The sequence below is a fragment of the Lactuca saligna genome, chromosome 9, assembly GCF_052625555.1.
Source record: "Lactuca saligna cultivar CGN05327 chromosome 9, ASM5262555v1, whole genome shotgun sequence".
Classification (NCBI taxonomy): domain Eukaryota; kingdom Viridiplantae; phylum Streptophyta; class Magnoliopsida; order Asterales; family Asteraceae; genus Lactuca; species Lactuca saligna.
In genome coordinates, this window is record NC_136425.1 from 2,520,444 (window position 1) to 2,592,532 (window position 72,089).

The 72,089-nt window shown below is 34.0% G+C and overlaps 7 protein-coding genes across 7 annotated transcripts; 4 read left to right on the plus strand and 3 right to left on the minus strand.

Moving 5' to 3' along the window:
- The first annotated feature begins 8,728 nt into the window (after window positions 1–8,728).
- LOC145014594 (putative pectinesterase/pectinesterase inhibitor 7) lies at window positions 8,729–11,237 on the plus strand. The gene is made up of 2 exons (XM_078973010.1): window positions 8,729–9,777; window positions 10,364–11,237. Exons 1-2 carry the CDS (start codon window positions 8,796–8,798, stop codon window positions 11,050–11,052), a joined length of 1,671 nt encoding a protein of 556 aa, XP_078829136.1. The 5' UTR covers window positions 8,729–8,795; the 3' UTR covers window positions 11,053–11,237.
- A 236-nt stretch (window positions 11,238–11,473) lies between these two features.
- Window positions 11,474–13,098, minus strand: LOC145014595 (epoxide hydrolase 1-like). The gene is made up of 3 exons (XM_078973011.1): window positions 12,443–13,098; window positions 12,044–12,285; window positions 11,474–11,956 (listed from the first exon to the last, which is right to left on the minus strand). Exons 1-3 carry the CDS (start codon window positions 12,908–12,910, stop codon window positions 11,710–11,712), a joined length of 957 nt encoding a protein of 318 aa, XP_078829137.1. The 5' UTR covers window positions 12,911–13,098; the 3' UTR covers window positions 11,474–11,709.
- Window positions 13,099–16,691: 3,593 nt separating this feature from the next.
- LOC145017492 (large ribosomal subunit protein eL18x-like) lies at window positions 16,692–17,985 on the minus strand. Its single transcript, XM_078975516.1, has 5 exons — window positions 17,868–17,985; window positions 17,678–17,767; window positions 17,460–17,588; window positions 17,146–17,328; window positions 16,692–17,051 (listed from the first exon to the last, which is right to left on the minus strand). The coding sequence occupies exons 1-5, from the start codon at window positions 17,868–17,870 to the stop codon at window positions 16,893–16,895; spliced, it is 564 nt and encodes a 187-aa protein (XP_078831642.1). The 5' UTR covers window positions 17,871–17,985; the 3' UTR covers window positions 16,692–16,892.
- Window positions 17,986–36,287: 18,302 nt separating this feature from the next.
- On the plus strand, window positions 36,288–36,734 carry LOC145014817 (uncharacterized protein At5g01610-like). The gene has a single exon (XM_078973254.1). It carries the CDS (start codon window positions 36,288–36,290, stop codon window positions 36,732–36,734), a length of 447 nt encoding a protein of 148 aa, XP_078829380.1.
- A 25,347-nt stretch (window positions 36,735–62,081) lies between these two features.
- Window positions 62,082–64,163, plus strand: LOC145018486 (Ribosomal protein L30/L7 family protein). Its single transcript, XM_078976364.1, has 6 exons — window positions 62,082–62,215; window positions 62,839–63,038; window positions 63,134–63,231; window positions 63,330–63,467; window positions 63,593–63,695; window positions 63,781–64,163. Exons 2-6 carry the CDS (start codon window positions 62,856–62,858, stop codon window positions 63,994–63,996), a joined length of 738 nt encoding a protein of 245 aa, XP_078832490.1. The 5' UTR covers window positions 62,082–62,215; window positions 62,839–62,855; the 3' UTR covers window positions 63,997–64,163.
- A 3,434-nt stretch (window positions 64,164–67,597) lies between these two features.
- On the minus strand, window positions 67,598–68,692 carry LOC145018431 (uncharacterized). The gene is made up of 2 exons (XM_078976326.1): window positions 68,486–68,692; window positions 67,598–68,344 (listed from the first exon to the last, which is right to left on the minus strand). Exons 1-2 carry the CDS (start codon window positions 68,557–68,559, stop codon window positions 67,792–67,794), a joined length of 627 nt encoding a protein of 208 aa, XP_078832452.1. The 5' UTR covers window positions 68,560–68,692; the 3' UTR covers window positions 67,598–67,791.
- Window positions 68,693–69,160: 468 nt separating this feature from the next.
- LOC145014013 (uncharacterized protein At5g01610-like) lies at window positions 69,161–70,071 on the plus strand. The gene has a single exon (XM_078972365.1). It carries the CDS (start codon window positions 69,361–69,363, stop codon window positions 69,895–69,897), a length of 537 nt encoding a protein of 178 aa, XP_078828491.1. The 5' UTR covers window positions 69,161–69,360; the 3' UTR covers window positions 69,898–70,071.
- Window positions 70,072–72,089: the final 2,018 nt, after the last annotated feature.

Sequence of the window (72,089 nt, forward strand, 5' to 3'; positions counted from 1 at the left end):
ATAGTCCCTTCGCTACATCATGCATGTCGGTAACTTTCAAAAACCTAACGAACCCAAACTGCTTTAGTAATTTCTTGTATTTTACACATTTTCTACCACGTCAAATTTTGCACATAACTTGCGAAGATCTTAAATCTCCATGGATGGTTGAAAATTCAAGATGTAGTTGGAGACCTTTATGTGATAAACATAATTTTGGTCACTTCGATATTGCGATTCATCCATAACATGTTTGCTTGTGTTTCGATATCTTTTGATGAATTCTTCCAAATCACCATTCTCAATTTGCTTCTCTCATAATTAGGAATATCAATCCTCGCCATAGGTAAGGATGAGAGTATCAACAATCAGAATGAAGCTTTTTTTCGGTGATTGGAATTATTTTCGACGACATTAGGGTTTTTCAATACGATCATGCTCTTCAATGTTCACAACAATATATATCAACATTAAAAAGCCACATTTCCATAACTTTTATTTCTTTCTTAATATTAGTATTATATAACAATATAATTCTTCTTCTTCATAATGATAATCATCCATTTGGAAAGTATGCATGAAGTTAGAACTGGTTTTCTTTTCTCAAATTGATATGTAAAAAACTAAAAAGTGATTGATTTTATATGAATAATGTTATGATTTAAACCTTTTTATACATTATTTATATATTGTGTTATGTGGGGAAATCTAATATAGTGTTGGATAAGAAAGAAAGAACAATGTTATATGAAAATTTGTATTAAAGTAGAGTTATATGGGAGAATTAACAAATTTTTATTATGTTTTTTCTATAAAAATATATAATAAAAATATTTTAAATTTTATTAGATGATTTAATAGGAATACTAGGGGCATGTGTGGAACGGGGTTTTTGAGATCTTCAAACTTTTCGGTTAGAAGATAATGCTCGGAAAACAAAAATTGTTTGGTAATATGGGCTTTTAACTTTTTGGTTAAATAAAAAACTCTAAAATCCGAAAACTATTTCAATTAGCATTTAAAAAAATAGATTATAAAAAATTGGCTTACATACCCTTTAAAATAAATAAATATTTTCCATATTTATATCTAAACCATTACCATGTCTTTGCTTTAAATTGTTTTTTTATATTTTATGATTAAATATAGATATAGTTTAAAATACATGATGTCCTTATTTGGAAATACTACATCGATATATTTTATAATATATTAATCTTCATTTTATAAAACAATAAATATTCATTATATGAAATTATAACCAAAATGAATATCATAAAATAATGTTATTTCATTTAAAACTTTGAAACACTTGTAATATGTATAAAATGTTTGGCCTAAGTTATTATAGATATTGTGTTTGGCGTGCCACAATTAGATGATATTTTAGTTTATTTTTTGAGTTTTTTTAAAATTGTTATGTTAATCCAAAAATAATTTTTAAGACGAATTTTTAAAAAACTACTTAGCTGATAAGTTAGCTTATTTTTCAAACTTTATTAAATTGTCATGTTTGGCAAGCTAAAAAATATCTTATAAACTACCTTTTGGTTTGCCAAACAGATCAAAAAAACTCGAAAATAAGCTAGTTGTGACACAGCGGACATAACCTTAAAATAGGTTTTCATGAGCTTTTTAAAAGTTTTCCAAATATACCTTTAATTGATTATAAAAAATATATTCTTCCAAATGCCCTTTTTTATTATTTTATATTTTCTAGTTAGTTTATCAACTAATGGTTACCAAATGTCATTTTATATCAACTAGTTTATAAACTTGTAACTACTTTTTTAACTAACAACTAACTTTTTAATTATCAACTATAGTTTTACTTAGGAGGTGGTGACTTTTTAACTGATACGTCAAACATAGCCTTAAACTGGCATTTTAAGAGGTTTTTTTAAATATATCAAATATACCGTTAATTAATTAAAGAAAACTCATTATACTAAACATTTTTTTATGCAATTTTATATCTTTTAGCTAGTTTATCAACTAGTATTTTATTAAATATCATTTTTTTTATCAGCTAGTTTTTCAATTATCGGTTAGGTTTTAAGTTAGCAAGCTAGATTTTCAGTTAATATAGCAAACATAGCCAAAATTGAAAAGTTATATTTATCTTATTTGTGAAAAAAAATCGTATTAGTATGCATAATTTCTTTTACCAATTGAGAAGCTTAACGGGTGCATTTGATATTAAAATATGGATGATTTTTAACTTTTGATAATTATAGTTCATAAAATTTAATTTATCATCATTATATTTCAATTTTAGTATATATTTATATATTATTTTATGTAAGTTTACATATTTAAAAACTTCCAGTTGTTTGTACTGAACATACTTAAACAAATAAAACCTACACCTTTCAGGTATTTTTGTGGAACACCATGAACACCCTCACGATTAAAATTTATTAAGCAAGTGAAATTTTATAAAAACTCGAGCACGGTAAGAGAGTTTATGATTTTTTTTTTTTTTTTGTTATTTTATAATAAAAATTAAATATTTCAAAAGCCCATTTCGCATGGGAAATTTTACAGGCCCATTTCGCTGGTGGTGTGTTTCATATGAACCATTGAACCCCCTGCAAATCGACTAAATGAGGGATACCTCTTCAAATGCTCAAAAACATAACGTTTTTGAGCTTTTCATAGTAAGTTCTCCACTTCGTAGGCCTTGTGAAGTTGTTGCTAGAACTTAGATGAGGAAATTTCTTATATTTTGAATATGGTTTCGAAAAAAAAAATTAAGAGAATATGGCTAATAAAATATTGTTCTTTTATTTTTATCGGTTAAATTCATTCTCAAAATAGAATAACATTTTAGCTTGAGGAATTAGATGAAAAGAACTCAAAGTTTTAGTCGTAAAATATGAGTAAAAGTTAAAATATCTAAACAGAACAAAAATGAAATTTGTTTATTATTTAATTACAGTGATCTTATAATAGTATATAACTATTTAAAGGTTGTTATTTTATAGAAAGTTGGAGGCGTTGGCTACTTGGCTCCACCGTCGTGCTTGAAACTGACTTTTGACATCATTTCATAGATGAAGCTTCAATCGTTTCTGCATCACATGTCTTCCTCTCCTGGCGATTTGACCCTTTCAACACAAAATTTTAATTAGAATTTAGAAATGACAAAACCAGTCGCCATGACTAATGCTAGAACCCGTGTCAACAGAATTTAATAGGTTGGTGGGATTAATTTAGCCACCGACATCATACATAAAATAAAATATTATATTAATATATTTTTCATAAATAATTTAAAAGATTGTAAAATTTTGAATACAATTTAGGTTGCGACCCGTTTAACCATTTCCACCAATGTCATATGTTTCGTTTTCAACGAAGTTATCAATGAAATTACATATACGCCCATTGTTAGCTTTTTTTCAAGTTTCCAACTTTTGGTACATTTACACATACCAGTACTCGGCTCTGTGCCTTGGTGCAGATTTTTATGTGTTTTCATTTCGTATTAAAATTTAAAAGTAAGAATTAATTAAATCAGTGATATTTTACAAAGTTCAAAGTTGTACGATTCAAAGTAATATTTCAAAAAAATAAAGGGTGTAGAAAATGCATTTTACAAATTAGAGAAGTAACAATTATATATATATATATATATATATATATATATATATATATATATATATATATATATATATATATATATATATATATATATATATATATATTAGAAAAGGAAAAGGTAAAAGTGATTCAAGCTTGAAGATGGAAGAGATGAAAGTGATATTTTAAAAAGTAAATGAACGAAATTTTTTACAAAACAAACGAGTTGCAAGTGACAAATTATACAAAGTTGAGGAATTAAAGTTGCAGTTTACATATTGACATTTAAAAAAATAAAAGGGTGGAAAATTCATTTTACAAAGTAAATGAGAGAAAATTATATTATATATATATATATATATATATATATATATATATATATATATATATATATATATATATATATATATACACTAGCCGTTACCCGCGCACAGCGGCGGGGACAAATAGCCTCTTTCAACGATAGTTTTTAAAGAAAAATGTTATGTTCCAAAAGAAAGTTCATGTCGTGGGTGAGAGGAAGGGCGGTAGTCGTGATAGTGGTTGGTTGAAGGCGGAAGGAGGCCGAGCGGCTGTAGTGGTGGTGGTTATACTATCTTGGTTACTGGTTATGGTTCTTCGAGAGAATGTGCGTATATTTCTTACTTTGAAGGGATTACGAAGATAGATATTATGAGATGGCTTGTTACCAATGTGAGAGAAGAGATCCTCTATAAATTGTTGATATTGACCGCTTCAAATGGCTGAAGTGTTGAGATTGACGGGTTCAATTTGCAAATGAATTCTTCTATTAATTTGATACAAGATTTTTAGAGGATAAAAGATAGGGTTAAAGTTTTATATTGTTATATTATAAATGGGTTGTACTTCAAGCTTAATAGTTTGGACGTCTTAAAAAAATATTATTATTATATTCAATCTATTTATAGAAATAGTTAGATTTCTTTTATAAGTAGTAAAGATATATATATATATATATATATATATATATATATATATATATATATATATATATATATATATTAGGTTCTATGGAAAACAATAAACCCTAAAAAACCCTAAAAATCATAAAGTGCATAAAATATACTTAGATATCACAAATCTTTTTTTTACTTATATTCTTAAAAATCACAACTTTTTATATTTTGCTGAAATTTTTTCTGAAAAAAAAAAACAAAAATAATAAATACTAAATAATAAATAGAAATATCGATTATTTAATTTCTTTCTTCAACGAATTTATTAAAAAAAATGCGATTTTTCAAGAATGTAAAGTCAAAAAAAAAAATTGTTATCTCTAGGTATTTTTTATGCATTTTATGATTTTAGGGTTTTTTTTGTTTTCCATATAACTCATATATATATATATATATATATATATATATATATATATATATATATATATATATATATATATATGAGTTCGATTGAGAAAATAAAAAATATTGAGAATGGTGGAATCATTCTCAACCACGCATTTATTTTTACCGCAAAAGATTTCATCATATTAACGGAAATGGAAAATGAATAGACATGTGTTTTCCAACAAAACATGTTTCCTTAAACTATATCAATCATTACCTTAATATAAAAAAAATAGTTTTTTTTGTTTTTTATTTTTATTTTTAAGAAACTATTTTTATCGAAAAATGATTTTAAATATACCAAAATTCATGATTTTTTATTCTCTACAAATAGACATCCATATTGATATAATTTTAAGATAAAATAAAATTTTTATTTTTTTATATTTTCAGTTATCGTTATTCATAAGTGATTAAAAATGCATCAGGTTTTATTATAGTACTTTCATTATTCACTCTTGATTAAAAAGTATGATTAATTTTTTTTTACAATTTAAGTATCATTCATATATAAATATAGTATATAATAAACATAAATATTCATATTTAAATATTAGACAATGCATTCGCTTGTGAATATTAACATGGTATATTCACTTCTGAATATTAGATTGTATATTCAATTATGAATATTAAATGATATTTTCATATGTGAATATTACATAGTATTACATGGTATATCACATGTGAATATTATAGTATATTCAAATATGAATATTAAAAGGTATATTCACTTGTGAATTTATTCACATATGAATATTACAAGGTATTTTCACAAATATATATAATTTGTATATGTTATTCACATATGAATAACTTACAGACTTGCATATTTGTTTTATGTTTTTTAATAATCATACATTGATTCAGGTCAGAAAACATATTCATATGTGAATATAACGTGGTAATTTAGTTTACGCATTTCATCAAACAGTTGGAGTGCATACAAGTAAAAAAATGTTAAAAACATGATACTTTGGCTGGTGGGGGAGTGTTCCTCAAGAGATGTTGGTCATGTTGATTGTAGGAAGCTACAATGTGGTGGTTTCTCATCGTCGGCGCCGTCATCTGCTCCTACTCCAACTTCACATTATGTTCCCATTACACTAGTGATTGCCATGGAAATCAAGCCCTGTAACGCTACTTATTTTCTTTTAGTGGTCGTCGGAGAAGGATAAAGATGAAGTTCGAGGTCGTCGTTGTCTGAGATGGTGACGATAACTCTAATCGGAGTTGGATCTGCAATGATGGTGCTAAATCGAGTGCTAAATTGTATCCTGTAACGGCGGTGCCAGATTGTGATCATCAAGTGGATTCCATGACCTAGATTCACGCTTGCTTATGTGGTAGGATGAGAGATGTAGTGCTAATGTGTAGATTAGAGACGAATATATTGATGGAGTCCAAGACAAATTTGCTACCGCTCATTAATACATTTGGATTATTTAAAAGTTTGTCACCGTGCATTTTTTAAGCTCATTAAATGATTGGTTGAGAATGGTTCCCTTATTCCCAACTTTATTTTTCAATTAAACCCTCCTATATATATATATATATATATATATATATATATATATATATATATATATATATATATATATATATATATATAGAGAGAGAGAGAGAGAGAGAGTCAAGATCAAATAAGAAGGAAATTTTTGGTAGGAAGGTAAGAAGTTTTTTTTTCTACATATTTTTTTCGCAAACAAATAAAATGAATCATTAGATCATTCATTTGTAATATGATTCACAAGAAAAAATTCTCAAAAAAACATCTAGATGATTCATTTATATAATGATTTTTTTGTTATTCACTAAAATTGTTATAAAAGTGAATTTTTTCTTAATTTACTTAAAAATGAATCATAAAGATGTTTTTTGAGAATTTTTTCTTGTGAATCATCTTACAAATGAATCATTTACTGATTCATTTTTTTTGTTCGTCAAAAAACTATGTAGAAAAAAACTTCTTACCTTCCTACCAAAAAAAATTTCTTACCGGATCTATATCCTATATATATATATATATATATATATATATATATATATATATATATATATATATATATATATATATATATATATATATATAAAATTTCTTAAATCTCAATTATGTATAAATTGTTTTATGTTACATATAAATTGGAATTATTAAACTAAAAGGACTTTATTGAAAATATGTTTAATGACTTTGGTGATCGGGTGGGGCCATAACCCCAAATAGCCCTTTTTTTTTTTTTTCTCAAATTTAACATCATGTTTTCCAATTTGTTATAATTCTGACCACTTAATCGGTCAACTATGTTAACGTGTCAGTTTTGATGACATGACATTCAGACATGATATGCTAACGTGTTAAAATTGAATTTTTTTTCCACATAAAACACTAAGTTTTTATTTTTTTCGATTTTAACACTATATTTTTTTGTTCCAAATCGAACATCATTTATCAAATTTTGTTTAATTTTGACACTTTTCCATTTGAAACCGTATAAATATATTTTTTATTACATTTTAAACTGTATAAATATATTTTTTTCGTTTAAAAACCACATTTTTATTTAAATACAATGTATTTTTTTCATTCAAAGCATAATATATAAATATATATTATTTGTATCATGAGAATCAAACTAACCATAAAATTTTCACGGGTTGCAAACTTGACATCCGGGTTTTGATTGGTTACACGTCTTCAAACCTCCAAATTTATTTTAAAGTTGCGTATTTAATATAAAATACAGTTTTTATGTAACTAATACATATTTATACATAAAATTATGGTTTGAATGTAAATAAATAAATAAAATAAAATAAAATTTAAAAATAAAAAATAAAAAAAATAAAAAAAATAAAAAAAAACTTGTGTTTTTACAAAACAATGGTTTTAATTAAAAAAAAACATTTATACGGTTTAAATGTATTAAAAAAATATTTATATGGTTTCAAATAGAAAATTGTCAACATTGAACAAAATGTGAAAAAATGATGTTCAATTTGGAACAAAAAAACATAGTATTAAATTTGAAAAAAAAAAATTAAACTTAGTGTTTTTTGTGGAAAAAAAATATTCAATTTTAACATGTCAGCATATTATGTCAGCATATCACGTTACCATGTCACGTCAGGATATAACTTAATTGACCGATCAAGTAATCAGAATTATAACAAATTGGAAAACACTGTATCAAATTTGAAAGAAAAAAAAAAAACACTATCAAATTAGAATTTTAACGTAAACTGAATGTTTTTTTTTATTTTTTCCTATTTTCCTTTTTTGAAAAGAATAAAAATCAACGGATTTTTGCAAAAACCTCTATTTCTAATGAGACACGAATGAAGAAGGATACGTTATTTGATACCATAGTTGCAATCCTTATTCTTGGAAAGTGGGTAGAAGTGAGAAATTTCCAGGTAGCTCGTTGGATTGTATCAAAAGTCCAAACTTGATTATGTGAACTTTACATACTTTTTGCTAGTTTTTTCATACTGGGTTTTAGGCTGGTTATTCGCAAAAAAAAAAAAAAATCAATGCCTAAAAACGTTGAATTTGGATACCGTGACTTTGTTGTAGAAAATCTTAATTTAGACATAAAACTATGAAAAATATCCACAAAAATGTATAAAAATTAAGTCCAACAATTCAAATCAAAAATTAAAAATTAGAAGAAGAATATTAGAATACACCAACATGGAGGCAAGTTTGTCTCTTCTCTGAATGACCAGTATTAGAACACGCTTTAAAAATTTATATTCCTCCCCTCCATTCTCCATGCACAAGTTGACTTCCAGACCCTTTTCTGTATATATCAACCCCTACCCTTCCCATCGTCTCCTCCATCATCTCATCTTAAGCTCACATCATTAATGGCTTCCACCAGTACCATTTGTAACCTCCTCTTAATTTCCCTTTTCATTGCACTATACACATCCTCTGTCGGCGCTGCAACCGCCACAGTCTGCCAATACACCCCTTATCCTTCAGTCTGTCAAGCATCCCTCCCCGTCAGCAACTCCTCCGCCACTGTCTATGACTACGGCCGCTTCTCTATTCGGAAATCCATATCCGCCGCGACTAAATTCTCCAATTTGATCGATAAATATCTTAGCAGCTCCGCCTCATTAACAACCGGTGCAATTCGTGCACTTGAAGATTGCAAGTACTTGGCCAGAGTAAACGTGGAGTTCCTTTCAAGCACTTTCCAAACAGTCAACACCACGCAAAGTGTCCTTTCGGATATCAAATCGGAAGACACTCAGACGATGCTCAGCGCCATTTTGACCAATACAGAAACATGCATAGATGGCCTCCAAGCAAACGCCGGTTCATGGAGCTCTAAAAATGGCATTGTGGCTCCCATTAAAAACGATAACAAATTGTACAGTGTTTCACTAGCCCTTTTTAACAAAGGATGGGGTAGTAGTAAAAACAAGAAATTTGGTTTCTCGAGTAAGAAAAATAGCGGTTTTAAAAACGGTGGATTGCCACCTTTTAAAATGTCGGAAAAATCAAAGGCGGTGTTGGAGACGGTGGGGCGGAGAAAGCTTCTTCAGAGTACTGGTGGCGCCGGAAATCAGTTGGTGATCAGCAATATTGTAGTGGTTAGTCAAGATGGGACTGGGAACTTCACCAACATTACTGACGCCATTAACTTTGCTCCCAACAATTCTGTTTCCACTGCCGGATATTTCCTGATTTATGTGACAGCCGGAGTTTATGAGGAGTACGTCAACATTCCCAAAAACAAGAAGTATCTGATGATGATCGGAGCTGGTATTAATCAGACGGTGATAACCGGGAATCACAACGTCGTAGATGGCTGGACCACCTTCAATTCCGCAACATTTAGTAAGCATCCTACATCCTGCATCCCTACCTTTTAAATTTACCATTTGCCGATTTTTTATATTTTTACAATATATGTATACACGATAAAACATAATTTAAAAATAGATATTATTCTAATGATAATTCAGATTTCTGAATTAATTGATACTATAAGAAATACAATATGAACACGATCAATTTGACTTGTTTAATTACTTCTAAGAACAATTCTTTTGTTTTACTTAATTAAACCCATACAGCTTATAAACATGCTTACCTAACACCACTCATTTGATAACTAGCCATTACGAAACACCTCTTAAATTTTGTTATTATTCTACAAAAAAGGTGATGAAATGTAATATGTTAATGGTAGATAATCTAGAAGAAATTCTCAAGCTATTTTAATACATTATCAAATACGCCTAGCCTCTTTGTATTTACCAAAAAAGGAGCTTAAATTTAATTATATTTATTTAAAGTTTTAAAGGTACCAATTATTGTATTAATATAAATTTCAGAGGATTAGGCCATATGCACATAATTTATTCCCATTGTTGATTTGCATCAACTAATTCATAAAATTTTACATTTCAAATCTGTACAGTCGTGGTGGCCCCTAATTTTGTGGCGGTGAACATAACAATCCGCAACACCGCCGGAGCAGTAAAGCACCAAGCCGTCGCATTACGAAACGGAGCAGATTTATCGACGTTCTACAGCTGCAGTTTCGAAGGGTACCAAGACACATTATACACTCACTCCCTCCGTCAATTCTACAGAGAATGCGACATTTACGGAACTGTAGATTTCATATTTGGAAACGCAGCGGCGGTTTTCCAAAACTGTAATTTGTACCCACGATTACCGATGTCTGGTCAATTCAATGCAATCACAGCACAGGGAAGAACAGATCCCGGGCAAAACACCGGTAACTCGATCCAGAAGTGTATCATTCGAGCAGCTGACGATTTGGCATCGAGCAATAGTAGTACCCTGACTTATTTGGGACGACCCTGGAAGGAGTATTCACGAACAGTGTATATGCAATCTTTCATGGATTCATTGATCACTCCGGCGGGGTGGTCGGTTTGGTCAGGTGATTTTGCGTTGAATACTTCTTACTATGCGGAATTTAATAACTCCGGCCCAGGGTCGGATACTAGTAAGAGAGTTACTTGGCCAGGATTCCATATTATCAACGCCACAGATGCGGTGAACTTCACGGTGTCTGCTTTTATCTCCGGAGATGGGTTTTTGCCTCAGACCGGTGTGCCATATGACGTTGGGCTATAAGCGCCGGCTGCCGGAGCAATCATGTATAGAATTGATGGATATCATCAAATGCTATACTACTTTTTTTTTTTTTTTCTTACAAATTCTATCCGATTCTTTGCCTTGTAATTTAATTCTATCAAGTTCCAATTAAATGTTTAAAATCAATTTATTTGGAAAACGTGCTTTTTAGCTTTTTTTAAAAACTAATAAGTAAACAGATAATAAGTTAAAAAAAGTGGTATTTGATAAGCATTAACTTTTCAGTGAAAAAACCGACTTCTTTAGAAGCCAGGAATTCCTGGTTTTTCCAAAAAGTCTACAAAGAGTAAGAAGCAATCTCAAACACTCCCTAAGTAATACCTCAACGTTTTTTTTATCATTTATCTATTTTTGTTTTTTCGAACATACAATTAAAACATTAACATAATAGCTATTCAAATTCAGTATCAACTGTCAAGTAATACGCGACTGACTAACGTTCTCAATATTACACAATTCATAAAACATTTAGAAATCATGAAATGATATAGACAGGTAACTTATAAAAATAGGTGAATTGATAAAATTGGATCTCATCCGACACACATTGGAAGGATCAAGTCGTTTCTCTGCTTATTCTGCATGAAAATCCTTAGCATGACAGCTACAGGCACAGGATTACATTAAAAGAGTAACTCAAAACTTCTTGATGAAGTCATAGATATGTTCGCTAACTTCATGGGGCTTTTCTTGATTAATAAAATGAGCAACTCCCTCCATTATCACAACTTCTTGCAAGAAAGGAACATGCTTAACGAATCCCCCTTTGTGTATAAAGTCCTTCACACCAGGGGTATTATAAGTCAGGTCCAGGTCTCCCACAATAAACTTAACTGGCACCTTTATCTGCACACCCGTCCATGGCGCCATTAATTCCCAGTTTCTGCAACAAATTAAGTACATTCCACAGTTCAGGCTAAATATATATACAAGAGCATAAAAAGAGTTGGGGAAGGGATGGGAAACTTACAGGTCTATAGCTCGATAGTAGTTCAATCCACCAGTAAAGCCTGTGCGATTAAACTTGGTTGCATAATAATTGACGTCGTCTTCTGACAACCAGGAGGGAAGAGTGATCTTAGAATTGGGTTTACCCCCGAATCCAACTTCTTTAGGCACACAAAGCAGGCCTGGATTACGAGAAGTCAGAAACTTTTTTATAACTTGTGCTGTATCTACACGAGCAAGCTCTTCTTCGGCTTCTCCAGGTTGCTACATAAACAAAACAGTTCACAGATCGATAAATTGGATATATCCTCTGAGTTCAGTGATACATGACGAAAACAGACAGATTTTGGCAACTCAACCAGATACAATAAATGATTAGAAATATATCCAATTTAGGTAAAGCGCGATGTTTTTGGATTACCTGAAATCGGCATATGTAATAGTCGTTTCCAAACATGGCGCGCATCGATTCAATTGGCTTTCTGACCGGATTTCTAGGACTAAATACAACACTCGTATTCACCAACGCCTTAATCCGATCGGGCCTTAACAAACACAAGTTCCACGCCACGTTGGCCCCCCAATCATGACCCACAAGAAATACCTGTTTCAGACCTAGGGCATCGAGTAAACCCACCAAGTCGCCGACAACGTGGAAGGCGGTGTATTCGGCGGCGGAAGGAGGGGCATCGGTGTCTCCGAAGCCGCGGAGATCAGGGGCGATTGTTCGGTAACCGAGGGCAGAGAGATAGAACATCTGGTGGCGCCAGGAGTACCAGAGTTCGGGAAAACCGTGGAGGAAAAGAACTGGTGGACCATCGCCGGGAATCTCTGCTACGTGCATATTTATTCCGTTGACCGGTATCTTACTGTGTTTTATAGTTTCCATATTTTAGAGTCCTCTCTCCCACTGAGAAGTGTGAAGTGTGTGTCTGTGATAAACGAGATCTGCTCTGAGCCTCTGACTATTATAAGAACCGGCCGGCCGTGAACCCAAAAAACGTAGAAAACGGTCCATATCCATGAATGATGGATGGATGATACATCTTGTAGAAAATGGTCCATACCCACGAAATGAACTGAAGTAACCATATTATTATCACATTTCAATTAACAAATATTTTTTGATTTTTAAAAAACTAAATACCAAGTCTGGAATATAACATTTAGGATCCGACTTTGACCTGGTCACCTGCATGATGAATTTGACTTCTTAGACTGTGGTGTCCCTCCTATAGATAGTATTTCAGAGAATGTACTTGGCATTTCGGACTTAAGGACTCTATCTCGGACTTACGCATTTTGGACTTAAGAACTCTCTATCTCAGACTTAAGGACTATTTGGGGCATTTTAGACTTACATTTGTAAAATCCAAAATCATAGAAATTTAAAATTTTCAAAAACCAATTTCAACCCTAAAGTATTTACAAAACTATTGTTTCAAAGGTATAAACATTATCAGAGTTTTTTCCAAAATCCAATATCAACAAAAGTAGAAAAATGTACACGATCACGCATTCGTTTTTCCGCGATCATCAGAAGCACTTGAAACAGTAAACTAAAAATGTAAGTCAAAGCTTAGTAAATTCCCCCAAGATACCAACACACACAACATATAACAGAATATATATTGGAGCCACAGCTAACAGACTGGATTACCCATGAGCCAACACTATGAGTTTGGCTTGCCTTTTAGGCTCACATCTCATATCTGGCTTGCCCTTCACGCCCACAGCTTATGGTTGGATTGCTCCCATGTTTGTTGGTTACCGCGCGAAATAGTACCACAGTAACTCAACCAAACTATGTCGACATATACATAACATAAAACATATATCCAGCAAACAAATAACATATAACCAATCATCAGACAAACAAGCGGATCTACAAATTACTACCGCATAGCAACATCTTGGATCAGAATTCAAGATCTATTGGGTCGGCATTTGTATTTAAGGAATTAGGGAGACGTGTACTTTCAGAATATGTTATTATTTTTACAAAATGACATACCTTTTTGCGCACTTATTTTTATAGTTTTCGAATGATTTTGCTGATTTTTCTTATATATTATAATACAAAATCTTGTATTTTCATCATTGACAAAAATTATATATATCTAGTCTGTCATATATGATGTTCATCGGGTTTGGAATCAATGATTTGGTGAAAAGTTTGCGATTGTTACAATACTTCGATGTAGTCATAACAACAAAGTTTTTGATGCTTTCAAACTGCACATTAGCATCATCTTTAGAGTTGCAAAGCCTAGAAAAGTATATATTGTATTATTTTTTTTATAGGATTGTTGATAAGTCTTTCTTTGGGATTACAATAGGAAGTTATAAGATTAAATTCAACTAGGTTGGTTTGTTATACAACCATCTCTGTTTTCTAATGTTTTTCTAGTGTAATGTTTTTCTAGCATTTTTTTTTTTTGGAAAGGGAACTTCCCTAACGAGGGTTTCCGGGCCAGTTTTCGCGCACCGACTAATCCCCCGCTGCAAACATAAAGCTTTGTCTCATGCCCTGGAGTCACTGCAGGCGAACCTCCATGGCCACAAGGGCTGAGTGGTGTCAGGATTTAAACATGGGTCAATAGGTTATCCACCATATCTTCCACATGCCTTACCAAGTCACCACAACCCAAGTGGTTCCCATAGGCATTTTACAAGTTGGCATAAAGGTAAACGTCTTCTCCAAGATTGTAAACTCAAAACTGAAGCTCAGGACTAAAAGCTACTTCGTTGCCTCTTATGGACCAAATCTTCTAGGAAAACCGTATCAGAGTTCGTGCTTCGAAACATCTTACTGGTTAGGGATGAAAGTGGGTCCAAACCCGAACCGGATGGATCCGGACCCGGAAAACCCGGAACCGGTTAACGAGATTTTATAGAACCGGAAACCGGATCAGTATATAGGAACCAGTTTTGAGTACAGTTCCGGGTAAAGTGGGTCTAAAACCGGAAAACCCGAAAACATCAAAATGGATAGGTTAGAACCGGATAAAGTGAATTTAAAACCAGAAAACCCGGAAAAACCAGAATTTGTTGGTAATTACTTGCTACTTAGTAGGTTAAACTGCGAAAATGTTCATATTGATATCCCGACTTTGTGGGATTGCAACTCATTGAATATGAAACCAAAATTAACAAAATTATAGTAAAAAATCATCTACAAACTCTAAAATACACTCTGGAAAAAAACTTCATGTAAATCTGACTTTAAATGAATGTGATATGCATGTGTTAACATTTTCACATAATATAAAGTACAAAAACAAATAATTGAAAAGCTGAAAATTTTCAGTTTTGATATTCTAACTTCGAAGGACTGTAAATCATTGAATTTTAAACCAAAAATGACAAAATTATAATATAGAATCATGTATAAACTGTAAATTATAAATTGGAAAAAACCACATGTCAATCTAACTTCAAATGAATTAAATATGCATGTTTTAAAACTTTCACCTAAAAAGAATAAAAAAATAAAAATAAAAATAAAAATAAAAATAAAAAAAAACTTTGAGCATTGATATATCAACTTTGGGAGACTGTAAATCAATGAATATAAAACTAAAAATGGCAAACTTATAGTCTAAAATCATGCACAAACTACATATTGGAAAAAACCATATGTCAATCAAAGTTGAAACATATGAGATATACATCTTTTAAACGTTTCACAAAAAACCAATTTCAACCCTAAAAGTGGTTCCGGTTCCCAAAATCATTTCCGGTTTTAGACCCAGTTACTCGGACCCGATGGACCCAAACACGGATTACCCGGTACCCAGATAAAACCAATTTTTGAACCCGAAACCGGAACCGGTTCTATATATTTCGGTTCTAGTGGTTCATGTTCCGATCCGGTTTTCCGATTCTAAATCTCATCCCTATCACTGGTATTGCGCTTTTATCTTTACTTCAAAACTTCACTTCTAATTGATATCTTTGTTGAGATCAAACTCATGTTATGTAGAAGTTAGGACTAAGCTTTAAGCAAAAGTCGATGTCACACTCTTCTGAAGACTTCATCGGTAACTTAACCATCATCATTTAGATTAGATTACACGTCTCAACATCGTCAACACGATAACATGTTGCTATTACTAATTGTTTCATGTTACACACATACATAAGCATCAAGTAAGAGGAGATATGGTATACTCAGACATTTTGTTGAAACCGCATCAGCAAAATATCCATCCTCACTCAACTACTTAATATGCATGGCTGGTGTTCTTGCATATGTATGTCCTGAAAAAGGAGGATGGGAATAGAAAGAGAGATTATATGAGATAGGTTTTTACGTTACCAGTGCAACGATTTCACCACATCACGTAAGGGGTGTTTTTGTTTGGCAATGCATGCCACATAGACACCTGCACTTTATGTGGCCTCTATATTTGCTTGGGTAGCTAGGCACACCCACCGCTTTTCTCTTCCTCTTTCTCTCATGTTCTCTCTCTTGGGAATGTCTAGGGTTTTGGGCACACCAAACAGCCCCTTACTCTCAAGTCATATATTTTAGGTTCTATTGCAACTTGTGATTTTATATCAATATTTTTGAGAGTATATCTATACATATCCTGTTAGTGCTCCAAAGTCAAATACTTTAGGTTCTACTATAACTTTCTGTGAAGTCATATAAAAACTGAACGCCGTTAAACATAAATGATTAAAATTGATCTCCATTAAACAATTGTTGAAGGTAAATTAGAAATCAAAAACTCCCTGCTGCTACATATAACATATTACCAAACACCAAAATTTTCATCATAGCTTTAATCCAAACAACACCAGCATAAAAAGAGATGATAGAACTTTTGCAACAATTCAAAGACACCCACCATTGATGACCGCACTTAGTTTCTGAAGCCTCTGCTGTTTCTTCTTCCTCTTGCCTTCTCAAACTTCCTCCCCGTGGATCGCACATACGGCTTGGTATGGCTGTGTGGCACACCAGGAGCTTTTCCAAAGTGCCTCACTGCTTCCCTGCAGTTCTTTGGACCTCTAAGAAGTACCTGCAAAAGCCATAAACACATGCATCCATAACTACATTTAGACATAAGATTGAGCATGAACAGAAACATAAGAAATTGATTATGATTAGCTTACCGTGTTCTGGCCAAGAGGAGCTCGAAGGGCCAACTGGTCAAAAGTCAGGCATTCACCACCAGCCTTCTCGATCCTGGCCCTTGCAGTCTCGGTGAACCTCAGAGCAGTGACCTTGATACATGGGATTTCATCAACCCTAACATCATCGGTGACTGTGCCAACAACCACAGCAATCTTATCGTCCTAATTAAATCAAAATCACAAAAATAAAGAGTTAGATCACTTCAATTGATTACACCACTATTCACAGATAATAAAATAGCATAATCTTTTCCAAGCCCGATGTACATAAACGAAATTGCAAACAGACAAACCTTGCCAGCCATGTAACGGATCAAGCGAGAGAGAGAAATCGGGGGCTTGTTGACTTTGCTCATAAAGAGCCTCTTCAGTATCACTGCATTGAAGTTACTTCCGGTCCTCCTCACCAAAAACCGATAAAGCTGAAACAATTTTCAAACAAACGTTAACAATTTCGGTAAACCTACAAAAAATGAAAGCAGACAGAGTGAAATCTGATGAGTAGGAAAACCTTGACGAGGAGCTTAAGGTAGATATCATCGGAACGTGGAGCATTCCTTTTGGTCCTCTTGCTCTTTCCACCAGCAACAAGATCTATACCCTGATATCATGAAACGGATTTGAATGCATTAGCGTACAAATTAAAATGTAAATAGAAGAAGATTGTTAGCTTGATTTGGGTTCAAGGGAATTGAGAATACCATGACGGCGACGGCTGCGTGTCCCTGCAGAAAGAAGAAGGAGACGAACGAAAGAAAAAGGAGTTAGGGTTTATGAACACAACGCTATAAGTGCTGGTCTATGTAGTCGTAGATAGACTGGATTGTGAACCGATGTTTGGATCCGTTTGTATGATACTAATCATTCTAAAAAAGAGCCCAAGTATTTTGGCCCAATATATAAAAACTTAATGTGTGATGTTATATTATATTCTTTATTTTTTTATTAAAATTATTTTATTTATGCTTCGATTTTGTCTAGTTTAATGTTATGTTCCGTGGCTATTTATAGTATTGTAATTTTGCTAAAACAATAATCATATGTACGTTAAAACAATACAGTGGCTTCAGAGGTGTTGATCTTAGATCTTTTTAAAATAATATAGCCACAAAACATTAACTTAGGCAAGATCAAAACATAAAATGATTTTTTTAGCATCGAGAGATATTAGATTGGGTTTTCTAGGTTTTCTATGTTTTCTAATATTACCTATCTACTAAAATAGAGAAATTGTAATTTATACCCATTTATCAATGTTTGATAATTTGATACCAAACTAATGTAGTGGAAAAAATAAAATTGTACGTTAGACTACTTTTTATTGCTTTTGTTTTATAAAGAAAGCATGAAACTATGAAACTCAACAAACAAAGAAAATTGATGTTGTATATTGAGACTTCTTTTTGGAAACGAAACTTCTTTAAGGAGGGTTTCATGCTAGATTTCGTGTATCGATTAATCATCCGATGCAAACATAAGGCATAGTCTCATGTCCTGCAATCACTACAGACGAACATCCATGACGCATGGGTTTAGTGGCGTCAGGATTTGAACATTGGTTAATATATGCATTACCTTTATTGGGTTTAATAAGATGATACAAACCATTTAACCTCTTACTCGGTCTCCAATCCCTAATCCTCAATGTAGTCGGCGCTGGAACCTGCGCCGGTCTGGCTGCGAGCTATGGACAGTTGGTTTTCACGTGAACAACCTGATGACAATGATAACATATCCTCGTATATGATGCAGGGGTGGACTAGTGATAGTCCCTAGCATAGTGCCCCTCCTTGCCACACTTTTGGCACCCATTACCCGCTCGACAAACTCCATGATGACTATTGCCGCACTTTCCACAAGTGCGGCTCTGCTGACCCCCGGTCCTAGAATCAGCGGTATTAGACCGCTTCAACACCGACTGAGACTGTGTCAGGGCCTGACACTGCTCTTTTAATTGCAACTCAATCTCCAACTCACACCGCCTAGCGGCCTCCTGTAAATCTAGAAGAGTATTACATCGCTGCATGGCAATAAACTGGCAGATGTATGTCTTGAGCATGCTCAGATAAAGAGTCATCTGAGCCTTCTCAGAAGCAAACTCTGGGCAGAACATCGCCCTCTCGGTGAACATGCAGGTGATCTCCGACACCGACTCATCATCTTGTCTCAAACTCAAAAACTCCTGTGACAATTGTTCCCGCTCAACCCGTGGAATGTATCGGGCACGGAACATGTCCCTGAACTGCTCCCAATTAACATCAGCTCTTTAATTATCAGTGTACGACCCAATCGTCAATCTCCACCATTCCTTGGCCCCGGACCTAAGCAGGTTTAGAGGACATCTGACCTTCTGGTCAGTAGGACACGAGTAAGTAAAGAAACACCCCTCCACATCATAAGTCTACCTCATAGCCTTGACAGGGTCCTAAGTCCCATCAAAAGTAAGGGGCTTTGTGTTATCGAAGTCCCTATCCTGGAAGCCCCAAGTGTCTCCTACTCCTCCCCCTGCCGTCGATACAACCGATGTGGTTGCAGCGGCAGCCGTCTCCGCAAGGGTTGTGTATCTCTCATCGAAGTACTCCATCATAGCGGTCTTGATATACCCAAACAACTCAATAATCTGACCCCGGATAACCTTGACCACCTCCTTGCGGATGATCTCCCTGACTTGATCCTCGGTCAACACAGGCCCTTCCTGAACAATGACCTCAGGCGCTACTGGGGCCTCCTGATCGCCCTGTCCTGATCCTGATCCGGATCCAGACACAAAACGTCTCGTAACCACCATACTGAAAATATAACAGGAAGATATCACAAAATCCGCATAAATAACTGGGAACCAACTTTCAACTAAACCCTAGGGGTTGTGACTTCCTTGTTACGTGTATGGGTCCCATGCTTTCAGTAGTGCGAGACCATACTACCTTCCACAGCTACCCATATTTGTCTCAAGTATCATCACAACACCCTGACACTATACATGCATATTGTGACAACCCGAAATTTCTTTTTGTACGAACCGTTTAAAAATCAATCGATTCAGATTGATTTCTGCTCTCGTTAGCACTATTTTGGGTCTAATTGAATATTTTAAGCTCAGTGCAATCAAGGTTTGGGTCCAAGAACGCGTTTTCCTAAGTCATATCATAGCATCTGGGTCGAACATCCCTTCGAGAGGAGTGTACGGCCGCAAACTCGAGTTTACGGCCGTACACCCCACCCACCCCCTTGGTCGAAAACTCATCCCTATATAAAGGATGAGTGGCCTTAATTTACCACTTTAATCACTTCAAAAGGATTTCTCTCTCTACTCTCTCTCTACGTCCATCGAATTTTCCTCAAGATCTTCAAGATTGTAAGTGTTTCTCCACCTTGAGTTTCATTCCTCTATCTAGTGGTAAATCCATGTTTCTATCTCATTAATCTAATCCTTGTTTAGATATTCATCTCTCACCAAGAACAACAAGAACAAACACTAGTTCTTAGTAGCTAACAACCCTATTTCAAGCTTCCTTATAGTAAGTAACTGCTTCATATGCTTGTTGTCTACTAGAAATTCTTGTTTTTCACTGTAAAATCGACCCAAAGGACATGATCATGGAAGGTTTATGGGTGTAAACCCATGTGTACGACCGTACACCCCTCATTGTCCGCAAACCCTAGTGGTTGGTTGATTATTGGCCTTAAACTCATCCTAAAGCTAAGTATGGGACTTAGAACACTTCCAAGGGGCTAGAAAGGACCTTAAAACACCTCAAATGCACACTTCATCATGAGTGTACGGCCACAAACTCCTTGGTCGTACACCCATTGGGTCGTACACCCATTGGGCCGTAAACCCATGGGCTGCAAACCCATTAGGCCATAAACTCATTGGGAAAAAAACCCATGACTGTATACCCTTTGTGCGGTCGCAAACTCCCCTCTTTCAATCACATGTGATTCTAACACTTAGATTCAAGTGTTTCCTAGCCTCTAAGGTGCTTTCCTTCCATAATTAGTGGTGTTATACCCTAATATAATACATATACGTGCTATTATATGTTAAATAGGATCTGCTTGTGTTAGAGACTTCATTTGACACTCAGCTTCCTAACGACTTACATTCGCATCCCACATCAAACTGTGAGTTCATACCCCTATGTTTTTATGGTTTTAAACGTTTTCAGGGGGAATACAAGCCAAACATAAAGGTTTTCGATGCATCAAAACTTATGCAATTTATACAAATCAATGGTTTTCATAACGCATTTAGATACTCTATCCCTTTTGTATTATGCAGAGCATACGGGACGTTTTCTAAATTTAATTGCATAGTTTTTAGAACAGTTTCACGAACATAACAGTCAAACTATAATGGGTATAGGTTAGGGAATTTCATTACCGGTTTTACAGATACAAGCTACTTACACGGTTGAACATATAAACTATAATAGATTTAGTTTATCCATTATTACATACAGATAACAAGAGTGTCATACTAAATAATTATTTTACGTATAATTATTTATACTCTACCAAGTACACAAATGATTTCTAATACGAGAACAACGATACATAATTTCATGTAAACTAGTTAATACAGGATTGTGAGACATCTCTTAATTGTACCCTTCGGGGTACAGGTAAATCCTCTACTTTTAGTATAGCTAGAGTCTCTTGGAGGGAGAGCATGAGATTTGTGAATAAATCTATTCGGGACCAACAATCCCACACCTGAATTGTTAGTTATAGTTAGACAGACATGCATGGGGTGACAAATTTCGTAACATATGACGCTTGAAGAAATGCCGCAGAGGTCATTAATCATATTTCCATGGTTATACAAACTCACAATAGTATAAACTAACCTTTGTTGACGGGATTATCACTCTTCAATAGTTTTATTTTAATTAATAAGACTACCTACATACTACAGTGGAAGGCATTCTAGGGATACAACATTTGGTTTTATTTTAAGTAATAAGACTACTTTACAAACTGGTGGTAGTCAGGGTTTTCAAACAAGAACATACATACTGGTGGTAGCCAGGGTTTTCAAACGAATCATACTATTCATACTGAAATCAACAAACATGATAGAAAATATTGGATTTTCTGGAAAAGAAAACAAACATTTATACAAATTCAGTGACAAGTTTTAAATTCAAAAACATGCTTATGAACTCACCAGCTTTATGCTGATATATTTTCAAAACCGCTTGTATTCTCAGAACATTAGTAGGCAGGTACACTAGCCGACTTTTGGAGAAGACGATGCATTTTGGAGTCTCATCTTTATCTTTTGCTACTTTTGATGTATACAAACCTTATATCAAACAAATGTAAATATTCATATTATAATGCAATGGTTGTGTTTACTTTGATTACTATGATGCAATTATTGTGATACTACATATGACGTCCTCCACCCCCAGACGTTTCCGCCGTTTGTTTTTACGGTTTGGGGGTGTGACAGATTGGTATCAGAGTTATTGTTTATAGTGAACTAAGTTTACCAAACCTTACAAGGTATACAACTATAAACACAAAGGGGCTGAAGTGCTATGAACTAAAAGTATACTTTCCAAATATAAGTATCTTACAAAAAGTATACAAGTATACCTACATACCATAAACAATATCATAAGTAGAATAAAACAAAAGTATCTGGATGTTGGACACTACGGTTAAACCTGGGCAGTTATGTCATCATGTCTAGGGTAAATATAGCATGATCAACTATATTTATCCGGGACACGAGCAAAATGTGTTTGGGAGTGACTGTGGTGTTGCAGCAGGCCTAAAAATTACCAAGTATATACAACAAGATATCAATAAAACAAAACATACAACTTAAAATACTATATGAGTATTTTAGTCAAAGCCAACTACAATGTAGAGATTCATTTCAAGTGTTGCTACTTATTTTTTTGCCAGCGATAGTTTACTTGTATTAGTAACGTATCCTTGTTTATCGCTTAGTATAACACTTTATCTGTCGGGTTGAGATATATCTCGTTTCATATCTCTTGATTCAGAGTCTAAGGGACTTACCACCTCCTTCTTCCTGATTATTTTAGAACAAGATGCCTCCAAAGAAAAGACCCAATAGAAAGAACAACAATCCCCCAACATATCCATCACAACCACCTCCTCAGTTCGATCCTGCCATGTTCCAGGTAGCAGTCACGGCCGTTGTGGCTGCCGCAATGTTGCAGATAAATTCTGGTGGCTCTAGCGGGTTGGGAATTGGTGCCTAACCCCTCAGTCTCGATGGAAGCCAGGGACACCAGAAGGAGTGTTCCTACAAGGACTTTATGAATGTGAAGCCAAAGTCTTTTGACGGTAATGAAGGTGTCATTGCCCTGACTCGATGGATTGAGAATATTGAATCGGTCTTCGAGATTTGTGTGTGTTCTGAAGCCAAAAAAGCGAAGTTCGTTGCTTGCACCTTCACAGACAGAGCACTAACATGGTGTAATGATTGGGTCAAATCCCTAACCTTACCGGTAGCAAATGTTATGAGTTGGGAAAGTTTAAAGGAAATTATGCTCGCAAAATACTGCCCAAGGGGTGAAATGCAGAAACTGGAGCACGAACTTTGGAACCTTAAGATGAAGGGTTATGACATTGCTGCATACACAACTAGATTTTGTGATCTGGCTCTTCTATGCCCGGGAATGGTCACCCCGAAAAGCAAAAAGATAGAAAGAAACATTTGGGGATCGACGCCCCCAACTCAAGGAAATGTCTTGGCTGCTAGGCCTACCACTTTTGACAGTGCCAAGTTCCTGGCGCAGACTCTCATAGATCACAGAGTTGATCTTGATGCTGCAGCAGCCGCTCCCGAACCAACGAAGGCGAGTGGTGGGAAGAGAAAGTTCTGGAAACAGCGTAAGGGTCAGTCTTCGCAGGAGCCCTCCAAGAAACAACAAACGGTGGCAGTCCACGCTGCTACTACTCCTGTCGATGTTCCTGTAGCTCAAGCACGTACCAACGGGTATACTGGTACCCTCCCTCGGTGCAACAAGTGCAATTATCATCATAATCCCGACCCATGCCATGAAATGCTCTGCAACAACTATGGAAAGAAGGGACACACAACTCGTTTCTGCAAAACACCAGTCCAACCAACCAATCAGGCCTCTAGAGCAGGTGTTGGTCAAGCCTGTTATGCCTGTGGGGAAGTCGGGCATTATAAGAGAAATTACCCCAAGGAAAAAACAACTGGCAACACATGGAGTGTACTAACTATGGGGCAAGAGGAGGCAGTTGCTGATCCTACCGTTGTTACGGGTACGTTCCTCCTTGAAACCTCTTATGCATGTATTCTTTTCGATTCTGGTGCGGAAAAGAGTTATGTTAGTCATGCATTCAATCATCTTCTCAGGCATAAACCCAACCTGTAGCACCTGGTTTCCGGTATGTGAATTTTATTTGAGCATTTCCCTATTTTAGCCTTGGACTCGGCGAGTCATAAGGTCCGACTCGCCGAGTAGGGACGAGACTCAGGACACGTTTTAAGTGGGCGACTCGGCGAGTCCATATCCTGGACTCGGCGAGTCACCGCTGCTGGATGAAACCCTAAGTTTCAAGGGTTTGCACCCTATTTAAACCCTCATTCCGCCCCAACTCGTCCCCATTCACCCCCAGAACTCCCCCAACATCGTTTTCCCTTATTTCCTAGAGAGATTGAAGTGTTCTTGGTGTGTTCTTGAAGGTTTTGAGGAGAAAGAGGAGTAGATCAAGAAGAGGAGAAGGAGATCAGCCATCTTTGTGTTATTTCAACATTTCCCTTGAGGTATATCTCGTTTTTCCCCTGTTTCTATGCTTAAGATTCCATTTGAGACACTCTTGAGCAATTCTTCAAGCTTATTTGTGCTTAATGTTTCGTAATAAGTGGATTAACCTTTAGATCTAGGCAAGATTGAGCTCCAGGAGCTCAGATCTGTTAGCTTTATGGCCCCATGTGGCTTGTCCATCCTAGATCTACCCTTTTGAGGCATTTTGCACCCTAAAATCCACATTAGTGAATATCCACACGTAAAGTTGGAAACTTTACGTGTGATTTGTGTCCTAGAAGTCCAGATCTATGAATGGCATGGACTGGAATCGAGTAAATCGGTGTATTTGGTGGATGCATGGCGGCGACTCGGCGAGTCGTATTGGCGACTCGGCGAGTCTGGTCGCGAGTCACCGATTTGGTCCCTTCATGATGTATCGAGTTGAGCCGTGAGTCACAGGGGGTGACTCGGTGAGTTGGGAGCTGAACTCACCCATGTTAGGACTCAGCGAGTCAATGCCCTGACTCGGCGAGTCCAAGGCAATCTTCATAGATCAAGAACAGACTCGGCGAGTTGTTTATACAACTCGACGAGTCTTAGCATAAAGTGTTCTTCGGATGAAGATGAACTCGGCGAGTTGTTCATACAACTCGGCGAGTAGGATGAAGGAGTTGAATGACAGTTAGAAGATGAACTCGTCGAGTCATAGCCCAACTCGACGAGTAGAACCAGGGACCCAGGACAATAGTTTGCTAGGGACTCGGCGAGTGGAGATCCACTCGGCGAGTCGGGTCAACTGAAAGTTGACTATAGCATTGGCTTAGAGCTAGACCGGGGGTAAAATGGTCATTTTACCTAAAGGACAGTTAGCAGTGTTTGATTGAGTATGTTGTGGGAATTGCAGCCGGAGGACTCCCGGAGCAGCAGCAGTCAGTTAGTTCCCGATCAGTTCAGCAGCTACTTTGAGGTGAGTTACCTTCCAGTAGCGGTGGGTCTAAGGCCACAATGTCGGCCCACCAGTAGGAGACGTATGATAGATGATTGTCTTTGTGAAATCATCTAGGTTTGCTATTACCTGTTATGTTATATGCTATCACGATACGTTATATGCAATAGTAGTTGAGTTCGGTTGTTAGGACCGCTGGGTAGTCAGACACCCTAGAATTATCTGATTGTATGTGATGGTATGCTTGTATGATTGGTCTGTTATGTTATGCGATAGAGGTAGCGGGAGGGGACCAGTCCCCGAGGATCAGTTGTTAGGACCGATGGGTAGTCAGCATCCCAGAATGGCTTGACATGGGTAGTCAGCACCCCAGAATGGCTTGACACGGGTAAGACGGCACCCCAGAATGGCCGTATGGGTAGGTCGGCACCCCAGAATGGCCATACCGGGTAGTCAGGCACCCCAGAATAGCCTGGCAGTACGTATGTTATGTGTTTGTATGGTATGTGGTACGTTGGGGAAACTCACTAAGCTTTGTGCTTACGTTTACAGTTTTGTTTTCAGGTACCTCTGCATCGAAGGGGAAGGAGCCGGCGCGGTAGCGGCACGTCATACACACACTCTTCGGTTTCCTCATTTACGAGATTACTGGGATTGTACTCTGATATTTTGATGGGATGTATGGTTTGACCTTTTAGAACATGGTTACGATGTGTTATGGTGTGATCAAACAATGTTTTTATTTATTAATGTTTTCTAAAGTAATATTTTAAAATGAAATTTTCGGACGTAAAAGTTGGGTCGTTACACAACCTCTAGCCTAAACATTTATCGTTGAGATGGCTAACGCTGAGGAAGAGGGCACTAATGACATATTCCTCAGTTGTACGGGTACGGGTAAATCCTAATGGAGCGAAAAGGAGTTTTGTTAGTCATTCATTGTACCTTTCGGGGTACGGGTAAATCCTCTACTTTTAGTATAACCAGAGTCTCCTGGAGGGAGAGCGTGAGATTTGTGAATAGATCTATTCGAGACCGACAATCCCACACATGAAGAAACGTCGCGAAGGTCATCAGTTATATTAGCATGGTTATATGAACTCACAATAGTATAAACTAACCTTTGTTTACGGGATTATCATTCTTCAATAGTTTTATTTTAATTAATAAAACTACCTACATACTACATTGGAGGGTATTCCAGGGATACAACATTTGGTTTTATTTTAAGTAATAAGACTACTTTACAAACTGGTGGTAGCCATGGTTTTCAAACAAGAACATACATACTGGTAGTAGCCAGTGTTTTCAAACGGATCAAACTATTCATATTGAAATCAACAAACATGATAGAAAATATTGGATTTTATGGAAAAGCAAACAAACATTTATACAAATTCAGTGACAAGTTTTCAATTAAAAAACATGCTTATGAACTCGCCAACTTTATGCTGATACATTTTCAAAACCGCTTGTATTCTCAGGACATCAGTAGATAGGTACACTAGCCGGATTTTGGAGAAGACGGAGCATTTTGGAGTCTCGTCTTTATCTTTTGCTACTTTTGATGTATAAAAACCTTATATCAAACAAATGTAAATATTCATATTATAATGCAATGGTTGTGTTTAATTTGGTTACTATGATGCAATTGTTGTGATACTACATATGACGTCCTCCACCCCCATATGTTTATGCCGTTTGTTTTTACAGTTTGGGGGTGTGACACATATGGTGGTCGCTCGACCTCGCTTGTCCATGAGACTTCCACCAACCCCCGCAGCACTAGTGTATGCTAACCATACATAACATTGGACCCTATAGACTTTTGAATATCGGATCCCACCCTAAGCCCTGATTAATAAGAACAAAACATAATGACAAATCAAACATTCTCATGCTATAAGATCTTAATTATGTACAGTCGTAATACATACACAAGCAACTGCAGTAATGATGGCAATATCATATAAGGAAAACCCTAGGCTAGCATGCATCATATAATCAGACAATTCTATCATGCAATTCCTGAGAATTCCTAGCCTAGTACTAGCATGTTGTTCTAAAATATCTCATAATCAAATAACTGTGTGGTATTTTGGTGTTTACTTAATGGCTCTGGTTGATCGTACACCATGCATCCTCCTTTACTTATTTTGAAAACCATTTAAAAATCATTTTGAAAATTTTTCCTCGATTTGAGACTGGATTCACACGAATGTTCCTCCAATTCACTCAAACCAAGGCTCTGATACCAACTTGTAACATCCATAAAACCATGCCAAATTAAAACATTGTCAACACACTTAAAAACCATTTAACCATTACATAATTTGTTTTCAAAATAATAATCATTAGAGTATCCCATTTTCCAATCATAAAACAATGCAACAGGAGGAGCGGTACGATCAGGCTTCGCCTTCCCTCGATCACCAGAAGTACCTGAAACAATAAACTGAAACTGTAAGCCTGAGAGCTTAGTGAGTTACCCCAAAATTTCCAAAATACTTTCTTTCACAACACTCAAAGCCATTCAACTGTTGCATGGTGCTAGGGAAACAATCAAGCAAACATTTTTTGACTCATTACACTTCAAGACCTCAGAAAGGACAACTAAAATGATCGTGAGTATTCCATACTCACAAAGATCCAAACTTTAGGACAAAATCTCATGAAAATGTGCCATGACAAGATCTAAGAATAGAGTCATCAAGTTTGAAGCTTTATACCTTTAGAAGATAGATCATGATGCACTAACCCTGGATCCACAAGCTCCAAGCAATCCCACATTTCTCCAAGAAGCTCCTTCATTTTCTATGAGCACTAAGATGCATGAATTACCATCAAAAACTCAAGAACCACACCAATTGTAACGCTCATAGATATGAGTTAGTCAATTTAGAGGCAACAAGTGTCAAAACGACTTTTCGGCAAAATATTATTTAGAATAAATAATCTTAACCAAGTTGTAGTATATGTTACAAGGTTTCCGTACATATAAAGACTGCCGAAATCCGAGTTATAACGAAGAAGTTATGACCCGTCGAAGTTTCGCGATGGAACCAGCACGACACCGGGAAGACGTAAATAGTGAATTTATGATAGAGTGACTTTTAGCCTTATTAATAGAATGAAAGTCGTATAATATGTTAACATGAGAGCGTCCATAAAAAGAACACCCAAATCTGACTTCGTATGAGGCTGTTATGATTTTTCGAAGTTTCGGCTTAGCAGTGTACAACCCGAAGTTCGAGTATTAGATCGAGCGGTTTTTAGCCTACACAACCTAAATGAGAATCGAAGATCTCGTTATTAGTAGCGCAACGATAAAAAGACAGACGAAAATGGACAGCGTAAGAAGAAGATATGAGATTTTAACGGACCAATCATGTCCCAACCTGTTAAAAATATAACTTTAAAAATAAAGTCAAAATTAGCCGACAGAGTCTAAACGGAAGTTGTAAAGTATGTCTCACCTACGCGTGGATATAAAGAACGTCAAAAAAAGGAGTTCGTATGAACGAGTTACAAATTATAATAGCATATTTACATATTAAAATAAAGTATAAATTATATATACGTACATATATATATATATATATATATATATATATATATATATATATATATATATCATTAGAAAGGTATCAACGACGAGGTCATTATAAGACTAATGTTAATTTCTTTCGACATTAGTTTAGTACAAATATCATTAAATCTATTTAAAATAGTATTATAGAGGGGTGCTTAGTTGTTTATATAACTAAAAGGTCATTAAGTAATTATAGAGGGTAGTTTTTGAAAATTCAATTAGTATAAATATGTGTAACATCCGGATTTTTACCAGGTATCTTGTAAATTTAATTTTGTGGTATTGTGAGGGGGACTCGGCGAGTTGGAGCTCAGACTCGCCGAGTAGGGACGCGGATTTGGACAATGGAGCGCGCCTGGACTCGGCGAGTCCAGGATATGGACTCGGCGAGTCTGCGCTGTGCAATGAAACCCTAAATTTCCGGGTTTGAGGCCTATTTAAAGGGCCTTATGGTCGTCATTTGTGCTCACCCAACCCTCAGTGAGAGACCCTTGTGTTCTTGAGCGATTTGTGAAGAGAAAGGAGCATTTCTTGACCTTGTGTGTGTTATTTAGCAAGAAAAAGGAGACTCTAGGCAAGAGGAAGCAAAGGAGGTTGCTATTTCGTGGATTTGGAGCTTAGATCATCACTCTAGAGGTATGATCTCGGACTATTTTCTGTTTGGTGAAGCATTATGCAATTTAGGGCTTATGATGGTCATTTATGGGATGATTTGGTGCCCATTGGTTCCCTCCTTGAGTTGAGGTTATGGATCTGGACCCATAGAGGTCCAGGGAGCCTCACTCATCAAGCTTTATGTATGACAATGGAGTCCATGACCTTGAGTTGTAGTAAATGAGTCAAAAACATAATATATATGGTCATATAGAGGTTGTATGTGCATCAAGATTGTAACTTTACGTGCTAAATGAGCTTGGAGGGACTGGATCTATGGATTAATGGACTGGATCTGACCTTTAGAGCAAGATTGAGTCAGTGCATGGCACGGACTCGCCGAGTCCGAAGAACAGACTCGGTGAGTAGCATGAATGTTGCCCGACCACACAGTGAGTGGCCTCGCCGAGTTGGGGAGGGTGGACTCAGTGAGTCAAGGGGGAGCCAGAATGGACAGGTGGACTGAGTCAAACTGGACTCGCCGAGTTGTTCTTGAGACTCAGCGAGTTTAGTCGTGGTGGCCCCACAACTCGTGCCAGGTGGAACTCGTCGAGTTGAGTGAATGCTCGACGTGTCAGGGGAGGATTCCAGGGAAATTGGGGTATACGCTCAGACTCGCCGAGTCGCTATAGCGCACTCGCCGAGTCCGGTCAAAGTTGACCGTTGACCGTTGACCTGGATTGACTTGTTATAGTATGGTCAACCCTAGTTGGGAAAGTGTTAATTAAGAGATGTATTGTGCTATAGGGGGGGACTACAGCTCGGTAGATCGAGTGATTAGCGATTTCAGGTTTACGATTTACCGAGACACGCGAGGTGAATCTTCTCACTATACTTTACCTTGAGTAGGTAACCAGAGTTATGTGATAGAGTATTTGTATGCTATGTATGTTGTGTGTTGTACTGCATGATTTCTAAGTGATTTATGTGGTGCATGTTTATCAGAGCTAGAACCTGAGGGTTCACAGAGTTTGGGTGCACGGACCCACAGAGTTATAGCCTAGAGTGGCTAATATGTGTTATATGTGGTATTTTGGGGAACTCACTAAGCCTTGTGCTTACAGTGTTGATGTTATTTGTTTCAGCTACTAGTGACGACCGCGGGAAGGCGCCGGCTTGATCCGTATACACACACGTTCGGAGCTTGATATTATGATCTTGGGATTTTGTACTGTTTTGTTGGATAATTAAAATGGTTGTTTTTATGAATATCGATGGAATTATGTTTTATAAAAATTGAAAAATTTGTTTGAAATTTTCGGTGTTACAATATGAGCCTTGGACTCTCATATTTCTTGCACCATTCTCTTGATTGAAGAGTCTTTCTCTCCTTATCCCCCGAGCATTTTGGTCCCTCATGATTCGACTTCTCTTTCTGTTGTTTTTAGTATAGTAAGGTGAGCGCTGAAGTGCTGCACAAATCTTTCTTAGAAAGATTCAACGACGAAGTTCTGCCCCTGCAGAGCCCGACTCCTAGCTAAAATCCCCTTGTAAGTAAGTTATGTTTACCCTATTTTAAATATAGTTTATATTTAAAATTAGCATTGTTATCATAAATTTATAATAAATATTTGAGCTATTATTATGACTTATATAAGTGTCGTTATAATATCTTTTTAACTACTCGCGGTACGGGAAATTTGGTTTAAAGGGCCGCATTGCGTTGTTGGATTTCAGAAGTGCTATACGCCAAAATGGTCCTGCCCTCCGGTGTTTTATGTCTGGTCCCTGTCTGTACATAGTGGTTGGAAAGTATTGTTTAAACGCTTATATAATAATAATAATAATAATAATAATAATAATAATAATAATAATTAGTCACGGTAAATATTAGACTAAAATCTAGTGGTAATAATACTAGGTTTCATCGAAGGAAATTATTTTAAAGTACACGAAGCGTTGTCCGAGTACCGAGTCACCACCTTCTCAAGTGAGTGCATAGTTACTTTCATCTTACACATAGATATGAAGTATTTTATATAAAATACGTGTTATGTTTGCATATTATATGAATACTTGTTGTCTATGCTGGATGAACGTTTTTTGTTTTTTTTTTTTAAATTTTTTAAATGATTTGAACTTTATACGTATTTTAAATATACAAGTATGTTGGGTATGAGATGGGTAGATGGATGATGAGAGATAAAAGATGATTTGAGTAACCATTGGCAACTATAGACTCAGTGCCTAACAAATAACATCGGAAGCTATGGTCTTAGTGCCTATTGGACAAACACTTGTAGATATGGACTTAGTACCTGTTAGGAATTGGTAGCTATGGACTTAGTACCTATTAGATAAACACTGGTAGCTATGGGTTTAGTACCCAACATCTATGGGATTAGTGTTTTACGAACGAGCATTGACAACTATGGATTTAGTGCCAGTCCTATAACTCTGGAAGCAAAGGACTTCAGAATGAACGAATGCGGGATAGATGACTCTTAGGATAGACCCTTAAGAGTAAAGAAGATAATGGGGATGGGTAATTGGGTCGATTGTTTGATTGTTTAAACATAATAATTATATTATTGTGGGTTGAAAACCCTATGTACTCACCAGGTTTCCCAACCCGACCCACTCAGATTATTTATTCACAGGTGTTGTTATAAAATCACATTACACTAAGAGATGAAGGAGATATAAATCACTAGTGATAATGAATGTAAGTTCTGTTTATGCTTATGTTTTTGTATCGACGATGACGTCCCAAATGTTTTAAAATGAATAAAAATATTTTTCTTCAGAAATGCTTTGATAACGTATTTATCATGTTTTACTGGGAACAAATTCCGCAACATTTTTATTAAAAGAGGTTGATTTTTATAAAGCATAAACAAAAATCGGTCTTTTCTGGCCGTGAAAATGGGAATGTCACACTAATGGAGGCTAAGGATTCATTTCCATGGCTAAAGAGGATGGAGGCTGAAGATATTAGGGTTTGGTGGTGAGTTAAGGTGCTTAAATAGGGTCCAAGACCCTAAATTAGGGTTTGGGACTAATTGGAGCACGCCCAACGTACTCCCTAAGGCTTCCGCGATCATTAGTGTAGTACGCCTAGTGTACACCAAAGTACTCCCCGCGTACTAGACTTCTAACTAGTATGCCATGCATATGCTTGTGTACGCCTCGTGTACTCGGATAAACCCTAAAATCACCCAAAATTTTGAAGGCCATAATTTCTTTGTTATAAGTCCGTTTTCCACGATCCTTATATCAACAGAAAGATAAAGAGAAACTCTACACTTATATCAACTTATCATTGCCTTAAAACTTTCCGAACAAAAATCCAAAATTCATAAAAGGCCCAACTGCCACTTTACGGTTATACCCTTGGGCTCCAAATTACAAATCGAACTTCCCGGATCATCAATCCTACCTTAACCACACCCAAATGGGTCTAAATCTCCCTTTCTCAAATGCCCCAAGCGTTATGATAACTGGTCTTCGGGTCGCTGCCCCGAATTAGGAATTGATTCGGGACAGAGTGTTACATATTGCTTTTACCTTCTCCACGCCCTTCTCGAGTTAACGTGTAGCTGAAAAACCTAATAACATTATACACCAATAAAGAAATTAATAAAACCACAAATAGTGACAATTAACATTATGTTAGTGGAGAATTTAAATAATAGTAGAAAAATAATAGAAACAAAATGTGGGTAACTAGTGGTAGAAATAATGGTCTTATATAGACAAAACATGATTATAAGTATCATAGGGTATAAAGTTTTTGAGTTGTAGTCATTGATTAGTATTAATTAAAAAAGAAGGTGAAAAGTTGTCATTTTCAAATAAATATGGTTAGAGTACTTTGGTCTCTATTATAATACTAGACGAATATTTGCGCGTTGCGCATAATATAACAATATATTTGAAATCTTTACAAATATATGTTTTTTTAATATATCATTGACGTTGTTGTTAGCTATTTTATAACAAGTTCGTATAAACATTGTTTGTTTTGAATTATATGATAATATAAATATCTTTTAAAATTCTATAATCTCAATTATCTCAGTGGCCTTTACCTATGGTTACTCGTGAATAATTCTACATATAATATACAATGTGATGATAATTATAGTTTTTTTTTAATGATTAATTAACTTTAAAAAGTTTATTTGCTTAAGATTTTAATTTTTATCTTTATAATTATTTAAACAATCAAACATTATTTTTGTTTTTAAATGTAACAATATAATTTTTGTATATAATGTTACTTTTAACTATTGGTGTTGTAAGTTATTTAAGATAACTTAAACTCTTAATTATTTTTATTTGGTTTCAGAAATTGAACTTTTTTGAAATTTATTTAATGAATATTGTGAGTTTATTTGATGTAATTATTTAAAACAACAAACATTGCTTTTGTTTTTAAAGATAACACTATAATTTTTATATAGTATGACTTTTAAATATTCTTGTTGTAAGTTATTTTAAAGCTACTTATTTGAAAATTATCAATGATTATAAAAAATAGTTTCATGTTTTTTTTGTTAATTTAGGATTACAATTTAGGTTTAACACTATAATTTATAACTTTTAATTATTTAGAAAATAGTCTCTCGATTTTTTTTCAAGTGTAACTAAAATTTTGATTTAAGTTAACCATTTAACATTATATTGAAATTAATAATTAAACTATTTTCATAAAATCATAAATTATACAAAAGTTGTGAGTTTAAAATGATAATTGCTCACGTACAACAACATATTTAAACTAATAAGTTAATTATAATATGTTAAAAAGTTAAAGTCATAATTTTATGAATATAAGTAAACTATACCAAAAAAGAAAAACAACATTCTTTCTATACCACATACTAAATTATTAATCCGTTTAAAGTATTTGAAATTATACAAATTAAATGAGTGGAAGTTATGAAATGAAATGATATAGAGGGATTTAATTACCATGCAGTAGGAGAAAACTAAAGAAGTGGAATGTATGAAATGAATAATATAAAAGGATTTAATTACCATGCAGGAGTAGGTTTTGTTTCATCATTTTTGGCAAATTTTCATTTGGGAACATATTTATAAGTACGTAGGAGCAAAATCAATTGTTCCTTCATAATATGCTTTAAATTCACCATCCATAGTTCCATTCGTAGGTTCAAATTTTCAATTATTTAAAATGTGTGAAGTGTTATTAATTACTTTAAGGTGAAAATGTGTGAGAGTTTCAAATAAATGAGATGTTTGAAAATTTATGTTAGGGTTTCAAATACATGAGATATATGCATGAGAGACCAAAAGAAAAACAACATTTTTTCTGCACCACATCCTAACATATTAATATAACTTGAGAGCAGAAATTGTAATTTATTCAAAAAGATATAGTAATCATAGTTCAATATGGGTTTATAAATTTAAGTTCAACTAGATTGTCATGCTATATAAGTCATTTATATAATGGCCCATAATCTTTCATGGTAGAATAAATGAAATTAACCTAATAATGCAATAATTTTCTTATATTTTCCTAAAATTTATGTTCCTTTCTCTCAAAATATATTGATAATTTTGGAACAAAGACACACACATATATATATATATATATATATATATATATATATATATATATATATAATATGGTGATTTATAATCTTATATAATAGTAATTATTATTTGACGCTACATACATGACTTGTTGTGTACATAATTATGTTGTATCAAATATTTTAATGAAATGACTTGGTGTTTATTTTAATTGCTTTATTTTTAGAAACTCGAAAGTTTCTCTAAATGGGTTTATTGGTTATCAAACTCTTTTATAGTTATTGCTTTGTAATTTTCTAGTTGTTTGCTAGCTTCTTTTACAAAATCCAGCTGTTAAAAAAATGACTTGATGTTTGAACTAATTTAGTCTAACTTGTGTTTCAAAAGATATGAATTAAGTGATTCTCACAACCGAAATGCATATGTTAGAACATAGAAATCAATAATTTAATACGTAATCTAAGTTATGTTTCAAAACATGTGAATCGAGTGATTCCCACATTAAATAACATGTCTTAAAACGTAATCAAAATAATTATACTCTAAGTTTATACAATAGCTACTAATAAGCACTTCAATTAATCTAAGTTTTGGATCTCTTTATATATCATCTCCGTTAAAAGACTAACATATAGAATCCCATCACCTAACAAAAACAATGAAATTTGACAAACCAAGAAGGGAGACAATGAGAATGGTTTTTATTTGCTTATCTTTTTGTCTTTTTATTTCGTTGGTGTTTGGGGAAGGTCCACCATCGGCCTACGATGCTATAAAGAAATATAACCTCCCTATTGGTCTTCTTCCAGAAGGTGTTATTGGTTATAATTTGGATCCTAAGAGTGGTGAGTTTTCAGTTGATTTAAGTAGCACTTGTGTTGTTCGTGCAGGCAAATATAAGCTCAGATATAGTTCTACAATCACAGGGATGATTTCTAAAAACAAAATAGAAGAATTAGGTGGTGTGAAGGCTAAAATAGCATTCTTTTGGATTGATATTGAGAGTGTAAATAGGAATGGTGACCAAATCGAGTTTAAGATTAGCAACTTTGCAACTAAAGACTTTCCGATTACTGTTTTTAACAAGTGTCCTCAATGTTACTAAGTGGAGTATAATGATGTAACAATAAACAATGGATCCAAACGAATCAAAAATGAATTGATGTAATATGATGAACTCGTTAGTGTCAAAATACAACATATTATTATTTTATTATCTTTAAACGCTTCATTAGATTTCGTCGTAAGTTTGTATGTTGTGGTTATTATTAATTTGCATCAGTACTTTGTTTTTATCCATTTCACTTTCTTGAGCCAACATAGGAACATTGATTCACTAATCGAGTAATTTATTTGTGCCATAAATTTTTTATTTTAGCTTTTTGTAATTAGAGTTAGTGAATCATTCCTATACATTATCAAAATGCGACATTACCTACTATTTACATGGTACGACTTCTATTTACATGCTACGAATTCTGTCTCTCGCTCTTCATATACACATCGACAGGAAAATTGAAAATTGTTAGACATGAAAGAATGATAGAGAGTTCAATGGTTTATATTCAGAACAGTTTATACTTTATATATTAAAAACATGATAAGATCACAAGTTACATAAACATGTCAACAAATTGGTAACTTTAAACAATTAGACCGATCGATATCGAAACAAACCGCACAGTGTGATAGGTGACGTGTCACCGTCGTGGTGAAGTGAACACGACACCACCCAGATGTGTGGTGGTATGGTGGGTATCCCACAATAGCAGATTTTACGGTAGTTGTTTCTTTGTTGCTTGTGACCGTTATTATACGTGATTTTTTCAAAAAGAAATATTTTTTCTCTATTATATATATACACACACTTCATATTTAAAACCACAAAACGAATATCAATCACTTATATTCTTCATATTCACAATTTGAAAACATCTTCATCTTATCCACTTCGTTAAATCTGTTGTTGTTGCGGGAATCAGTGTCATGTACTATTCTAATATGTTTCGATAATGTATTTTTATTTATGTATATTTTTATAATTAATGAAGTCGCTTCTTTTTATTAATTTTATATAATTATATTTTATTTAATTAAGAAAAAAAAGTGTGGTTGTACCATATCTTCATGGAATTTGATGAATCATGGTACCATCCAGATCGATCTTGTATACTAACAAAAGTATTTAAATAACCAATCCAATGTTAAATAAACAACATGCAACCACATATCTAACCATCATGCAACTTTAGTAAATATGCCCCAATGCCACCTAAATATTTATATTATCACAATAAATATGTATTCGTGAAATCTCAAAAAAAAAAATATTTATTTTGGGAAAATTAAGGATTAAGTCCTAAAATATATTTTTTTAATAGAAAAATTCAAAAAACGATAAATTTATTCATTTTAACCAATTTTGACATGTTCAACAAATCATGATACAAAATCGGTAATTTTTCCAAAATAATGAGATTTTTCTATATATTTTCTCAAAATTTATATATAATAATGTATAAACATATTTTATGTATTTATAAGTATTTCTTAAAAGTATTTTTACGTAATCTTTTACGTATTTATGTACTTTTTAAGGTTTTTTTATGTATTTTAAATTTATAAACGTATTTTTTACGTATTTATATAAAATTTTAAGCATTTTTATGTATTTTGGTATATTATTTCATGTATTTATATCTAAATACATATCATTTTGCATTTTGTATCTATGTTTTTCCTCATGTCCTCTTCCACACGGTTGGTTAGAATCATGTTCTTTTTCACTTATCATTTTTTCCTAAAAAAATATAAAGAATGTGATATGTCATAAATATTGCAACATGAAATGTAGTTTGGTACTAGTTGTATATCCATACATTGCCCTTAAATTAAGAGAATGTAAGGATTAAAATAATACAAGGGCATATAGGTAATTTTAACTTGAAACTTTACCAAAAAAATGATGAAATTTACCTTTGGCACCCATGTGACCGGTTCTTCCAATCCTATGTCATAAATATTGCAACATGAAATCTAAATCGAATTAAAATTGAGATTGTTATTCACAAAACTTGAGAAGAAATTATGATGTGAATATGACAAATTTACCCCTACAAAGTACAACCAACACTTCGATAATAAACAATATTGCAAGAAAATGCTTACAAAGTTTTTTGGAAATCAAACATAATAACATCAACATTCCAAATCCAAGTCCCAAGCTGCTAAAAATGTACACACGATTGTGGGGCAGTCTCCATAATTAGTTTTGAACCGTTTGAGGTTTTCAACCCTGGTTCATACATCATAAGTAAATTACATTATTCTTAGACTGTTAGACACAAAACCATTAGCTATGGAGAGTATTTTAGTCTTTTCAACATTCAAAATACCTAAAATATATAAAAAAGCTTTATAAAAAGCTTAAAAATATATATTAATATTAAATATGTTAAAAAATATATCAAAATACATACAAGTACGTAAAAATACATTATACATTTAAAATACATAAAAAACATAAAAAAAAAAAGAACACATAAAACACATAAAAAAAATACTAAGATAATACATAAAAATAAGTTTAAAAATTATAAACAATTTTTTGAGAAAATTTATAGAAAAATCTCATTATTTTGAAAACAAATTGACGATTTGATCACATGATATACCGAACATGTCAAAATGGGCTAATATAAAGAAATTTGCTAGTTTTTTGGGTTTTTCTATTCAAAAAATAATTTTTTTGACCAAAATAATGAGACTTTTCTAATGATTTCTCATATATACATTATCGCAAAATCTTGGAGATCAAGAAAATGTTTGGATGTAATTTTTTAAACGAGATACTCATAAAACAAAGACATGTTTGTAGAGGATTATAAAAGACAACAAAACATTTAGCAATTCAAAAACATATCCCACCTAATTCGAAATGGGTATTCGGACCCAAGAATTGACGACTCCTATTTGTTTGTGTTCCACCATTAGAAACTAAAGTGGTACACATGGAGACCATATAACGCGATCTTACTAACAACCCTACGTTGGATATTATTTATTAGTTAAAGCATATACAAGACCTCTTGCACAACAAAAAAATTTCATTATCGGTCTCAGAATTCAAACACCATCAACAATCTCTGGTTTAACGTGAAACATCTATTGGGTTATCAAACCAACCAAAAAAAATAAATAAATAAGAAGAATAAGAATGAAAACTATGTAACTCAAACCATTGTTATATTCAATATAAATTAGTACAATTGAAGCAATGGCTGAGTCCATAAGGTCACGACTTAAAGATAAAATGTATTTTTCTACATTCTTAAAATTTGAAACATGTAACCATGAAAAAAGGGGTTCAGTTTTTGTAATAAAACTAAATTACTGAAAGCATGCAATAATAATAACAATAAATAATCAATAGCAACAAATATCCGATTTCAAGTTATATCCATCTAATATGCGAGTTAAACATGAATCGATACCGAATCCAACTAGTGGCTTAAGTTGGCACTAAAAAATAATATCAAGCTCCAATAACTCATTCATTTCCAAAATATATAATAAAACAAGCTTTATAATTATACATTTGACGTGTTCGATAAAACTAGCTGATAGGGGTAGCAAATAGTTTGTAGTCGGTAACGTTTTGTTAAACGTTATGTGAGATAACATTTGGATTTTGAGCATTTTGTTTAAATTAAACGCTAGAAGTTTGTAGTGTCATACAAGACTTTCTGTTCAAAACAAAGCGTTTTGTCAAACGCTAGAAGATAGAACTCTCAAACGCTCACAAACGCTTCATGTCTAACACACCTATAATGTCACTAATCAAACTTAAACCAAACCGTTAAGATTCAATTGAAATACTACATAAAGTTTCGTGCAAATGTTCATAACAATTATCATTTTCTTTCATATTCTTGGAAGTTCATGATAAGTTTTGATACAAAATGTAAATTAGTTTTCATAAAAACCGCAACGGCAGCTTTTAAAAATAATAGATTTATTTTCAAGTTTATAATAAAACCAAACTATCTAGGATCCATTTATAAATGTAATATTGATATTTAAAACAACCATAGAGTGTTTTAGAATGACAACATTTGAAACCTTTGAACCCACTTGCAATTGGGGTGCTGATGAAGATAGAAAAAAAATCAAAGAGTATGATTTTCTCTACAAGTATCCACCATCAAGATTAAGACACTTGGAATGCTAATTCCTTCTTGTATTCTTAAGTGTTTTAAGCCTTTAGACACTTAAATCAAATAAGCACTAAAGGAGACAATTCAAGAGAGTTTCAAATCACCAAACTAACTTCAAAAAAGAGAGAAATGAGAGGAGGAAAGGTGGTTTCGGTCCCCATGTAGAAGAGAGAAGAACTAACTAAAGACTAGCCTCAAACTCATGCAAAAACCATCCTTTTATACTCATATGCAAGACATACAATTGCATTATAATAACATAAAATATTGGTTGCATTTTAGAAGCATGGGGGACATAAGAAGAAGGTTGATAAGCAAACTCTTCTCTTATAAAAGTGATTTCGATCATGCTTAAGAAAATGACAAAAATTATCTAGCTAATTTATTTAACCGTGGTATGTTAACTCATTAACTTAATCATGTTTAACCAAAGTATCCAAAACTTTGTACATGACTTATTAAATCATATCATATGATATAATGACTAGTTATACTCTATTTTAATTATTATTTTCACAAAACAATAATTATTCCCTAATTAAATACAATAATTGATATTATCTAGTAATTATCATATTAATAATAAATATACCAAATGTGCAAACTTGATAAATGTGTGACCCTATAAAATCATATGTCATTAGCAATATCACCCAATAATGAGTTTTTGGCATATAAATTCAATAGTTCAAATAATCAAAAACATATTATATGATCCGCCTCGTACGTAGCAAACATCATACACACTTATAAAGCTAACATTTTTTCTTGAATATCATGTATTTGAAACCCCCATTCTTTTTTCCTTTCACCACATTCATTTGAAACTCCCATGACTTTTCAATTTCTTTATAATAATAATTATAATTTGGTAATTAAGTTAAATAAATATCAAATCTAAAGTGTATTCATATATAAACTAAATTTTAATATTAAAATAATATCTTTAATTCTACTTATAAAATTATATTTTTTAACTTTTAACATATTATACTTAATTTATTAGTTTTAATATATTGTTGGATGTAAACCATTATCATTTTAAAGGTATAATTTTTGAACAATTTGTATGAAATACTTAAATTATTAATTAAAATATAACATTATAGGCTCAACTTGAATATAAATTTTATTTAACTTAAACAACCCGAAGATTATTTTATAAATAGTTAAAAGTGATAAATTGTAGTGTCTTTCTAATAATAATTGTAAGTTGGTTAATAAGGTTAAAGAAATATCAAACCTAAAATGTAATCATAAATAGACTAAATTTCAATTTTAAAATAATATCTTTACTTCTATTTATAAAGTTATGTCTTTAGTTTAACATATTATATTTAATTTATTATATTTAAAATGTTGTTGCATATAAACCATTATCAGTTTAAAGCAACAATTTTTGAACAGTTTGGACAAAATACTTAAATTGTTAATTTAAATATAACATTACAGTGTCAACTTAAATATAAACTTCAGTTCCACTAAAAAAACCAAATAATATTTTCTAAATAGTTAAAAGTGATAAATTATAGTGATAAATGCAAAAACTAAATTGTAATATCAGTGTAACTAAAATATTTTCTAAATATATTTATATAATCGTTAAAAATTTTCAAATAAGTATCTTAAAATAATTTATAATAACAATAGTTAAAAATAACTCTATATAAATGATTATATTGTTACCTTTAAAATCAAAAAATAATGTTTGATGTTTTAAATAATTATAATGATAGAAATTAAAACATTAAGCAAATAAATTTTAAAAAATTAGCTAAAAATAACAACTATAAATAATATTAAACCATATATAATATTTAATTTTATTGATGTGTAACTCGCGAGTACAAGTCATTCAAACGATTGAGATTATGACATTATAATAGATTTATATATTATCATATAATTCAAAATAATTAATATATTATATCAAATTAATATACGAATTACTATATCAAAATTAACAATAACGTTAGTGTTATATTTTAAAAAATATATATTTGTAAAGACTTCAACTATATAGGTGTTTCTACGCATTATAATGTCAACTCAAATATAAATTTCAGTTTCATTTAAAAAAACTAAAGAATATTTTGTAAATAGTTGAAAAATACAAATTGTAGTGATAAAAGCAAACAACTAAATTCTAATATCAATTTAACTAAAATATTTATTAAATATATTTTGATAATCGTTAAAAGTTTCCAACTAAATAGTTTAAAATAATTTACAATAACAATAGTTAAAAACAACCCTATATAAATGATTATACTCTTAGCTTTAACATAAAAAAACAATGTTTGATGTTTTAAATAATTATAATGATAGAAATTAAAAATCAAGCAAATAAATTTTAAAAAATTAATTAACAATAAAAACAACTATAAATAACATCAAATCGTATATTATATTTAATTTTATTCATGTGTAACTCGCGGGTAGAAGTCATTCAAACGATTGAGATTATTAAGTTATAATAAATGTATATATTATCATATAATTCAAAATAATTAATATATTATATCCATTTAGTATATACAAATTATTATATCAAATTTAACAACAACGTTATTGTTATATTTAAAAAATCATATATTTGTAAAGACTTCAACTATATAGGTGTTCCTATGCAACGTGCGGGCATTCGCCTAGTAAATAAAATAAACACAAAAACATTAAAAAAATTACCTCAAAACGTAGATAGACTCGAATATATACCCACACGTACATAAAAAAACAAGTAGATTTTTTAAAAAAAGTAATGAACTAAAGTTCTAAATTAACGTCGAGACGTTGATCACCTTAATTTATACCAACAAATACATAAAAATAAGCACGTAATACATTATTTTTTAAGTTAACAATGAAAGTTATTAAGGAAAATTTACACGACCCTTGTCAACTCTTCTGTGACAAATTCTTGTTTTCTGCAATTCTTCTCAAAAAATTCCGCATCTTTCTTCCGGTCCTTTTTCGCCATCCCGATTCATCTCCAACCTCCAGAACCACCTGAAATGGCATAAAATGTGGATATAAAGTGTGCCAAGTTTTTGTCCCCAAAACAAGTAAATTGCATGGATTATTACTAAATTGAAATGCAAAAGAATGAATTAAACATGCTTCAATAGTGCATAAAATGCACTTAACAGCGGAGTATGCTTATTCTGTGATTCCGACTGTGAAAACAAATGTTTACAATTTTGGGTGGTGGTTTTGGAGGTGATGTCAGGGCAGCGACCAGTGAACGAATATGGGGTCGTGATGACGGAGTGGGTTTCAGATTTTGGGAAAATAAGATTTTGTTTGGGGTAGAATGGATATTGTGAGGAGGGTTAGTATTAGATTTGTTGGCAGAGAAGAAGATGATGATGATTCAACCAGTTATGTCGGAGAGGACGACATATATGGTGGCTAGAAATGGTGATGGTGTTGGTGAGGGACCAAGCACAAAAGAAATTGAAATCATATGGACCATTCATGTAATTTATAATAGTTGGTTAACAGATGATCTGTTAAAAACTAACGAAAGTGACTTAACTGACATGTACAATATAAGCTAGATGACACATTGCACAAAAAAAGATATAAATGGTCAAACCATACCAAAAACAATGTTCATAATGCTACATTAACATTTTCCATATATATTATAATTTACAAAGTCTATGTGGCCAACATAAACTAAGTAATAATTCAAACAATTTGAACCAAACAAAACATGACTTATTTAACCATAAAGAGTTTTCAACATCAATAAACAAAGATTTACCTATATAGAATATGAAATACGAATTGTAGGCGAATGCCCACGCTATGAAAAAATAATACAAAAACGTTAGGTTTAACAAAAAAAACAAAAATTTAATACCTTTTATAATACTAAGGGAAAATGACACATACGACCTATGAAATTTCTAGGGTTTACCCTTTTAGTCACTTACCTTTTTAAGCGGCTTTATAAGGGAACAAAGTGTGTTGCAACTTAACAATTTAGTTCCTATTACTTATTATACCCGGTAACCAAGCCACATCGTCCCAATTTGACACATCATCGATGACGTGGCCAAATTGTACTTACATCCAATGACCCAAAACGACGTCATTTTGGAATGTGAAATGTAGAGGCCACGGTTGCACTGTTCCCCCACCTTCGTATAAAAGTTAAAGATTGTAACCTAAAATGGCACAATTCGAAACGTGGTTACCCCAACTGCACCCTTAACTTCAATACCAATTGCCAAAACCATGTCATCACGATTATCTCCAAATCATAGTTGGTCACCCAACTATAGTCGACACATGGATGAAAATGTCTCCAATGAAGACATGGCGATCAATCCGCTCCAGACACAGTTAGAGGTTTCACTTGTGAAGAGATTCCAAACAACCTTCGTGAACTACGACACAACATCAATAGAGACTTGGATGCCCTAAACCATGAAGTTGATGATGTTAGGGCAGAGCAGCTCGGTCTGTCTAACATGGTTGCTGATTTGAAGAAGCATTTGTGTTCACTACAAGCATCATATGCCAGCATCATCTTGGGTAAAAACAAGTGCAACAAAGTCAAATGGGTTGTTAGGGTGTTAAGCCACGAGTTCTTAAAATGACTAAAGAACTTTATGTTACAACATTTCTATCATGGGTTTGTATTTTGTTTTGATGTGCATATGGTTTAATGTCCTTATTAGTAAGGCATTTTGTTCCTTGTGTTTTTGTTTATGGTGGTAGTATTTGGTGGTCGTGGTTAGTGTTTTTGTGATCATGTTGTTGTGATGATCAATTTTTTATGGTAATCATATGTACAAATCATGTAATATTTGGTGGTTGTATGTAGTAAGATGCATGTACAAATCCTGTTTTAACTTGTGTAATAGATGTAAATATGTAACAAAAATCCATGGATGAGATGTTAGTTAACTTAAAATAATCTTGTTATTGCTCAGAATCTGCATGTGTGATTAATTAATACCATATTTTTTTGTTGATTCTCTTCCTGGGACCACATGACAAAGTCAATCTTTTTAAACAAACTAAAAATGAACCCCAATTTTTCTGTTAGGGACATGGGACAAAAACAGAAGAATCTAATACACGAGGCATGTAACACCCAAATTTGTTGTTGTCTATAACCTAAAAATGGAAAACAATGGAAAATTTCTTTTTTGTTGTTTTTGTGGTTGCCCATTTGGATAATTGCATGGAAGACCTAAAATACCCCTAATGGGTTAAGTCACATAAAAAAAATAATGACTGAATTACCTCTAATGGGTTAAGTCACATAAAAAATAACAACTAAAATACCTCTAAAGGGTTAAGTCACATAAAAAATAATAACTGAAATACTCCTGTTGGGTTAAGCCACATAAAACAAGAATGACTGAAATACCCCTAATAAGTTAAGCCACATAAAAAATAATGACTAAAATACCCCTAATGGGTTAAGTCACATAAAAAATAGTGACTAAAATAACCCTAATGGGTTAAGTCACTTAAAAAATAATGACAATAATACCTATAATGATAACTTATTTGATTGACTAAAATACCCCTAATTTAGTAATTACTTGAAATAATATACACCTATTAGATTAACTGCTTCGAATGACTAAAGCACCCCTAAACTAACATTAACATGCCTTAAGTATCTCAAATGACTAAACTACCCCTACTTGTTTAAACATTTGTAATGACTAAAGTACCTCGTACACAGTAATATAATAAGATCATACATAATGTAATTACATACACGAATCCAAATATCAAATGGCCCTGAACTCAAGCATGGAGAGATCTAGCTAGGGATAAGTCAAGGTAACGACTTGTTACCTTCCAAATGATGCCAAGATGAGATAGAGTCAGATTCGCAAGCTCTTATTTTCCACAAGTTCCTTAAGCTCCAAACCTTCTTCACAAAATGCACCAAATCACTCTTTAAATCTCACAAACACTTAAGAACAAGATATAGATTGATTAGGGTTTCTTGTGGCCATCAAGAGGTGGTAATGGAATAGAGGTAAGGACTTAAGGTCCTTTAAATAGGGTGCAAACCCTAAAAATTAGGGTTTCATCTTCCAGCTCCTACTCATTGAGTCTGGGTCCTCCGACTCGTCGAGTAGTTCCGATAATCCACGCGGGCTAACTCACCTCTACACGACGAGTTGGAGCAACCAACTCGTTGAGTAAGTCCATAAACATGTACAAAATGCTTTAAAACTTATACCTAGGAGTCGGTGTGTTACATAAATGAACACAACCATACCCATTTAGTTGCCATAACCTACAATCGCATTCCTTTTTTGCGACATCAACAATGTACGACTTATCCATTTTCCTTTTCTTCAGACTTCATACCCCCACAAGACACAACCTACCAATGCCTATGTAACGCCCGTAGATCCGGGCTAGTCAATTTAGAGGCAATAGGGGTCGAAAATGACTTTTCAACAAAAGATTATTTAGAATAAATAATCTTAACCAAGTTGTAGAATATTTCACAAGGTTTCCGTACATATAAAGAACACCGAAATCCGAGTTATAACAAAGAAGTTATGGCCCGTCGAAGTTTCGCGACGGAACCGGCACGGCACCGGGAAGCGTAAATAGTGAATTTACGATGGAGGACTTTTTAGCCTTAGTGATATAAATGAAATTCATAGAATATGTTAAACTAAGAGCGTCGATAAAAAGAACGCCCAAATCTGACTTCGTATGAGGAAGTTATGATTTTTCTAAGATTCGGCTTAGCAGTATACAACCCGAAACTCGAATTTTAGTTCGAGTGGTTTTTGGATTACGCGACCTAAATGAGAGTTGAAGGTCTCATTAATAGGAACTCAATGGTAAAAAGACAGACGAAAATGGAGTCCGTATGAAGGAGTTATGATATCTTCGCGGTCATTTAACACTCTAAACGCCTCCTACTGTTAAATTTGAGATTGGTCGAGAATTAGCCGACGGAGTCTAAATGAAAGTTGTAGATCTTGATTTTACCTACGCGTGGATATAAAGAACGTCGAAAACGGAGCTCATATGCGAAAGTTATGATTTTTCTAAGTTTAAAGGCTGATACGCGATATGGGTGACGTGGCACCACCAGAATTGGACACGTGGCACCACCAGAAGGCCACCACATGGACCAACTCGGCGAGTAGGTCCCCCCTACTCAGCACCCCTATAAATAGAGGTGTCGGGTTCCATTCATTCTCACACCTCAACCCTCTTCTTTCTCTCTCTAAACTCTCTCTCTAAGCCTCCCTAACCCCCCAAAGCCTAGGGTAACTCCCTAGCACGAGGCGGAAGCCCCGGAGCACCTGACGGATCCGAGAAAAGAACCTTTCGGCTCGGGAAACACTGCTCCAGCGAAGCCCGGTTTTGCGAAAAACCCGCTGTAAGTGAGATACGCCTACGCTAGTTTTAATATAGCTTCTAATTAATTACAGTAACATTATTAGGACCTTAAAATAATTGTTTGGGCTATTATTATGAGTTATATTAAGTGTTATTTAACGCTTATATAATAATAATAGCTATACTATTAATTAGTCGCGGTTATCGTTAGACTAAACCCTAGTGGTGTTGATACTAGGTTTTATCGAAGGAAATTGTTTTGAGAGTATCGAAGCGCTGTCCGAGTGTTGAGTCACCACCTATCAAGTGAGTGCATAGTCCCTTTCATCTTACACATAGATATGAAGTATTTTATATAAACTACGTGCAATGTGTGCATATTATCTGAATACTTGTTGTCTATGCTGGATGAACGTTTTATACATGTTTTAAAGGATTTAAACTGTATACGTATTTTATATATACGAATATGTTGGGTATGATGATGGGTAGATGAATGATGAGAGATAGAAGATGACGTGAGTATACATTGGCAGCTATAGACTTAGTGCCTATGGGACAAACACCGGTAGCTATGGACTTAGTACCTGTCAGACGTTGGTAGCTATGGATTTAGTACCTGTTAGGAGTTGGTAGCTATGGACTTAGTACCTATTAGTTAGACACCGGTAGCTATGGATTTAGTACCTGTAGGAATTGGTAGCTATGGACTTAGTACCTGTTGAGCACTGGTAGCTATGGATTTAGTACCCGATGAGTAAGATATAGCAGCTATGGAATTAGTGCTTTACGAACGAACATTGGCAGCTATGGATTTAGTGCCAGTCCTATAACCCTGGGAGTAAGGGATTCCGGAATAAACGAATGCAGGATAGACGACTCTTAGGTTAAATCCTTAAGAGTAAAGAAGATAACGGGGATGGGTAATTGGCTTGATTGTTTGATTGAACATAATAATTATATTATTGTGGGTTGAAAACCCTATGTACTCACCAGGTTTCCCAACCTGACCCACTCAGTTTATGTATATCATAGGTGACGAAGTGAAGTGACATTACACTGAGAGATTTAAAGAGATGTAGATCACTAGTGTAAATAATTGTAAGTTCTGTTTATGCTTATGTTTCTGTATTAACGATGACATCCCAAACATTTTAAGATGAATAAAAATACGTTTCTTCGAAAATGTTTTAATAACGTATTTATCGTGTTTTTCTGGGAACAAATTCCGCAACCTTTTTATAAAATGAAGTACTCTGATTTTTATAAAGCATAAACAAAATCGGTCTTTTCTGGCTGTGATTTTGGGGATGTCACAGCCTACATAATGTAATGTAAATATTTAGAATTGAGATAGGTAAGGTATGTATGAATAAATAAGTGTGCAAACCTTTGGTCATTTTGAAGAATATTCAATCTTGTTATGATGTTTGGACAAATAGAATAATGATTTCATCCTAGACCTATTAGTTTCATACTAACCATCCTTTGCATCACATATATAAGAAAGTCCTCTAGCATGTTGATAATAAGTTTCTTCCTAACATCCAAAATCACACTATTAAAGCTCTCTGAAAAGCCATTCTCCAAAGATTTACAAGATGAATTATGAACTCTAAAAAAAGCTAGAAACCAAGTATTTGGATCTCTATCCATAAGATGCTTAACGACTATAGGATTCAACTTTTCAATCTTTTTCATGGCTATGTTAAAATGTAATTTTGTTGTTGCCTTGATTGCTCTCCAAACTAAATTTTCAAACTTGGCTCCACTAAACTTCTTTCTAAAATTGGCATATATATGCCTAGCATATCGCCTATGTTCTACTGCCGGGAATACTTCTTTGACTACCTCAACGAAACCCAGAATATGAACAAAGAATATGTGAAGTTATAAATGTAAATATTTATTATACTATTTTTAATATTCTAGATATATACCTTGTGTTGATCAGAAATCAAAAACTTGTTTTTTAAAATATTATTTTCAGAAACTTGAATTAACTAAAAAAAAATTAAAAAAAAAAGCGTCTCACGGTCTTACAAAATTAGGCCGTCTTACATGAACCTAACCATATATATATATATATATATATATATATATATATATATATATATATATATATATATATATATATATAGTAGGATATAATCCGTGGACATCACGTGTAAAAAAGGAAAAAAAACTATAAATAAATCATAAGATAGTAATTGACTAATAATAAAAAATTGATTAATTTATAAAGATAGATATTTTTTCTATGAGTTTATAATGATATAATGATTACTTCAAACTACAACAACACATTGGTTTGAATTTTCAATCGACATTACGTATATGTAGATATTTTGTAAAACTATGATTGTTTACAATACAATATAAATTTGAATAGGGTGAAAAATACAAACAAAATCATGATGGGTTTTGAGCATTCTAACACTTCCTAAGTGTACATGCAACCCTAATAACCTTGGATCTATGTTTGTCTAATTTGTCATGCAAAGTTGAATTCCAAGGTTATATTCCTATCTAGCATACATGGGGAACAATTTTAACATAAAGTATAGATAGAATAACTTACCTTGTTGTTGCTTGTGTTCCTTGAAACCTTGTGAGCCTAGCACCCCAAGTGTGATGCCTCAAATGCTTCACACAACACCAAATGCTCTTGGAAGAACTTATGAGAGAATACACACTTCACAAAAATCGGCCAAGCCCTCTATTACTTAGTGTGTAGCCGATTTGGGAGGAGATCATATTGCTTATATAGTGTTGACACACCTAGGGTTAAACCCTAATGTGTCATGACTCTTCATTTCCATGACCCATGGGTTTGTAACTCCCATGGAGCATCCATGGAGCATCCTATGGGTGGAACCCAACTTGATGATCCATGGAGCCTTTTAGCCCACTATACAAGATATGGATGATTTACTTAATCAACCCATATATTTAATTAGTTATCTTTTGATCACTTAATTAATTCTAAATTAATTCTTGATCAAACTAATCAAATAATATTATTAATATATTAGAACTTATAATATATTAATAATCTCCAAGTGTTATTTCTCTCATTTAGTCTATCCAATTGCATGGTGCCATGCAACCCAAATGGACCATGTCGGGTCGGGTCAAGTACATACCAGAAATAGTTATGGACTTAGACACCTTATCCAACAGTCTCCCACTTGGATAAGTCTAGTAACTATTACTGCAAGTATGACTTCAGGAACCGATCGGCAATCGTAGCTCTTTACAAGGTTTCTCGAAACTTGAGAAGATGATGGTACGCCATTTAAGATAAGTGATCATATAATCCTCTGTTCTAGATATCAGTCGGACAAATACATGGAACAATGTCTTACTTATTGTCCAACATTTGTTTCTCGATTTCCGATTTGTTTGACAAAGAACTTTATTGAACACATCAATTTAGTTCTGACCGGGCCCGGTACATAGGTCAAAACAAAATCATCGAGGGGCCCAGATATCAGCTTCTAATCCAAGAAGGAACAGATAAACTTCGACTCATATGTTTGTTCTACTACTCATTGAATTACACACAAGAGCACGATTTTATAACATCGAGTTACCAATGCGTTTTTCGTACAATCAATGCATAACCAACTCGTAAGTAACAAATCATATCTCTAGGTTTAAAGACTTATATGATATTACCGTCTCACGATCACTCGAGATAGAATTCCATGAAGTGATTCCAGTGAGCGTGGGTTGAGTCCAATGCTCAGAACTTATGAGCACTCATGATTGTTGTAGCCTTGTCCCAGACCTCTACAACCAAACATGACAGTCTTGATTCATACCTACTTCCGACATATGACCGACTGTGGAGGTTTGAATAATATGTTATACCAAACAAAATTATTCTGGAAGTCAAAACATGCAAAAGAAATATAGTAAACGATCGACAAGAGATAGCAACACTTTACTCATAAATAAAACACTTTTATTCATCATCAAATGTCAATTACACTTTACAAATTTCGAGATTATCTAACTACTAAATCTAATATCATCCTTCAGCCCTATGCTCCGAGCATGCTGGAGATGCTTAATCCGAGTCAGTCCCTTCGTGAGGGGATCTACCGGATTCTCATCTGATGATACCCTCTTTGCCACGAGGAGTCCTTCTTCGATCCGATGTCTGATGAAATGGTATTTTCTGTCGATGTGTCTGGATCTCCCGTGATCCCTTGGTTCCTTGGCTAAGGCAACAGCACTTTCACTATCACAGAAAATTTCCATCGGCTCTTTAATAGCTGGTACAACTCCAAGGTCTCCAATGAAGTTCCTCAGCCATAACGCCTCCTTTGCCGCTTCGCTAGCTGCAATATACTCTGATTCACAAGTAGAATCTGCCACTGTCTCTTGCTTGGAACTCTTCCAAGAAATTGCTCCTCCATTTAGGGTAAAGACCCAGCCCGACTGAGAGCGGAAGTTATCCCTATCAGTCTGGAAGCTAGCATCACTATACCCTACAACTCTCAAGTCATCACTCCCACCGAGGGTAAGGACCCAGTCCTTAGTCCTTCGTAGGTACTTGAGAATATTCTTTACCGCAATCCAGTGTGCCTTGCCAGGGTTCCCCTGAAACCTGCTAACCATGCTCAAGGCAAAGGCTACATCAGGTCGAGTACACGTCATAGCATACATGATCGAACCTACAGCCGAAGCATAAGGTATTCGACTCATTTCTGCTATCTCAGCCTCAGTGCTAGGGCTTTGTGTCTTACTCAACTTGGCGCTACTCTGGATGGGTAACTCTCCTTTCTTGGAGTCTTGCATTCTGAATCTCTTCAGAACCTTCTCCAAGTAGGTACTTTGACTAAGTCCAATTAGTCTTTTACTCCGATCTCTCAAGATTCTTATCCCCAAAATATAGGCAGCTTCACCAAGGTCCTTCATAGCGAAACACTTTCCAAGCCAGGACTTTACTTCCTGCAGGGTTGGAATGTCGTTTCCTATGAGTAGTATGTCATCCACATACAATACCAAAAAGCTAACTATACTCCCACTAGCCTTGACATATACACAAGATTCATCTTCACTCCTAGAAAAGCCAAATTCCTTGACCTTTTCATCAAAGCAAAGATTCCATCTGCGAGGTGCTTGCTTTAATCTATAAATGGATTTCTCAAGCTTACACACTCTATTAGGGTACTCGTTACTGACAAAACCCTCTGGCTGATTCATGTAAACATCTTCAGCCAACTTTCCATTAAGGAAAGCGGTTTTGACATCCATTTGCCAAATTTCATAGTCATGAAATGCGGCTATGGCTAACAGAACCCGAATAGACTTAATCTTGGCTACCGGAGAAAAGGTCTCATCATAGTCCACTCCAGGAATTTGAGAGAAGCCCTTTGCAACCAGTCTAGCCTTATAAGTGTGTACTTTACCATCCATGTCGGTCTTCTTCTTGAAAACCCATTTGCACCCTACAGTCTTTCGACCTGGTACATTCTCAACCAAGTTCCAAACTTGATTGTCATACATGGATTGTATCTCGCTATCCATAGCCTCTTTCCATTTGGCAGACTCGGGGCCCGCCATGGCTTCCTCGTAGTTGTTAGGGTCATCTTGACTTACTAGTGTCTCATCACTAATAAGTGTCTCACCTTCTGCAGTAATATAGAATCCATAGTAATGCTCAGGTGCACTCCTAACTCTCGTGGAACGCCTCAGAGGTACAGATTCGTCAATTGGCTCAACAGGAGTTTCCTCCTCAAGTTGAGGGCTAGAGTTTGAAGTTCCTTCACCACTTGACTCTTGAATTTCTTCAAGATCAACTTGCCTCCCACTGTCTCCTTGGCTTATAAACTCTCTTTCTCGAAAGACTCCTCTTCTTGCTACAAAGACCACATTGTCACTAGGTCTGTAGAAGAGGTAACCAAAGGAATGCTGTGGGTAGCCGATGAAAATACACCTCTCGCTTCGGGGTTCGAGCTTATCATGAGTCTCGCGTCTCACGAAAGCCTCGCATCCCCAAATCTTGATGTGGTCTAGTTTAGGTACTTTACCAGTCCACATCTCGTGAGGAGTTTTGGCAACTTTCTTTGTAGGGACTAGATTGAGGATATGGGCGGCAGTCTCTAAGGCATACCCCCAGAATGAGATTGGTAGCGAAGCTCGACTCATCATGGAACGAACCATGTCCAACAAGGTTCGATTACGCCTCTCAGCCACACCATTCAACTGCGGTGTCCTGGGAGGTGTCAATTGTGAGACAATCCCACATTCCTTTAGATAGTCGAGGAACTCTGAACTAAGATACTCACCACCTCGATCGGATCGAAGCATCTTAATGTTCCTGCCCAATTGATTCTCGACTTCCTGTTTAAATTCCTTAAACTTCTCGAAAGTCTCTGACTTATGCTTGATTAAGTAGACATATCCATATCTACTGTAATCATCGGTAAAAGTCAAATAATAACGATTAGCATCCCTAGTGGCATGTTTGAATGGTCCACACACATCCGTGTGTATAAGGTCCAACAAACCTTCACCCCTTTCACACGAGCCTGTGAAGGGTGACTTTGTTATTTTTCCAAGTAAGCATGATTCGCAACTATCATTTGACTTTAGGTCAAACGACTCCAAGACTCCATCCTTTTGGAGTTGGCCTATGCGTTTCTTGCTTATATGTCCAAGACGACAATGCCATAATGATGCTTTATCCAAGTTATTATTATTAGTAGAATCAATACACAAAACATTATTTCCTAAGTTATCTACAATAGATACAGCTTCATACACACCATCACAAGGTAATGCTTTAAAATAAAGAACATTATTAAAGAAAGCATTAATCGAACCAACTTCATTATCAAACGAAAAGGTGAAACCTTGTTTGTACAATGCATGAAAGGAAATAATATTTCTTGCCATTTCTGGCGAATAACAACATTTATTCAAATCTAAATTTAACCCACTACTTAGCGATAAAGTATAAACTCCAATCTTGGTGACAGGTGTAACTTTCCTATTCCCCATGATTAAGTTTATTCTTCCTTGCTCCACATTCTCACTTCTTCCTAGTCCCTGCAAGTCACAACAAATATGAATACCGCAACCTGTATCAAGGACCCAAGATTTCGAATGGGGTGAGTTATTAGAAATGATAGTGTAAATACCTGCATGGTTGGGTTTGACTTTCCCATCCTTCACATCTTGCTGGTACTTTGGGCAGTTCCGCTTCCAATGAGCTTTTTCATGGCAATAGAAGCATTCAGCCTCTTTTGGGTAAGAAGAAGGAGTAATGAAACCTTTCTTGGTTCCACTTGAAGAAGAGCCATCAAGGGTCCGAGCCTTGGTACCCTTTGAAGATCTCTTTCTCTTCCTCCCTCGACTTTGCCCGATTGCCAAGACCGGAGTTGTGTCTGGAGTAGGAGTGATAGCAACCGACTTCCCCTTAAGACCTGTTTCTGCGGTCTTGAGAAGTCCCTGAAGTTTGTTGAGGGTGACCTCTTCCTTGTTCATGTGATATGTCATGCGGAATTGATCATAGCACGATGGTAAGGAGTGCAAAATGATATCTATTGCAAGCTCCTCAGGGAAGTTCACATTGAGCTTCAGCAAACGATCCACATACCTTTGCATTTTCTGCATGTGGCTCGTGACGGACTCTCCGTCCTTCATCATGGTTGTTATCATGGAGCAGATGACTTCATACCTCTCTTGTCGTGCACTTTGATGGTATCTTTCCATCAAATCTTGGTGCATTTCATAAGGGTAGAAGTCTTCATAAGACTTTTGGAATTCAGCTGTCATGGTGGCTAACATGATGCAAGCCACCTTGGTTGCATCTCTTTCATGAGCATGAAAGTCAGCGATCTCCTGGGGAGTTGCAGTGGACTCGTCAATTTCCTTAAGCTCCTTGTCAAGGACATATTCTTTGTCCTCGTAGCGGGTAATCATCCTGATGTTTCTGATCCATTTGTTGAAGTTGGATCCATCAAAGGTGACTTTCCCACATAGACTCATAAGAGTAAAGGAGCCATTAGGATTCGAGCCAGAAGCATTAGTTGAAGACATCTGAAAAAGAAGAACAAGTTTAGTTTAGATTTAATAGAGTCCTTAATAAAACACCCAAATGTAATATTAAGGCTAGGATCCAATCACAATATAATATAACTTAGAAGAGGTATGCCGTAATCTAAGCTATACCATATTTGAAAGGTAGGTGAATGACGATTCACCAATTTCCACCACGAAAACCGAAATATTAAATATTTAGTTTTTATTGGTTTTAGAAATTCCTAGATTCTTTGAGATCCAATGAACTTTTCAAAGGCATGTTTCGATCTCGGGAGTGCCCTCCAGGTTTTGTGACTGGGATGCCGAGGATCACAAAACGAGGTGTGAAGTAACCATGCAAATCACTTGGTACCTTTAAAGTTTATCACTCAATCGATGTGCCGGTAAACCACACACGCTCCACCGATACTATAATAAACCTTAAGTCACCCTTTACCTACCTTGTTAAGTCCAAGTTAGTGTGCCGGTTAACCACACACGCTCCACCAACGACTCAGACAAAGTGTAAAGTGTAATTTCATGGATTAGCACCTTATTCACATTTTTCCTAAAGTAACTAAGATTGGGAATTTAATAAACATTTAGTTACTTTATATATTCATCATACTTTGAATGAGAATTTATAAGTCCTTGTCTTACCCGTTCGGCTAACGACCCTCCACCAGTCAAGCAAGCGGTGGGTGAGAATATACACCCATTAAGTCACCATTTTATAGGCAACAACCTTATACCCACCTTATAGACCGGCTTCGTGAATGAGGCGTACTAGCGGTAAGACGACTTTATTCTTATACATATATATATATAATTATTAAATTATCATAATATAAGTATAAGGGTTGAATTTTAACTTTTAAAATTCTAGGGGTTGGAACTAAAGTTTTAACTTAACTTTACTTGTTCCAAAACTTGAGGGCAAGTTTTGTAACTTTCAAAACTTTTCATTTCTTGTAACTTATGAGTTTAATAGAGTCATAAAATGAAGACTCTTCATTTTTTATAACTCTTGTGTTTTCTTAATGGTTTTAACTCAAGTGTGACTCTTGGTTTTCCATAACTTAAGGATAAGTTATGGACTCCATTAAAACACATTATGATCAAGAATTAAACTACCAAATAGGTTACAAATAATTCCTATGATCATCTAAAACATCATAAGAACAAGAACATGAATATGAACACAATCAAAAAATTACATAAAACTTTGTAATTTTTGATAACTAGTTGTTGTAAATGAATTAGCAAGACATTACACCACCAAAAACAAGTTTACATTTACTAAAACAGTTTAGGGTAATGTTTCTAATTCATTTCCAGCAACTGAATCGAAATTCTGCACTCATTCGACCCTACTCGCCGAGTGCATGAACATGACTCGCCGAGTTGGTTGAAGATACACATGGACTCGACGAGTCCCCCCTATAGACTCGACGAGTCCATTCGCAGACAGCAAATTTCCGATTCTGTTTTCAACTTTTAAGAACAAATAAGAACAAACAAGCCTAGGCTCTGATATCACTGATGGGTTTTGAGCATTCTAACACTTCCTAAGTGTACATGCAACCCTAATAACCTTGGATCTATGTTTGTCTAATTTTTCATGCAAAGTTGAATTCCAAGGTTATATTCCTATCTAGCATACATGGGGAACAATTTTAACATAAAGTATAGATAGAATAACTTACCTTGTTGTTGCTTGTGTTCCTTGAAACCTTGTGAGCCTAGCACCCCAAGTGTGATGCCTCAAATGCTTCACACAACACCAAATGCTCTTGGAAGAACTTATGAGAGAATACACACTTCACAAAAATCGGCCAAGCCCTCTATTACTTAGTGTGTAGCCGATTTGGGAGGAGATCATATTGCTTATATAGTGTTGACACACCTAGGGTTAAACCCTAATGTGTCATGACTCTTCATTTTCATGACCCATGGGTTTGTAACTCCCATGGAGCATCCATGGAGCATCCTATGGGTGGAACCCAACTTGATGATCCATGGAGCCTTTTAGCCCACTATACAAGATATGGATGATTTACTTAATCAACCCATATATTTAATTAGTTATCTTTTGATCACTTAATTAATTCTAAATTAATTCTTGATCAAACTAATCAAATAATATTATTAATATATTAGAACTTATAATATATTAATAATCTCCAAGTGTTATTTCTCTCATTTAGTCTATCCAATTGCATAGTGCCATGCAACCCAAATGGACCATGCCGGGTCGGGTCAAGTACATACCAGAAATAGTTATGGACTTAGACACCTTATCCAACAAATCAATCACCATTTTCAACCCCTAAATCATATTTAAGAACTTTTTCCACAAACATCGTTGAAAAGTTGTAAGAGAATGGGTTAATAACAACATATGTCCAATATAACAGCTTCAAATGCACATTCCCTTGGCACATATTTCCCGATAATATCTTTATTAGCCAGAAAAACAGCGCCTAAGGGATGTTAAGTTTTATCAATTTAGTGTGGCTAACCATTTGAGATTTAAGATAAGTTTTCCTGAATTAGCACCCCTAACTTGAATATTGTCTTCATATTACCTTTCTAGTATAACTCTCGTTACTATCAAAATGTAGATACACATGTAGTCCTTCATATAGTAGTAAATTACAGGTTTAGTCCCTGTGTTATATCATTTATTCGGATAAAGTACAAAAGTTTACTTCTTTGCTTTTTTTGTTCATATATAATGTGCATTATTTCTCAAATGTGTCATGGTGGCATACTTCAACAATAAGTTAATCATGTAAACCTTCCTCAAAAACAAAGTTAAAACTCTCATTCCAAATTAGATTTGAGTCTTCATTTATGACCTACAATGGGTCAAGCAAACATAAACATAAATATGTGCTTTTCCTTTTGGGATAAACACAAGATTTAGAAATGTACTTTCATTTATCTATGTCTTATAGCATCCTACAATCACAGTGTTATGGCAACATGATCAATTGTTCTTCTCATATGGATGATCTTGAAACTCCTTTCAGTTCAAGAAAAATGGTGGAAAGCCGATTATGTATGGATGAGGATTTTTATTTGAATATGACGATTAAAATCATAAAAAAATAACAAATAAGTCAGACCAATAAGTAATTCCTCTTCAAAGTTTGGTAGTCAAATCAATTTAAATACTTAAAATGAATATATAATACTTAATTTTTGTTATTCATAATAGAATTGAACTTGTATAATGATATAATAAATTAATATTTATAAATTTTGGGTTTTAACTTTGTATAATTAAGACAAGAGTAAAATGGTTATTTCATTAAAAATAAGATTTTTATCAAACTATAAAGCCTAAATATGGATGAAAATAAGTCTTTGGTAATCTTCACTTGTTCTTATTACAACGTCGCACTTTCAAAATACAATAACTATTAAGAAAAATTTACTAAGTGTTGTACCTTGTAAAAATTTGTTAATAAATACTTTGATCAAGGTTGTAGATATGTGTAGTAATGAACTAAACAATGCCTTAGATATCAATAAATAAGAAACTCCTTTTTTTTCTTTTTAATTTTTTTAAAAATTTTTTTAAATAATATTTTTATCAAATTATAACACTGATGTATACTGTATGGGTAAAATTATCATTTCAATTTTCAAAATTGTTCTTAAAATTTGCTGGAAAGTATTATGTTATAAAGTACTTTTCATGTTAGTATGATGCTATAAAAACAATAATAGTAGGTAAACTATCAATTATAACACAAAAAAAAAATTCTTACATCTCGATAGAAACTGAAAAAGTAAAATTTATGAAAAAAAAGGAGTGTAGTTTGGTAAAAAAATAGGATGATATGAAGTATAATGCAAGAAAGTTACATCTCATTATTTATAAAATAAGCTGGAATAGTGAAAAATACGTTGCTATTAATTGTGAAGGCTAACATAAATGTTTTTTTTTTTTTTTTTTTTTTTTTTTTTTTTTTTTTTTTTAACCGCAACCATAGTCCATCTCTAAATAAAGTGACAGATTGGTAAAAAGTAGGATGATATAAAGTATAATGCAGGAAAGTAGGATCTTATAATATACTTACATCTCATTATTTATAAAATAACATGGAAAAGTAAAAACTATGTTGCTATTAATTGTGAAGGCTAAAATAAATCATTTCTTGTTTTGAAAATTGCAACAATAGTCCATCTCTAAATAAAGTAACAGATGGTCCCTTACAGTTTTCATGTATAAAGTTCAAAATAAATCATATAAAGAAACAATTAATATCTTGTAATTTTGATAGTTGTATACAAAATCATCAAAAAATCTTATAATTTTCATGTATAAAGAAGGTTCCAGAGGTTAAAATGATTAGGACCAGAAGGACTGTCATCCTTGTGAATCAACTTTATTCTTGAGAGTTCCTAAAAAGTTAGGAAAATGGATAAAATTAAAAATATAAAAATATATAAATCAACCGAATATTGATTGTACCTCCTGAACTTTTCTCATGCAACAGGTTTTGCCTCCATCCCCATCAACACGACGAATAAAACCAAAGAATGTAGATTATACTCATATAAATAATATTTATAGTTAAACCATATAAAATCAATCGGTTGAATGAGAGAGGATTACCGAATAAAATGAGATGGAGGAAAGGAATTACATAGCTACAAAATGAGAAAACGATCATTTATCTTATAGTTGTCAATAGACTAATCAAATGCAATTTACCTGAAATTAGGATCCCTTCATTATCTGCAGTATTATGACATCAACACATAAAAATTCAATCAATACAGAGGAAGGAAAGAGTCAGTAGTTAAAAACATAAATCAAATATGAGTTCAATTGAATAACAAGTCCAAAATATGTCCATCTTCAATTTTCTTACATTTTTCCTATCTTCAATCTTATTGAGATCATGCATCATCAGTTGCATACAATAAATCGATTTCAATTGATTCTTGATGTAGGCATGTCGACCTTATCGAGAATCGATCGATTGGACTTTGATTTGTTATGAAATATGACAGTCAGTTAATCGTCACAGTAGATGATATCGAGATTTCAGAAATTTGGATTTAAAAGCTTAATTAAATTGAATCCCTAACCTCTTTTAAAACGAATCCCGTAATATCATCAATAAAGATACGAAGAATGAAATCTAATTAAAAATTTAGCAAATTTTATAGGATTTAGGGAATGGATTGGAAAAGATTGAGCGGGAAACAAAGGGAGAGAAGCTCCAAAAAAGAGATAAGTGGATTGATGGATGATACGTGGAAAAATCTAAAAATAATTTTAAAATGCAAAATAAATGAAAAAATCCAAAAATTCTTTTTTTTTTAAATATTATTTTCGGAACTTGAATTAATTAAAAAAAATAAAAAAATAAAAAAAATCCCATTTTTTTTTGAAAAATACGTGAAATATTCTAATAGAATATTACACTGACATATTCTAAAAAATAATTTGAAAATGCAAATAAATGGAAAAATCTAAAAATTCTTTTTTTAAATATTATTTTTGGAACTTGAATTAACTAAAAAAATATAAAAAAAAATCTCGTTTTTTTTTTTTTGAAAAATACGTGAAATATTCTAATAGAATATTACACTGTATATATTCTAAAAGATAATTTTAAAATGAAAAAAATAAAAAAAAATCCCATTTTTTTATTTCGACCATAATAATGTGTTTCATTTCCCTACTAAATCATCTAGAAAAGAAGGAACGACCTATTGTTTAGATCTAGTTGTGGGTCGTGGGCCATGGAAAAGCCAACAGTTTAAGGAATGGGTAAAATTGGGTTTGGTTTTAATTTGGGCTGATTTTGTTCAGTCCATCCTCCCAATAGTCCAATATCATACTGAAAACCTAAAGTTTTTCCGTCTTTCCGCTTCCACCTAAGGACTCGCTTCTCCCGGCTTGTCTGTTATTGCTTCTCATTCGGCTTCATCTTCAACCTGTTGATTTCTCGTGGTAAGTTTTTCTACCTTTTGAATCCTCAACCTGTTGTGTTTGTGTTGCCGTCCAATTATACTGAAAGTTTTGAAACCCTAATGCCAAATTACAAGAACAAGAGAAACGATAAGCATATTTTTTTTTTTTGCTTGACTAATGAAGTTGTTTATGCATAATCTGCTTGGTTAGTGTACTGATAAGCTCATATCTCATTTATTAAGTTGGAGAACTGAAAAACGTGTAGAACTTATCGGTAGCTGTAAAAAGAGGGTTTATGTTTAGAAGGGATTTAGGCAATTCGAATTCCAACTCCAATTTCAGTCGTGTTTGTTATTCCTAAAGAAAGAGTCGAATAAGTATTGATTTCTTACTTTCTATTAGCCAGACAAAGCGACAACTCGAGTGCAATTCCTCTGTACGCATTTGGTTGTTGGATATTTTTGTGAAAAGCCTCCTCTTCTAGGTTTTAAACGAAAAGCTTTTTCTCTTGTCTTCAACCATGTTTTTGGATCAAGTGATAGAAAGAAAACCTGAGTGCAAACTTTTTGATGTCATAAGACCAACATGTTGAATTTTGAGTTGGTTTCGATTCTGTGACTGATTTGGTTTTGATATTTTTTTTGGGTACATGGCTTTATCAGATAGCATATCAACCATAATGGCTGATGAAGAAGCAAAGCCTCTCAATTATGTGTCAGAAATTGTATTAAAGAAGAGGAAAAGCAATGAAGACTGGGCAAATAGAAGGAAAGAGCAGTTGGAGCAAAGGGTGAAAAAGTCTAAAAGTGATAATTTTGTCATCAAGAAGCCCGAACAGTTTATCAGGGAATTCCGCGATAAAGTAAACATTTTCAAATAATATTTTTCTTCTATTGTTTGTATGTTTAATGGACAAACACTCGGATAATTAAACATTCACTTGTTGCTTTTATCCAGGAGTCTGATCTGATAAAAATGAAATATCGAGGAAAACGACCAATAAAAGCATCAACATTTCCTCAATCAAAACTCCTTTTTGTAATACGTATACAGGGGTATGTGATCTTTTATATACTTTTTACAATGTAGTATTTTATTTCTTCAGTATTATCATTCGTATTTTTTGCTTACATTTTCTGGCTTTAATTTTCAGTAAAAATGACATGCATCCACAGACAAGAAAACTGTTGTACTCACTGAGATTAAGGAGAATGTTTACTGGTGTTTTTGTCAAGGCAAATGATAGAATCATGGAAATTTTACAGAAAGTCGAGCCGTATGTCACTTATGGGTGAGTAGCACTGCAAGTCTATCAAAGGGGTTTTATGTCTTTTTGACTTAATGGGCTTAATGAGTTAAGCACTTAATTTGGACAGATTGTTTTTAATTTTAATTTTTTGTTTATGCTTTTGAAAGGTATCCTAACCTGAAGAGTGTGAATGAGCTGATATACAAGAAGGGGTTGGCAAAAATCAACAAACAAGTATTTCCATTGACAGACAACAACATCATTGAACAGGTATGCATGATTTTTTTAATTTTTTTTTTTTTTGGGGGAAATATTTAGGATGAATATTGAGGTGAGTTAATGGTGGTTATTGCAGGCAATGAGTGAACATGGAATCATATGCATAGAAGACATAGTGAAGGAGATAGCGAATGTGGGTCCACATTTCAAGGAGGTGTGCAGTTTTTTGTGTCCTTTCAATCTGAATAAACCGGAGAAGGCGTTGCAGGGTAAGAAGAAGGCATACAAGGATGGTGGTGACTCTGGGAATCGTGAAGATCAAATCAATGAGTTGATTAGTAAGATGAATTAATATAATCTTCAAGTGAATGTTCATCTCTTTTCCTTCCAATTTCAGGCTTCCATTTTTATTAGTCTTTGTTTTATGGAGTGTAGTTGTTATAGGTTATCTTTGATCTTTTCGAGCCTGTAATATCAAACAAAATTTTGATAAGTATTTGAGATATGTATGTCTTACTATTTTTATCATGTTTATTTTAATATAACAACTAGGAGGGTTTCAAACGTGTAATCCTCATATAGGATTGAAACTTGAACGGTTTGAGATATCATTACCTTAATCAGATCCGTTTAATTATCATGTCAGGTTTAGGGTTTAGATTTTATAAATATATTGTGTTATGCTAAATTGAAACACTAAGTTGAATATGAAATATTAATGAAAAATGAAAAATGAAAAATGAAAAGTAGGTATCGATTCAAAATGCCAGTTAGTGAGTTCTACATTATAAAATAAAGATATATTTTACACTAGGTTATGTATAGCACGGTTGATAAAGTAAAGTAACATAAAGGCTATAATTGTAAAAGATTTAATAAATTTAAAAACATTATTCTTGTACAACATTGGATTGGATGTATAACTATAAAAATCGTAATATTTAAATTTGGTTGCATTACTATACTTGTAAAAAATTGATCCGCAACTTCAAATAAAAAGTTGATTACAATTTAAGCCAAATTGAATTCATTAATTTAGTTAGGAGCTGTTTGATTTAGCTTCTAATTAGGTCTGCCAGGGGATTTGGTCCAAAAAAAGTTAATCAGCATGTTTGATATGGTCTTTACGATCATGCACTGGGTCCAAGATGTGGACTCGGTCCAAGCTTTGGAGCTGATTCAGTTCTCGCTTTTCATTTGCCGGATCGGGACAAAAATTGATAAATACTCAACCTTCTAATTTTGCCCTACGATTGAACGCTTCCACATGAAGAAAAACCATCGACGACCTGCTGCTATCACTCCGATCTGCTGTTCGACGATGTCAGCTTCCTTCCACCACTCAACCGGAAACCACTAATATTCCTTACATTCCCTACAGGTGACTTTTCGTTCCCATTTTCTGCAAGTTTTTGTGCTCGAATTTTGCTGGGATGTTGGATTCTTGTTGTGATGTTCAAGTTTGTTGTTTTTTTGTGTTCTTTTTTCGATTTGTTGTCTTATAATCGAACTATTGATGATTTTTTTCTGAGAATTTTTTCAATTGGGGCTGTTGATGTTGCTGTGAATTTGGATTTGTGTTGCTGTTTTCGTATGGTTCAAATTGCTGTGAATTTTGATTTGTAATGTTGCTATTTTCAATAGCTTCCACCTGTTTCTTGATTTGAAATGGGATGAGTCAAAATGGTGTGAATTGATGAACCTTGCCTCAACAATTGTGTAAATTGATGAACTTTTCCTCACGTGAAATGCATGCAAGGAGTTCTATGTTAAAACAGTTGATAATCTAGGCATTGAGTTGTATTAGAAGTGGATTTTGTAGCCCTTACTTATGTTGATCAGCTATATAAAAACATAAAAGTGTATTTGTTTGAGTGCGAAAAATGTTGTTTGAGCGTAATATAATCATTTTGTACATTTAATCAGATGCAAATTCAAACATCAAGTTTCAGTTAGAAGTTAACTCAGTCAAAAGTTCTAACCCAATCAGCTATAATTCAGTTAACGATTATCAAACGACCCCTTAGTTTCACATCTTTTGCTACTGCTTTGTAGGGATGAGCATGGGTCGGTTTGGGTTTGTTTTTCGGTTTTTAAAACCATATAGGTTCGGTTTTTGCATGGGTCAGTTTTTCGAATTTCCGGGATGGGTTTATGGGATTTCGATTTTAAACCGTAGGTTTATGAGCTCCTGTTTTTGTTTTTGTTTTTTTGTTTTGTTTTTTTTTTTTTTTTTCAAACCTAGTAAAAATACGTTGCAATAAATAGTATTGTATCTGCTTTAAATATACTAAAATAAAAAGTACAAATTCTAGTATTACAATAACATAAAAGTGTTCAAAAGATCAAAGTTTAACAGTTTATTGAAAATAAATATAAAGTATTAAAGAGATAAAGTTTAAAATTTAAAACTAAAAGTTTAAATCATAATATAAATAATATATGTGGGTCGGTTCAGTTTTTATGGGCGATTTTATAAGTTAAAACCAAACCAAACCGTTATTTTTGGTTTTTGTAAAAATCAAACATAAACCGCCGGTTATTGCTTTGGTTTCGGTTTTGTTTATATAGTTTTTTTTTTTGGTTTTTCGGTTTCAATTCGGTTTTTACTCATCCCTAGTGCTTTGCTTCCTATTCGATCCTCAACATGTAACCAAAACAACGGGATATATGAGCATGCTAGTGAAAACCAATATTGTCCTTTATGAGAAATTCTTAAGACACTTGATTCTTTCTTAAAGTACAACAACACAAATTCTTCATTACTCGGTTTAAAAATATTGATACATTGTGCACAGATGAATGTAGATTATGAGTGGAAGTTTTTTAGTGTTGCACGTGTTTATTCTTTAATGTTGGAAACTTGGACTCGTGTTCGTCTACATTTTTAAAGTTAAAGTTCAAGTTCAATTTGTTTTGTAAATATGACTTATAATCAAAGTACAACTCATACAGAAGAAACCACTTCATTAAAGAGCTGATTTTATGATTACCATTTCCAAAATGAAAAAGGGTCATGCGTAAGATCCTCATCTTAACGATCTCAGTTGAAGTTTACAACGGATATCACACAGATACCTGAGGCTTAACTCAAGAAGACCCCTCCATTTGCTATTTTGATCCCAAACCAAATAAAATTATTCTAAAAACATGTATACAAACTTATTTCACAAGTACGTATCGCTACTAATATAAAGGACCTCACTGCAAAGGGGGTCAAGTAGAAGCACAAAGTAGTGATACTTCCTGGAAAGCTAACTTAGTATAAACAAAATTACATGATTGGTCCTTATGGTTTGCTATAACTGACACGATGAGCACAAAACTTACACCAAAATCGGTGTATAATTTGCATTTAGTTAAAACTTAAAAGATAACTTGGATGGAACCAAAACACATACAACACTTTACATCATTTGAGAGACCCAAATTGCAAAACACAGCAGCAGAGCATAAAACCAATGACCTAAAGACCATTTAACCTCACTAAAAATCTCAAAAACAAATGCAAGACGTAACAACAAATATAAGATATACCCAACTCAACTAAACTAGATCTATTGAATCGCCTACTCTATTGATTATAAAGAATACCCAAAGCAGCTATAAGAGATCAGCCCTAAAAAGTTCAACGTTGTAAGCTATTAACATGTAATTGATGCTTTATAACCTAAAACCATGCTATAATCAGCGCTACTTAGATCAGTTGAAATTTCTAACTTAAACAATATGCAAATTAAGTAGCATAAGTAAGCCTCTCAAGGTTAAATGCCTATATCACAAGTTCAATGTACAATAATAAAACCCAATCAATAGTTAGCTTATGTTATAGACAAAAAATTCTATTAGCTTCCTATCACACGGATTCAAGTGGTTACATTTCTACCAAGAAGCAAGATGAGCAAAAAGAGTTCTTGTTCCATACAAATCATTTACTTTGCTATAGACTTCACTTGCATGAAACAAGCATAGCATACACTTATTTAGCCAATAAAAAGATAAAAAGTACTAGAGGTTTGCATATACTTATTACTTTGCAGGAAATCAAGGAAACAACAGACACTAACATCAATGGAGTACACAGGAAAACCCATCATCATGTATAGCTCTCTTGATTTGAGGATTCATTTTCCTTTCCTTTGTAATTTTAGTGCTTCACTGCATGGAGGATGTGGAGAAGGATGAGAGGAATTGAGGAATAGCAAATCAACTCGGTGAACCCAGCCAATCCAAAGAAGATTTGATAGAAACTATTGTAGGTGAAGCAAATCAAACCAGTTTTCATACAGACAAGATAGAACAACAATGATACGGCGGATAGAAAGCACGCAGCGATTCTATTGGAAATGGAAAACATCGAAGAAGACTGCGGCTTATAGATAGAAAGATGGGGAGATAACGGCCGAGCGTGACTAGCTGACGGACTCGCAACATATGGAGCCGCAACCGTAGCGAATCTATTGTAAAAGGAGAACATCGAAGGGATCTGTGACTTGTAAACATTCACATGAGAAGAGAACGGATGGGTGTAGTTCAAAAAAGAGTGAACCTGGTTCGATCGGAATTCTGGCCTGAGGTTGCCGGTTACAGCAGGATCCGGAACTCTAGAAGCCGATTTCGACGATTCTTCACCTCCTTTCTTCATCATTGCAGCGCCGCCGCCCAATGCACCGCTCTGTGGGGCAGCAGCAAGTCCACGCCTGCAAAACAATTACAAACACAATGATCGATTGATATATCCGGATCTTAATAAACAGTAGGATCTGTAATAACGACTCACGCACATCAAAACATCTGCTTTTTTAACATAAACAGAACGATAAAAATCATGTAAAAATTACTTGGAAATAACAACGGAAAGCTGGTCGCCGAAGAAAGATGAGAGGCGCTTAGCGTTCGAGAACGAGCGAGCCATTGTTACGATTAACTTCTCGTGACAGAAATTAAATAAATATGATCGGCGCTTCTGCAGAAACTTTGATCGGAGATTAACTGGATCTCCGTTACGGAGAGGATGCGTGTAGAGATTGGGATTTGGGAAGGAGGGTTTCCTAAAATGGGCTGGGCCAATAGTTTTACAGTATAAACTCTAAACATAGCCCACTCTCGAACCCAATTTTTTTTTATTAATAAATAGTTTTCCTTTATTTTTAATTTTTTTTTATTAATAAATAGTTTTTTTTTTTTTTTTTTAACCGAGAATTACAAATATCATAATATACACTAAGACTTAATACTTAATTCCACATTTATCCACCCTATGATAATGCTAGGCTAAAAACCTTTTATTAATAGTTTTATTTGTAACTACTTTTTTTTTAATCTGTTTTTTAAATGAGATTTTATTAGTATCTTTTTTGGTATTTTTTATTTGAAGATGAAGATAGCTTTATGATTTATAATTTTAATTGGAATTTTGAAGAAAAAGGAACAAATATAATACGTGATCTATATGGTTATCACAAGCCAATTTGCAAAAGATGGCCCATTTATAATTTTCTTAATTACCTTTTTTAGTGTTTTTCTAGTTGGTTGGGGAGATCAAAGTTGCGGATAGTAAAAGATAAAACCTTTTTCGAATGACGAAATTTCCGATCATATTCTGAGCATTCCGATCTCATCGCCCCCAAGTGCTGGCAATTGACAGCACATAAAGTCCCCCAAATTAACAACTAAAATTGCCCATCAAAACCCTAGATTTAAAAGATTTTCACTGATGTCTTCGATCATCATCTTCACTTTCTCCATCCTCCTGTTTTCACCCTTTACAGTCTCATCTCTAATCGACGCCACAGACGACGGAGACAATGGCAACCTCACTGCCTATGAAATCATCCAATCGTATGGGTTTCCGAAGGGGATTCTCCCTATAGGCGTCATCGGCTACGAACTCGACAAATCCACCGGAAAATTCAAAGCTTTCTTCAACGGTTCTTGTAGCTTCTCTCTCGAAGGTGCCTATGACCTTAAATACAAATCAACTATTGGTGGGATCATATCGAAAGGTAGGCTAAAGGATCTTACTGGGGTTAGCGTCAAGGTGTTTTTCTTTTGGCTCAACATTGTCGAGGTTTATACATCAGAAGACGAGCTTGGTTTTTCTGTTGGCATTGCGTCAGCTGGGTTTCCGATCGATAATTTTGAGGATTGTCCGCAATGTGGATGTGGTATGGATTGCAATGGCGTTGTTGACGACCCTCGAGGTAAGCAATCGACAAAGATTAGAAGAAACCCTTTTGTTTCTTCAATCTAGAGATTAGATCATCTGCAATTTCAATTACACGTAGAGACAGACTATCATTCTTCTTTAGCTTTTTTTCCTCTTTCCATTGTATGTTTTAATTCCCAGTATGTTTTCTTGCACCCCTGCGAATTATGTGTAAATGAATTATGCGTCATTGATCCATGTTGGGTTCTTTTAGTTAAATTTTGTACACTTGATGATCTAAATTGTTCCTCCATAATTTTATAACCTTATTGATGCCTCTACCATTCTGGATCTTTGTTAATTTTTTTTTTTTTTTTTTTTTTTTTTTTTTTTTTTTTTTTTTTTTTTTTTTTTATCTTTTTGACAAAGATTAATGATGTTTCGTAGCAAATGCATAGAGAGGAGTCTATATTTTTATATTTTGTAAGTGTGAGATTGGGGATCAATATAGCATCTAAAAGTCTTATGGTATTAATTATGCTATTTGAAATACGCATGCTTTTTGGAACAAAACGTTGTCGATCTTGTTGAATGGCCTACACTGTTCAGTTTGAACCTTTATTTTAGCTCAACTTCTTGTGCTATTCGTACAACTTTTGCATATCATAACAGTGCTCTCTTTTCCATGAGAGTTGTCAACACTATGAGCCCCTTTATGAATACAAGAGATTTATGACATTACCCAAAATTAGACCTATTACAAAGTAGTTTGAATCTTGATTCTTTTGATGATCTTTGAAGCACTCCTTAAACCCACAATCTAACTATGGTAGATCCTTACTTAAACTCACAACGTAAATGTGGGTCCAAGTATTTATCCCTCTGGTACAACAAATCAAGCTATGCAAGCTATTGCGCCCTTTGAGAGTTTCTTTTAACATCTTAAAAAAATTGGTAAAATGTATCATATGAGAACAGCCCATTTTATACCTTCATGTGGGAGTAAATCACACCGCTATAAATGTACTGAAATTAGGAATGGCAATGGGGCGGGTTCGGGGTGGGGCATGGATTCCCAAACCCGCCCCGATAACTTTCGGGTATCTTATCGGGGCGCCCCATTGGGTTTCGGGTTTTCCCGTCGGGTTTCGGGTATCTTATCGGGTTTACAACAACTGATAACGAAATCTTTATTCTCTTTTAGGGTACCCCAATGTCTTATAAAATATACATGTTCTAGCAGAAGAAGGGATGGTTAAGTTCATAATATAGGGGTGTTTGGGAGTGCTTTTTGAACTCTAAAAATGATTTTATTGACTTATAGTGGTGGTAAAAGAAGTTTTTTAAAATGTGTTTGAATTAGTTTTTATAGTGAAAAAACCAATAAGTCAATAAGGTAAAAAGTGTTTTGCTTAAAAAATGTTTTTTGAAGTTATTTTGATTAAACAACCATTCAAAAAGACAAAAACTACACAGGCACCACAGGTGCAAAGTTTTTAGTTTGTTGCGAATTTGATCCAATTTATTTTAATTTTTTTTTGTAATGATGATTTTACCATTGTTTTTTGGTTTTTTAGTTTATTTATTTATTTAAATATTTTTATGATTAAACGAAAATACTTCTCTCTCTCTCTCTCTCTCTCTCTCTCTCTCTCTCTCTCTCTCTCTCTCTCTCTCTCTCGGGTTCCAGATAGCCAATATTCACTCTCCTCTCTCTTGTTTCTTGGAAACTCCGATGTTATTCAAACCTCATACAATCGTAAACACCAAAATTTAAACTGACAATTTGTAATAAGGAATATTATCCCAGATCTTGAACTTAATATTCTAGCCTGATGCTTACAAACCATTATATCAAGCATATAACCTATTTCACCTCTATAAGTTTTACAACCCAAATTTTCGATTTTTTTCCATCATATCTTACAAGGAAATGAAATCACCATAAGTATCTTACCGATTGAAACAATGATTTAGGGAACCTAAAAACTCGATTTCCACATCATCATCATCATCTTTATCATTATCTCCTAACAAGACCATCATAAGCCATATACAGACCTTCAGTCAGATCTACAAACAAGATCTGGTTCAAGGTGGAGAAACCAGACCTTCAAATGGTGGAGAAATTGAGCATGTCGTCTGATTCAAGGTTAGAAACGACGAATCCGGTGAAGATTTGAGTTTCAAAACATTGGTTTCGTCAATCTTATGCTTTTTACGAGAATCAAAATGAGTTACTAGTGGTTTAAACCCAAAACCTTTTTTGAGCTTGACAAAACCTAGACATTCTTAAC

Bases quoted from the DNA above. Each gene is read 5' to 3' on its own strand.
- LOC145014594 (XM_078973010.1), top strand. From the start codon at position 8,796: ATGGCTTCCACCAGTACCATTTGTAACCTCCTCTTAATTTCCCTTTTC. The intron at 9,778-10,363 runs GTAAGCATCCTA...AAATCTGTACAG, and splicing joins CTTCAATTCCGCAACATTTA to TCGTGGTGGCCCCTAATTTT.
- LOC145014595 (XM_078973011.1), bottom strand. From the start codon at position 12,910: ATGGAAACTATAAAACACAGTAAGATACCGGTCAACGGAATAAATATG. The intron at 12,286-12,442 runs GTAATCCAAAAA...TTGTTTATGTAG, and splicing joins ATTACATATGCCGATTTCAG to CAACCTGGAGAAGCCGAAGA. The intron at 11,957-12,043 runs GTAAGTTTCCCA...AATTTGTTGCAG, and splicing joins TACTATCGAGCTATAGACCT to AAACTGGGAATTAATGGCGC.
- LOC145017492 (XM_078975516.1), bottom strand. The intron at 17,589-17,677 runs GTTTTCCTACTC...AAATTGTTTCAG, and splicing joins ACCTTAAGCTCCTCGTCAAG to CTTTATCGGTTTTTGGTGAG. The intron at 17,052-17,145 runs GTAAGCTAATCA...TGGCTTTTGCAG, and splicing joins CTCCTCTTGGCCAGAACACG to GTACTTCTTAGAGGTCCAAA.
- LOC145014817 (XM_078973254.1), top strand. From the start codon at position 36,288: ATGAAATTTGACAAACCAAGAAGGGAGACAATGAGAATGGTTTTTATT.
- LOC145018486 (XM_078976364.1), top strand. From the start codon at position 62,856: ATGGCTGATGAAGAAGCAAAGCCTCTCAATTATGTGTCAGAAATTGTA. The intron at 63,232-63,329 runs GTATGTGATCTT...TTTAATTTTCAG, and splicing joins TTTGTAATACGTATACAGGG to TAAAAATGACATGCATCCAC. The intron at 63,468-63,592 runs GTGAGTAGCACT...TGCTTTTGAAAG, and splicing joins GAGCCGTATGTCACTTATGG to GTATCCTAACCTGAAGAGTG.
- LOC145018431 (XM_078976326.1), bottom strand. From the start codon at position 68,559: ATGGCTCGCTCGTTCTCGAACGCTAAGCGCCTCTCATCTTTCTTCGGC. The intron at 68,345-68,485 runs GTAATTTTTACA...ATTGTTTTGCAG, and splicing joins CTTTCCGTTGTTATTTCCAA to GCGTGGACTTGCTGCTGCCC.
- LOC145014013 (XM_078972365.1), top strand. From the start codon at position 69,361: ATGTCTTCGATCATCATCTTCACTTTCTCCATCCTCCTGTTTTCACCC.